The sequence below is a fragment of the Pseudophryne corroboree genome, chromosome 5 (assembly GCF_028390025.1).
Source record: "Pseudophryne corroboree isolate aPseCor3 chromosome 5, aPseCor3.hap2, whole genome shotgun sequence".
NCBI lineage: Eukaryota > Metazoa > Chordata > Amphibia > Anura > Myobatrachidae > Pseudophryne > Pseudophryne corroboree.
The window spans coordinates 145,577,221-145,649,309 of record NC_086448.1 but is presented as its reverse complement, the minus strand read 5'-3'; positions in this window follow the sequence as shown (position 1 = coordinate 145,649,309).

Below are 72,089 nucleotides of genomic sequence, written 5' to 3'. Positions count from 1 at the left end.
TGTCATACTAGTTGTTACGAGTATACTACTATCTCTTTATCAACCAGTGTACAGTGCGGTAGTTCACGGCTGTGGCTACCTCTGTGTCGGCAGTCGGCAGTCAGTCCGTCCATCCATAATTGTATTATTATTATAATATATACCACCTAACCGTGGTTTTTTTTTTCATTCTTTATACCGTCGTCATAGTGTCATACTAGTTGTTACGAGTATACTACTATCTCTTTATCAACCAGTGTACAGTGCGGTAGTTCACGGCTGTGGCTACCTCTGTGTCGGCAGTCGGCAGGCAGTCCGTCCATCCATAATTGTATTATTATTATAATATATACCACCTAACCGTGGTTTTTTTTTCATTCTTTATACCGTCGTCATAGTGTCATACTAGTTGTTACGAGTATACTACTATCTCTTTATCAACCAGTGTACAGTGCGGTAGTTCACGGCTGTGGCTACCTCTGTGTCGGCAGTCGGCAGGCAGTCCGTCCATCCATAATTGTATTATTATTATAATATATACCACCTAACCGTGGTTTTTTTTTCATTCTTTATACCGTCGTCATAGTGTCATACTAGTTGTTACGAGTATACTACTATCTCTTTATCAACCAGTGTACAGTGCGGTAGTTCACGGCTGTGGCTACCTCTGTGTCGGCAGTCGGCAGGCAGTCCGTCCATCCATAATTGTATTATTATTATAATATATACCACCTAACCGTGGTTTTTTTTTCATTCTTTATACCGTCGTCATAGTGTCATACTAGTTGTTACGAGTATACTACTATCTCTTTATCAACCAGTGTACAGTGCGGTAGTTCACGGCTGTGGCTACCTCTGTGTCGGCAGTCGGCAGGCAGTCCGTCCATCCATAATTGTATTATTATTATAATATATACCACCTAACCGTGGTTTTTTTTTCATTCTTTATACCGTCGTCATAGTGTCATACTAGTTGTTACGAGTATACTACTATCTCTTTATCAACCAGTGTACAGTGCGGTAGTTCACGGCTGTGGCTACCTCTGTGTCGGCAGTCGGCAGGCAGTCCGTCCATCCATAATTGTATTATTATTATAATATATACCACCTAACCGTGGTATTTTTTTTTCTTTCTTTATACCGTCGTCATAGTGTCATACTAGTTGTTACGAGTATACTACTATCTCTTTATCAACCAGTGTACAGTGCGGTAGTTCACGGCTGTGGCTACCTCTGTGTCGGCAGTCGGCAGGCAGTCCGTCCATCCATAATTGTATTATTATTATAATATATACCACCTAACCGTGGTTTTTTTTTCATTCTTTATACCGTCGTCATAGTGTCATACTAGTTGTTACGAGTATACTACTATCTCTTTATCAACCAGTGTACAGTGCGGTAGTTCACGGCTGTGGCTACCTCTGTGTCGGCAGTCGGCAGGCAGTCCGTCCATCCATAATTGTATTATTATTATAATATATACCACCTAACCGTGGTTTTTTTTTCATTCTTTATACCGTCGTCATAGTGTCATACTAGTTGTTACGAGTATACTACTATCTCTTTATCAACCAGTGTACAGTGCGGTAGTTCACGGCTGTGGCTACCTCTGTGTCGGCACTCGGCAGCCCGTCCATAATTGTATATACCACCTAACCGTGGTTTTTTTTTCTTTCTTTATACATACATACTAGTTACGAGTATACTATCTCTTTATCAACCAGTCTATATATTAGCAGCAGACACAGTACAGTGCGGTAGTTCACGGCTGTGGCTACCTCTGTGTCGGCACTCGGCAGCCCGTCCATAATTGTATACTAGTATCCAATCCATCCATCTCCATTGTTTACCTGAGGTGCCTTTTAGTTGTGCCTATTAAAATATGGAGAACAAAAATGTTGAGGTTCCAAAATTAGGGAAAGATCAAGATCCACTTCCACCTCGTGCTGAAGCTGCTGCCACTAGTCATGGCCGAGACGATGAAATGCCAGCAACGTCGTCTGCCAAGGCCGATGCCCAATGTCATAGTACAGAGCATGTCAAATCCAAAACACCAAATATCAGTAAAAAGCCTCTTTTTTTCTTTGCGTCATGTGCTGTTTGGGGAGGGTTTTTTGGAAGGGACATCCTGCGTGACACTGCAGTGCCACTCCTAGATGGGCCCGGTGTTTGTGTCGGCCACTAGGGTCGCTAATCTTACTCACACAGCTACCTCATTGCGCCTCTTTTTTTCTTTGCGTCATGTGCTGTTTGGGGAGGGTTTTTTGGAAGGGCCATCCTGCGTGACACTGCAGTGCCACTCCTAGATGGGCCCGGTGTTTGTGTCGGCCACTAGGGTCGCTAATCTTACTCACACAGGTACCTCATTGCGCCTCTTTTTTTCTTTGCGTCATGTGCTGTTTGGGGAGGGTTTTTTGGAAGGGACATCCTGCGTGACACTGCAGTGCCACTCCTAGATGGGCCCGGTGTTTGTGTCGGCCACTAGGGTCGCTAATCTTACTCACACAGCTACCTCATTGCGCCTCTTTTTTTCTTTGCGTCATGTGCTGTTTGGGGAGGGTTTTTTGGAAGGGCCATCCTGCGTGACACTGCAGTGCCACTCCTAGATGGGCCCGGTGTTTGTGTCGGCCACTAGGGTCGCTAATCTTACTCACACAGCTACCTCATTGCGCCTCTTTTTTTCTTTGCGTCATGTGCTGTTTGGGGAGGGTTTTTTGGAAGGGACATCCTGCGTGACACTGCAGTGCCACTCCTAGATGGGCCCGGTGTTTGTGTCGGCCACTAGGGTCGCTTATCTTACTCACACAGCGACCTCGGTGCAAATTTTAGGACTAAAAATAATATTGTGAGGTGTGAGGTATTCAGAATAGACTGAAAATGAGTGTAAATTATGGTTTTTGAGGTTAATAATACTTTGGGATCAAAATGACCCCCAAATTCTATGATTTAAGCTGTTTTTTAGTGTTTTTGGAAAAAAACACCCGAATCCAAAACACACCCGAATCCGACAAAAAAAATTCGGTGAGGTTTTGCCAAAACGCGTTCGAACCCAAAACACGGCCGCGGAACCGAACCCAAAACCAAAACACAAAACCCGAAAAATTTCAGGCGCTCATCTCTAGTAACATATCTCCATATCTGGACCCAGAATCTCCGGATTATGGGGCACCCCCATAAACAGTGAAACAGCTCAGCCCGTTGAATACCACATCTAGGGCAGGAAGAGTCTTCTAACAGACCCATTAGGTGTCTACGGTGTGGCGACAGATATGTTCTATGCCACACGTTCAAAAAGAGTTTGGTGTAGGATGCAGCAGGTATCAATTTAATATGATAATTCAAAGGACTTCAACAATTTCGTCATAGTAAGGGACGGAAAATGATCTTTCCATTGTGCCATTCCCGTCATCATGTCATCATACTGTAAGGGTGTGTGTAAGAATGAGTAATGGATCGAGATTGCCTTGAATGAGGGGTTCCCAACCAGTCGTAATTTATCTAACGGGTTGTCATAGTCCTGCGGGGACAATAATCTAGAAACAACTGCCACGTAATGTTGAGCTTGTAGGTATGCTAAGGAAAACCTATTCAGTATTGGAAAGAGTGACACCGCTTGTACCAGCGTGAGTGGTTTTCGCGACTCACTACTTGTAATTTGTCGTATGGAAGTAATGCCATACCTTTCCCAGAGAGTGAAAGGATGACTCGCGTTTCCGTCCTGAAAACGGTTATTGCGGACTAGTGGGAGGAAAAGGGACACATGCGGGTTCAACGAGCATTTACGTCGTAGGATGTGCCAGACTTTCCGAGTGGACATCAATAGCGGATTCGAGCGAACCGAAGTGGGTATCTCTTCCTCGTGCAAATGCAGGAAGGAGATAATACTACCACCACCTAAGAAGGCAGACTCTAAGGCCATATTGGAGTACATATTCCCCCCATGTAGCCAATCTCTCAAATAACGTAAGTGGGAGGCATGACTATATTCCGATACATTAGGAATATTCACACCTCCATTGTTTCTACGTTGCTGCAATTTCACCAAACTAATTCGTGCCCGCCTACCATTCCATATGAATGTGCGTATTATTTTGTTAATTTCTGTCGTGGCACTCCTAGACAATAAAATAGGTAGGGATTGCAATGGGTATAAAAGTCTAGGAAATAGAATCATTTTCACCAAGTTCACTCTGCCCAAATATGATATTTTAAGATGTCTCCAACGTTCAGTATCATCTCTCATACTACGCACGATTTGTTTCAGATTAAGACTGTACAAGTTGTTCAGATTTTTCGGGATCTGTACCCCTAGATAAGTTATCGCCTTAGTTGTCCATCCAACTGAGGCCTCCTGAAACCAAGCCGGGCATGCGTAGCCCGGTTTTAGATACAGGGCCGTGGACTTTTCAAAGTTGACCTCGAATCCCGATACCTGTCCAAATTCTCTAACACGTTCCATCAGCGGTCCCAGAGCCCTCCTCGGTTCCGACAGGAACAAGAGGACGTCATCGGCAAACGCCGATATCTTTACCTCCTCCACACCAATACTAATGCCTCTGAATTGAGACCAATTCTGTAGTACCCGCAGCATAGGATCCAATGCCAAGTTGAAAAGCAGGGGTGAAAGGGGGCAACCCTGTCTCGTCCCTCTGGTAAGCTCGATATTATCCCCCTTAGTCCCATTATATTTTAGGTTTTAGCTTTTATTGTTTTCATTTTACACTAGGGCGGAGCCCCTGGATGGACGGACAGATCACCCCTAGGTGGATAGAGCACCCCTTGTCAGATACACCAGATGATAGACAGAGAACCCCATGACTGATACTGATAGGACACACCAACCCCTGGAAGTATAAGTACACATAGTATACTGGGTTTTTAATTATCACTGGGGTGGAGCCCCTGGATGTATGGACAGATCAGCACTAGGTGGACAGAGCACCCCCTGTCAGATACACCAGACAACAGACAGAGCACCCCTGGCTGGATTGATACTGATAGGACATACCAGCCCCTGGATGTACACACGGTATACTGGGTTTTTAATTAACACTGGGGCAGAGCCCCTGGATGTATGGACAGTTCACCCCTAGGTGGACAGAACACCCCTTGTCAGATACACCAGATGACAGGCAGAGAACCCCTGGACTGATACACCAGCCTCTACAGCAGTTACAGCCCTATGCCCCACAACCCAGCACTGAGACGGACACGTCCGTTCAGTGAACTCTCCACAGCTGGAGTGAAAATGGCGCCAATCACCGGGAGCTTTATAGAATCCAAAACCCTGCAAGAATCCGACAGCAGGATGATGACGTTTTGCCTCATTTTGGGATCCGAGTCTGGCAGGAAACCCTGAGCTAGACTCAGTTCTTGGCCGGATTGGGAAGTTCGGAGAACCAGACCTGCTCATTTCTAGTATTATCTTCGTGTTTTTTGGTTTTGTCAAAACCACCCTCACGTGTTTTTTTTTAGATCTCTATTTTTATTTTTATTAAATGGATAAACACAGCTAAAATCACATAATTTGGGTCTTTTTGTTCCTAAAGTATTATTAACCTCAATAACATTCATTTCCAGTCATTTCCAATCAAGTTTGGCCACCTATCAGCTCACAATATTGTTTTCATGCAGTTTAGGCCAAAGGGTGCAGCAAGCTTGGCTGGTTACTAAGTGTCTGAGCAGTGGCACAAACACATGGTTGTTTATAGCACATCTATGAAACATTACTACACACCAGTGGCAGAAAAGAAAAGTGGTGGAAGATGGAATTGTCCTCTGACCCTCCGACCCCGATATTGGATATTAAAAACAACATTTTAGTTTAACAAACCAAGCACTTCAGCAACAGGGACTGACACTTTTGTGGCCCGTATTACTTATTAATATTGCCTCAATTAATATAAAAATATTATTTTCTTCATAATTTAAGTAGAGGGTGACTGGGAGATAGTGGGTGACAAGGAGAGGGTGATAGGGAGATAGTGACAAGGAGAGGGTGACTGGGAGATAGTGACAGTGAGAGGGTGACAGGGAGACAGTGGGTGACAAGGAGAGGGTGATAGGGAGATAGTGACAAGGAGAGGGTGACGGAGATAGTGAAAGGGAGATGGGTGACAAGGAGAGGGTGACAAGGAGATAGTGGGTGACAAGGAGAGGGTGATAGGGAGATAGTGACAAGGAGAGGGTGACAGGGAGATAGTGACAGGGATATAGTGGGTGACAAGGAGAGGGTGATAGGAAGATAGTGGGTGACAAGGAGAGGGTGACGGAGATAGTGACAAGGAGATAGTGGGTGACAAGGAGAGGGTGACAGGGAGATAGTGGGTGACAGGGAGAGGGTGACAGGGAGATAGTGGGTGACAGGAGAGGGTGGGTGACAAGGAGAGGGTGACAGGGAGATAGTGGGTGACAAGGAGAGGGTGACAGGGAGATAGTGGGTGACAGGGAGATAGTGGGTAACAGGAGACGGTGGGTGACAACGAGAGGGTGACAGGGAGAGGGTGAGTGACAGGGAGAAGGTGACAGGGAGATACTTGGTGACAAGGAGAGGGTGACAGAATTAGAATGTCACCCTCTCCTTGTCACTCTAAAAATTGGGACAGTCCCTGTCTCTCACCTTGAGCTTGCGGCTGTGCTCCAGGGTCCAGAATGAGTGCAAGATCTTGGTTAGTCACCTCCTAGCGGTCCTGGCTGCGGTGTTAATGATGCAGGTGTTGCCGTGGCTGCGGAGGCTGGACCTGCCGAGCACACTGGGGCTGGGAGATGAGAGCTGCAGGGAGGCCGGCTGGCTGTGGGGCATGACTTGTCCCCAGGTGAAGGCGGCGTCCTCCTGCTCATTGCTGAGGTGGGATAATGTGCAGGAAGCAGAAGACTAACCTCCTTCCTGCCCGAGTAGCTTCTTCCCCAGGGAGACCTTCCTCTCCTTCACCCCGCTGCTGCTTGCCGTGGCAGTGCCAGACAACAGCTACATGAGAGAATCCCCCAAGCTCCTGCTTCCGCTCTCGGGACACCGCACACACAGTGCTACCCACACCAGCAGCCACCAGCTCACGTGACCCTTGTTCACAGCTGCTGACACCCGACAAACCAGCCGCAGCACCTCTGTAAGTTCTCAGCGGCACATCAGGGTGCCGTAGCACACAGGGAACCACTGCAGCTTGTTCAAAAGTCCAGATGCCCTAGGCAATGGCCGACTCTGTGAGGCTGTCAATGTCAGTGGGAGCCGCGCATACAGTATCAGGGAGTGGGAGGCAGGAGCCGAAACTCAATAAAGAAAGAGCCGCATGCGGCTCTAGAGCCGTGGGTTGGCCACCGCTGGCTTACCTATTTCAATTACAAAAATAAATTCACACACATGATTTAGCCAGGACTTGTGTATATTAGTGACCATGGCAACAATGTATTATGGGGGTCATTCCGAGTTGATAGCTCGCTAGCTACTTTTAGCAGCCATGCAAACGCATTGTCGCCGCCCACTGTGGACTGTATTTTCGCTTTGCAGAAGTGCAAACGCTAGGGCAGCAGAGCGCCTACAAAATCATTTTGTGCAAAACAAGACCAGCCCTGTAGTTACTCTTCGTGTGCGTTGATTCTAACGACGGAGGGACGGCTTTTGACGTCTCACACCCACCCAGCATTCACCCAGCCACACCTGCGTTTTTCCTGACACGCCTGCGTTTTTCTAAGCACTCCCTGAAAACGGTCGATTGACACCCACTTCATGTCAATCTTTCTGCATTTGGCCGTGCGACAGAAACCTTTGCTAGAACCTGTTCAAAACCACAAATGACTTTGTACCCGTACATCACAAGTGCGCATTGCTGTGCATACGCATGCGCAGAAATGCCAATTTTTAGCCTGATAGCTGCGCAGTGAACAACAGCAGCTAGCGATCAACTCGGATTGACCCCCTATGTGCAATTACTGTGATACCCTCTCTAATATATGGTGTCATTCTGATGTTCTCTGTATCATATGGTGGTCACTGTGATGCTCTGTATTATATAGCGGTCACTGTGATGTTCTCTTCATTATATGGTGGTCACAGTGATGTTCTCATCATAATATGCTGGTCATTGTGATGCTCTGCTGTGTTTTCCATTTCAAAGCACCTGCTAACTATGAGACACTGCTCATGGGCCAGTGCTTTATACTTGGCTCTGAGCTAAAAAGGCTAAAATTTGCCAGCCAGCCATTACTATTAGGGATGAGCGGGTTCGGTTCTCAGAAAACCAAACCCCCTGAACCTAGGGGATCCAAGGCGATCCGAGCCACAGCTCGGATCTACCTGCCTGCCCGGGATCTCCAATCGAGGCAAAACCTCAGGATCCCGCAGTCAGATCCTGAGGTTTTGCCTCAGATGTTGGTCTCCATAGTTACCTATGGAAGACCGCTGATTGGCTGAGAGAGCCATCTGTCTCACAGCCAATCAGCGTGTTCCCATAGGCTACAATGGCCAAGATAGATTCCCCCACAGCTCTAATAGCACTAATGCCCGCACAGCCACCCACACTGCTAACACTTCCACACTGCTGGTACACTCGCACTGCATGCACTGCCGACACTGCCAGCACCCCTTCACTGGGGACACTGCTGGCACTTCTGCACTGAGGACACCTCCTGCACTGCCGACACTGCTGGAACCCCTACACTGAGGACACCTCCGCCACTCCCGCACTGCCGTCACCCCTGCACTGAGGACACTGCAGGCACTCCTGCACTGAGAACACCTCCGGCACTCCTGCACTGAGGACACCTCCAGCACTACTGCATTGCTGACATTGCCGGCACCCCTGCACTGAGGACACTGCCAGAACTCCTGCATTGGGGACGCCTCTGGCACTCCCGTATTGCTGGCACTGCCAACACTTCACACTGCTGACACTGCTGGCTCCCCTGCACTGCTGGCACCACCGCACTGAGGATGCAGCTTTCACCTCTGCACTACCGACACTAACGCTTTAAGGACACTGCTGGCACCCCTGCACTGGCTACACTGCTGGCACCAGCACACTGAGGACACAGCTGGCATCCCTGCACTGCCAACACTGCTGGCACCAACACACTGAAGACACCGCTGACAACCCCGCACTGAGGACCTTCTTTCCCAGTAAGTGCACTTTTGGTGTATCTAACCTGCACTGTATCCGACCTGCACTGTAACCCGTGCTGTATCTGACCCACACTGTATCTGACCCACATTGTATTCAACCTGCACTGAAACCCACGCTGTATCTGACCTACACTACATCCGACCCACATTGTATTTTACCTGCAACATATCTTGCACTGTATCCGACCTTGCACTGTAACCAACGCGCACTATATCCATCCCGCACTCTGACCTGCACTGTATCCAACTCGCATTGTATCCAACCCGCACTGTAACCTGCACTGTATCCGACCCACACTGTATCCAATCCATGACCTGCACTGTATGCGATCTGCACTATATACAACCCGCAATGAATTCCACCTACACTGTATTCAACCTGCTCTGTATCCTCCTGCACTGTATCTGACCCACACTGTAACCTGCATTGTATCTGACCCGCTTTCCAAGCTTTCCAACCTGCACTGTAACCCAAACTGTTGATCCGCATTGTATCCGACTAGAACTGTAACCTGGTCAGTATTTAACTGTGTGTCCCAAAGTATTCTGCACTGTACTACGCAGGTACAGAATGCTGTTTTTTGTGACTGGGAAGATTTTGGAGAGCTGCTCAACAAAATGGCTGATTGATCGGGGCTTTATATGGGCACAGAGTACCAGTCATCAGTGACCCAGGGCCCCCAGGAGGGAGGTACAGATTGGGCACTGAGAATAAGCATGTGCTGGGGGCAGGTGCACTTGTGTAGGGGGCATCAATGTCTCCTGTTGCTATTTTACACACAGTTTTTTTTTCTTTGCTGTTTGGTAACTACTTTAGAGCAATGACATTTTACACATGATTCTCAGGAAATTTCTGTGTTGGATTGTTTTCTATAGATTGTACTTATGAGTTGGTTGGTTGGTTGGTTGGTTGGTTGGTTGGTTGGTTGGTTGGTTGGTTGGATGGTTGGTTGGTTGGTTGGATTGGTTATTGCTAATACATTTTTAAAACATTTTTTTTTTACATATAAATTTTATTAGTGAGTAGACATAGACATGAGTGAAAACACAAGCGACCTACACAGAGGCCATCGAAAATGTGAACAAACAGCTTATAACAAAGCATAGTTACAGTATCTAAGTGGGCCATTTGAACACAGAACAAAATATATATCAAAACTAAAAATTAAATTGTAGATGAAACTCCATTATGTCATCTACACTTTTTGTTTTGTTGTAATAAAAAGTAATTAAAGAAAAAAGTCACTAGAGAAACTAAAACTCAGAGTGACAATAGCAGGTCGAGAGAAAAAAAGAAGAAAGAGAAAAGAGGGAAGAAAACAAAAGGTAAGGAAGGGAAAGGAAGGGGAGGAATCAATCCGACTGGTCATCCCAAATCCCAAGCGATAAAGCTAGTCAACTAGGGGACATTAATCTGGTCCAGTATATCAGAATCAGAATCAGCTTTATTGGCCAGGTGTACTCATGTACACTAGGAATTCTTTGTGGTACAATGCATAGCCAAGCAGCAACATGTAGGGGGAATACATAGCATAAGAAGGGGGAAAAACGTAGCATACATTACAAACATTACACGTATGAGTTGATACTGCACATTGGAACTGTACAATAGACTCAACATATTAGACATATTATACATGTAAGACTAAAAACGAAGGCTGCTTGGCAGAGCAGCACCGAGGCAGCCATCCGCGGCGCCAACTAGAACTCAAACAGTGCACATAATACAGAAGATTTAAGTATTACATCAAAAGATAAACCACACAGACAATAGAAAAAAAAAAACACACACAGAAACAATAATGCATGATTGGTGTAGGCATTTTGGGTAATAACCTCCAAGGGTTGTGTATTCCACCCTCACAAGGTACCAGGTGCGGCAGCCATCTTAGGCGCACTGCGTAGGATTACCAAGGGTGGAATAGTCCACCCCTAGAAGAGAACACAAAATGGGGAGTTTGCAGAGTCCTTAAGTTCAGAGTAGAGTTCCAATAAAACCATCAGGTCCATGTATTTTTCATCCCATCCACAAGCGCACCAGATAAGGCAGCCATGTTGGGCGCACTACGAAGGTTACACAGTGGGAGATGAGCCATACAAGGGCCAAATGCATGTATGGGAAAACTGACACGTGTGTAGGAGTATGCTATACCCTGCATGGAAAGATCCAAATGAAGCACACCCTGCCCATGGAGGAACCATCCGAGGCAGCCATGTGGGGTGCACTGCGTAGGTTACTGCTGCAAGGTGAGCAACCAATGGAGGTACACATTACAGGAATAGCACACAGTGGGGTGGAAGTACCCTGTAAGAAGAAAGAGAAGGGAAAAACACATTTGCAGGAAAACTGTACTAACATTATTTTGTGAAAATGATAAATGTCCTGGTCTCATGAGAGCTGTGTGGGTGGGTGTGAGAATGTGGGGTGCACAATAGTGTCCAATGGAACTGACCCAGCAAAGTCTGGTCCTGATGCGCACGCCCCTCAGTTCCCTGCTCAGGTTGAGGGGTAGTCCTGGGGGCAGTCATGTTCTTGGACAGAGGAGTAGTAGGCATTGGTCCTGGTGTTCTCATGGCAGAGGTGAGGTCCTGAGTTGCAGTGTTTGGGGAACTTGTTTGGGGAACTTGTTTAATTAGAGATTTTAGCGTAGTCCAAATCCAGTTCAAACTCCAGTTCTAACTTCATTCTTAAAACACATTCTTAACAAATGCATTCTTCGCAAATGCAAGCAGGCCAAGTCCTGACTGCAGGCCTTGATAATATTGCTCTTAAATGCTCCAACTATATCAGCTGGCAAAGGGGGAGGTGTGCAATCAGAAGTTCAGCTAATTTACAGAGGGGATTTTGCATTGAAGAAGGATCACAGACATTTGCCGACAAACTTTCTTGGGGTGTGAAAAGTGTAGCCAGCGAGAGATGAGAGACTCAGATATACAAGCATGAAGATGGTGTTTTTACCTGTGAAGAGAGGAGAATGCTGGAAAGTGTGCTACCACCTTAAAGGCGAGTGGAATGTTAAAAAAGGAGGTCCAGGGGCTCCAAACTTTAATAAATGACAGAGAAGAGTTCTTCAAAATACTAGTAACATGTTCCATCGAATAAATATGCCATATTTTAGCTATAAGCTCATCTAATTTGGGTAGTTCTGAGGACCACGACTGAGCTGCTATACAACATTTAGCTGCAAGGACCATGTGAGTAAATAATTAGTTTTGATGGCATTTAGCCTCAGGAATATCCATTGAAAAAAGGAAATAGTTTGCCTTAAAAGGAATAGGGATAGACAAGACTACAGAGGCCAAGGCCGCCATCTCCCTCCACAGGGGAATTAAAATTGGACATGTCCACCATATATGTAGAAACGTGCCGTCCATATTCTTGCATCTCCAACACAATTGGGAGATCTCAGGATTCATTTTGTTAAGTCTAGTTGGGACATAATACCACCTGTAGAAAAGTTTATAGGCGTTCTCCTTCAATCTCACACATATAGAACTAGAGGCCACTCTAGAATAAATTGTGGACCAATCATCATCATCTAGTGTTTTCCCCAGATTGGGTTCCCATGCCTGTTTATGAGAATCTTTAGACCCTGTAGATAGGGGAGATAGCAAAGAGGATAGGGTAGATATAAGCCCTTTAGTGGAGGCTTTACAAAACGCTAAGTTTTCTACTGAAGAAAGAGGTCTGGCATATAGTTGAAAAGAAACCGCAGAATGAAAGTGTCTTATCTGTAAGTATTGATAAAAAGATTTATGAGGGATAGAGTGTTTAGCTTGTAAGTCCGCAAATGTGGGGAAAGATGAGTTTTGAGTAATATCGTTAAGTAGTCTGACTTCTGAGGCGAAGCATCCTGGTCGAAAATGAGGATTATCAAACAGCGGAATCAGAGGACTAGGAGCAGGGGCTAAGTTAAATTGCATATTTGCCATATCCCACACATCTAATGTATGTGAAACAACTGGGTGACTAATAATTGTTCTAGGGAGTGTAAATTGAGGTAATTTGATTCTATATCAACCCACATTCTTTCAGAATTAGGCCTATTCCAGAGGATGCATTGTGCTAGTCTAGCTGCCATGTAATAGGATTTTAAGTTAGGGACACCCGGTTCACCCTCGGAAGTGTGCCTTTGAATCACTCAGCGTTTCACTCTGGGTTTCTTCTTTGACCAAATAAATGTCATTACATTATGTTGGAGTCCCTTGAAGACACAGGGGGAACTTGAATTGGTACTATTTGAAATAAGTAAAATAGTCTTGGTAATAAATTCATTTTAATGGCATTAATTCGCCCTATCCAAGAAATATGGTACCTTCCCCAGTCCTCAAGATCTCTCTGAAGTTGAGCTAGCAATTTTGGATAGTTAGACTGATAAAGTTGCGAGTAATTCTTGGTTATGAATACCCCTAAATAGGAAAGATGTCATCTATTCCAATGAAAAGTGAAAGATAGTCTTTAACAGCTTGAGGAATATAGAAATTGAGAACCTCAGTCTTTCCTGTATTGATCTTACAACCCAAGAGGGCTCCATAATCTTTAATTTCTTGAAAAAGATGGGGCAAAGAATGAAGTGGGTCTAAGATGGTAAGTAAGACGTCGTCCACGTAAAGAGCAATTTTATATTCTTTAGTCCCTATTGTAATACCCTTTATATTTGGATTAGCCCGAATGCGTGCAGCCAAAGGTTAAATAGATAGAGCAAAAATAAGAAGGGATAGAGGGCCCACCTGTCGGGTCCCATTAGATATTGAGAAGGGAGGGGATGCTACTCCGTTGACCAACACAGCTGCACTAGGTTTGTCATACAAAGCTTTGATACCCCGTAGGAACTGATCTTCTATCCCTATAGATTGGAGAGTATGAAACATGAAGGACCACTGAAGCTTTTTCAGCATCCAAACCCAAGACCAGTGCCAGTAATTCTTGTTTATGATTTGCATGTACTATGTCAATTGTACGGCGGGTATTGTCACATGCTTGTCTACCGGTTATAAAACCGACTTGGTCCGGATGGAACATGAAGGGAAGTAAAGGACCCAGCCTATTCGCTAATACTGTTACATAGATATTCATATCCACGTTTAAATGTGAGATAGGTCTATAGTTAGAGACTAACTCTAGGTCTCTACCCGGCTTTGGGATTACAACTATGCTGGCCAAGGAGGTTAAAGGGTCAAAAGAGGCACCATCCAGAAGATCGTTATAAAAAGTTTTGAAAAAAGGAGTAAGAATGGATGCAAATTTCTTACAGTATTGAGATACAGTATGAAACCATCCGGGCCTGGAACAGAAGAAGATTTAAGTCACTTAGTGGCCGATAAAATTTCCACCTCTGTTATATTAGCATTCAAGTCTAATACTTGTTGGTCACTTAAGAGGGGGAAAAATTTGTTAGAGAAAAAAGTGGACAGAGAAGGAATAGAAGGTAGGTCTTGAGGAGGGGGGGGAGTTAGGTAAGTTATATAACTTCTCATAATATGTTTGAAATTCTAAAACTATGCACATAGGATCGTAAGTAATCACTCCGGAACTGCGTCCCTTAATTTTAGCAATCAAACCAGATGTCCTCTTTTGTCTAAGTTTACTAGCTAAGACCGAATCAGCCTTGTCTGCTTTATCATAATATTTTTGTTGGAGCTTTTTCAATATATTATCAGATTTGTGAGAGAGAATGGTATTGAGTCTGCCCCTCAGAGAATTGATCTGAATCAGCAGAGGTGCCATGGGATTCTGCTTATGTTGAGCAAGAAGAGAGGAAATTTCATTTTCAAGTTGAGAAATTTCTCTTTGGGCTTGCTTCTTTCGGAACACTGCCCTACTAATAAATTTACCCCTGATTGTCGCTTTGTGTGCTTCCCTGATAATCCCCTTCGATACCTCATCAGTCAAATTAAAATCAAAGTACTCAGATATGGCAGACTTAACGTCCTCAAAAAAGGAGGGGTCCAATAACATATTATCATCCAAACGTCATGAGTGGGATCTGTGTTGGGACGAAAACGCAAAGAATATAAGGCCCCGCATGGTCTGTCCATGAAAGGGGTGTTATACCTGCTGCCGCTACCCTGGAAGCAAGCGGTCTTGATACAAAGATCATGTCAATGTGAGAATAAATTTGGTGGGGACCAGAAAAATTAGTGTAGTCTCTAGCTGTCGACGCCACGTATCCAAAACTGCTAGCCTCGTTAGACCTTTGCAAAGATTAAAAGAGGTGCGAATAACTTCAGATGAATGTTTTAAATCTCGTGAAGCAGACTTGTCTACAGAGGGGTCTAATACAGAATTAAAATCCCCACCCATTATCAAATTGCCTAGCATGGATTTTTCTATCAGTTTGAATAATTTGGAAAAGAACAAGCTGTGACCCGTGTTGGGAGCATATAGACTAACTAAAGTAATTTGTTCCGCCCCTATGGAGCCCACCAATATGAGGTACCTACCATCTACATCTGACATGCATTTAGAAAGAACAAAGGGAACATTGTTAGAAATCAGAATCGCCACTCCCCTCTTTTTACATGGAGCTGAAGCAAAAAAAGTGTGAGGAAAGCGCTTACCTCTTAGTTGAGAATGTTCTCCAGAAAGATGTGTCTGTTGCAGCAGTACAGTATCTGCTTTTTCACGTCTACACCCCCCAACACTAGAGTATGACGTTTAGGTTAAGTCAGACCATTAACATTTATGGAAAGTATTTTAAACCCCATGATATATTAAATATGGGGAACACATATAACACTCAGATACAAGACTAAGCCCAAGAAGGAGAGACCAGAGAAAGAAAGAAAAGAAAAACGGCAAAAGGTGGCCTAAATAGGCCAAAATCCTGTAAGAAAAAAACCCCAACATAAGGGGCTAACCAGAACATACATTAGAAATATTATATGCATATATCAGGGTAGGGGGCGGTTTATTTCACAGATTATAAACCTATTCGAGGGCCTCAAACTTGAGCTAGATTTATAAGAGAAACAACAGATCCGCACTAGAAGATGCAGATCGAGTATAAACCCTTAGTAATAGCACTAGGAACTCAACAAACTCAAACAGTTCCAGCTATCATGAAGGGAGAGTAAAATAAAGAGAAAAAATACTTCCCAAACAATACCATATCTTCAGTTCTAGGTGGATTAGCATCGTCCAGTTTGCCTTGACGGATCGTGGACCATTGCGGTTGTTGAGTGCGGGAACGTTGAGGTTTGGGTGACCCTTGTGAAGAGGCAGACGTGGAGTGGTCTGGAAGAATGTTCAAGTCCATCAGCTTCTGTCCTTGTTCCAAGGTTTTAGCTGTACGAATGGTGGTGTCTGCCAGGACCTGAAGCTGAAAGAGAAAGTTCCAGCGATATTTGATATTGTTTTGACGGAGTACTCTTATGATCGGTTTTGTATGGTAGATGGTGCAAGGTCTTGGAATATTTGAATATTCATACCCTTATATAGAATATCTGGAGTGTCTCTAATCGCCGCCATTAATTTCTCTTTGGTGCGATAATAGTATAGTCTTGTAATGATATCTCTCGGTTGTTGTCCAGATGGAGGTTTCGCCCTGAGAGCACGATGCACTCTGTTCAGGAGCAGTTTGCTATCCTGCAGGTCAGGAGTAATGTGTTTGAATAGATCTCTGAGGAAAGAAGTGAGGGTGGTCGGAGAAATTAACTCTGGTACGCTTCTGATTCGCAAATTATTCCTCCTTGATCTATTTTCTAGATCTTCTTGTTTTTCCTTGAGCTCGTTGATTTCTGTGCGTAGAAGAGAGAGTTCTCTGTCCACTACTCCTTGATATCTGCATAAATCATCGGTTTTAGACTCCAAGGCATCAATCCGTGATCCAAGAGAGGTCAGTTCAACCTTAAAGTAGTCCACTGCTTTTTTAAGTTCCTGCTGAACCGTTGTTTTAATCCCTTCCACAAGGGTGGAAAGCATGGTCTGAATATTAGGATCAACAGACAGTTCGGATGGAGATTCAGGAGAAGACGGGCTACTCCTATCGGCCATTTGCAAAAAACTTTCTTCTTGGGGGTAAACTAGGCAGGAGTCGTAGCGGTGGAGACTTTTTTCATTTTGTAGGGCATAATAATAAAATGGCAAGACCTGAGGAGCTTGAGTAAGGATCCATGTAATGCAAATAAAGGTGTGAGGGCCTTGTAAGGAGCTACTTAGGACATTATATAAAATAAAGGTAAACAAAATTCTTGAAATAACTTCCTGGTGGCTTCTCAAGTGTAATAGGAATGCCAAGAAATCCCATAGTTAATGCAGGGTAACAGGTGCAGGAGAGTGATCCCAAAGAATTGGTAGTGAGGGATGGAACATAGGAAGTCAGTTACATTTGTATGTGCTATTTAAACTTGCTCTGAGTCTGATGTATATCCGGCACCCCGTCACTGTGGGACCGCGGTAAACCCAAACCAGTGGTGGGTATATAGAACCTTCCTTTTAGTAAATGAAGTTTGTTTTGGAGATCTCTAGAAGGTCAATGCACAATTATCTTAGAAGGGGTCCAGTTTGGTAGACAAATGAAAGATGGGTGGGTCCTCTCAACAGTAGTTACACCTCCTCCTTCAGAATAATCACAGGGTTTCTATAGAAAATTTCACATATATCACTGAGGAGCAATCCAAGTTAGGGGTCTCTGGCCTGGACCGGCCAACAGCCAGAGCCCTAGAATCTGGGATATATAGTATATATGGGAAGGAGGGTCACCTGCGGTAGTAAGGGTCCCTGAGGATTTTGGAGTGTGCAGTTAGCAATGGCCGCCACATGGGAGTGCAGGTCTTCTGCAGCACCTTACATGTGTCCCCACTTCTGCAGCCGCTGTAGCGGATCTCATCTAGCCGATGGGTTCAACTGGGTGAGGAGCGGCACCTCCTGTATATCAGGACCAGGGTGCCTGGTGTCTAAGATGGCCACCATCAGAGGAGAGCTGGAGTCCGTAGTCCCGGTGGTGGTAGTCAGAGCCAGGTAGGACAGCCGTTGTTCGGGCCGGGTGTCAGTGTGGATCCTCATAGGGAGCCGTGGGGGTGACAGCGATGCTCCGGTACCGTAGTCGGTGGTGCAAGGGCCACCGGTAACTGCTTGTGGAGGTTCGTCCCCGGCCAAAATTGAGGTTTCAGAGGGTGAGCAGGCCACAACCCGCGGGAACTCCAAGAGCACTCCCTGATTCCGCGGACCTTGCCTGCTGGCTGCACAAGGGGTCAACTAGATGAGGAGAGGCAGGTAGTGGGGTTAGGGACAGTTTGGGAAGGAAATATGTGGCCTGAAAGAAGAATCCATGCAGGAGCTCAGGGAAAGCACATCTCCTTCCCAAGGCAGCTAGGCCACGCCCTAATTGTAAAACATTTTTAAACAGAAATAACTGCTGTGTGTTTGTGCCACTGCTCTGTTGCTTAGTTTAGCCAGGCAGGCTTTGGCCTATGTAGGTGAACAATATTGTGAGCAATGAGGTGGTCAAAATTGACTGGAAATGAGTGGAACAAAATTATATTGAGGTTAATAATACTGTAGGAATAAAAACACCCACAAATTCTGTGATTTTAGCTGTTTTTATGGTGTTTTTTCCCAAAAAATACAGATCCAAAACCCGAAAGGGTGGTTTTGGCAAAACCAATCCAGATCCAAAACACGAAAGGAGATCCAGATCCAAAACCAAAACCCAAAACCCAAAAATTGTCCGGTGCACAGCTCTAATTAATATAGATAAATAAATAAATAAATAAGAAACAGTTTATAGCCCACTACTTCCAAATCATCATCTGGTGAACTTAATACATTTCACAGAATAGAAAAAGCACCCTATGAGTATAACAAATAACACTGTACAACATAAAAATAAAACATAGGCGGACATTTTTTTATTTATTTTTTTATTAACAGTTTCTTATATAGCACAGCAAATTCCGTTGGCCTATACAATTGGAAATAACAAAGATATAACAAAACTGTGTAATAACAAACAGTCATAGAGGTAGGAAGGCCCTGCTCGCAAGCTTATAATCTATAGGGAAATAGGCATGAATACACAAGGAATGGTGCTACCTATTACATAGTTGTCCACCAGATTGCAAAGGTTTTTGGTGGGCTGTATGATATGGTCACAATCATGAACCGGGGTCGTGAGGAAGGGAAAGTGAAGAATGAGAAGACATGCGAGGATATGTGTGGACTGTGCAGAGTGGATGCAATTTGATAGGAAAGTTTATGAAAGTTATGTGGGAGGTACAGGAATTTGATACGCTTGCCTGCAGAGGTGAGTTTTCAGGGGACGCTTGAAGGTTTGGAGACTAGAGGAGAGTGTTATTGTGCATGGTAGAGCATTCCACAAAGTGAGTGCAGCCCGAAGAAAGTCCTGCAGACGTGAGTGGAAGCGAGTAATGAGTGTGGATGAAGAGCGAAGAGTTCCGGTTGGGAGATATTTTGAGATAAGCTAAGTGATGTACGTTGGTGTAGTTTGGGTAATGGCCTTGTGTGTGAGAAAAAGTATTTTATATTGAATATGGTAGAATACAGGTAACTAATGGAGGGACTGACAGAGTGGATCTGCAGACGATGAACGTCTAGCGAGGAAGATAAGCCTCGCAGCTGCATTCAGCATGGATTGTAGTGATGAGAGTCTCGTTTTGGGAAGACTAGTTAGGAGACTATTACAATAATCAATGCGTGAGAAAATGAGAGCATGGATTAGAGTCTTAGCAGTGTCTTGTGTAAGGAATGGTCGTATTTTGGATATGTTTTTTAGATGCATGTAACATGATTTTGAGACAGATTGAATGTGGGGAACAAAGGACAGATCAGAGTTAAGGATGACACCTAGGCAGCGAGCTTGTGGGGTAGGGTAGATAGTCGAGTTTTTAACAGTGATAGAGACATCAGGTTGGTAACTACTATTGGCCGGTGGAAATATAATTAACCCTGTTTTTGAAATATTAAGTTTGAGGTGGTGAGATGTCATCCAGGATGAACTGGCAGAAAGGCATTCAGTGACACGGCCTAATACAGATAGAGACAAATCAGGGGAGGATAGGTAGATTTTAGTATCATCTGCGTACAGATGATACTGAAATCCAAAAGAGCTGATTAGTCTCCCAAGAGATGAGGTATAGATTAAAAAGACCAAAATGTTTAAATAAAAAGATTATGTTGTCCATATACTAAGTCTTGGAGAGAGATAAAGTAGACAGAGATAAGGTACCAGCCAACCAGCTCCTGTCATTTATCAAACCCAGCCTGTGACATGGCAGTTAGACGCTGATTGGCTGGTACTTTATCTCCATCCCGTTTATCTCCATGCAAGGCTTAGTAAATAGACCCCATAATCTTTTTATTTCAATATTTTGGTCTTTTCTGAGAGCTGTGTCAAGGATGTGCAAAACACAAGTGAAGAACAAAACATTTTATGCCCCATGCATTAATCACCAAATAAATGCCCTACAGTAAAATAAACTATAATCGTGTTAAACCTCAATTACATGTACGGCAAGATATCACATCTGTTACATAAAAGATCAAAGACCAACTGACAGATCAGAGTAGAGGATGGTATCTTAGTGGCTAAATAAAGGAAAATACTAAATTAATTAAACATCTGGATAGATAGATAGATAGATAGATAGATAGATAGATAGATAGATAGATAGATAGATAGATCGGAATATGTGTGCATGTGCGTGTTTCATTTAGTCACTTTCCATGCTTTTCTTGTATACTTGCTCCCACCTAGGTAGTTGGGTATTTAGAGAACAAAACCTACTTAAAATGATATAAAGAAGTAATGGAAAAAGGAGTGGTTTTTCCTTCACTGTAAAAGTGCCCATAAAAGCTTTTATTGTTAAAGCTGGAATTTTACAAAGAGCAGTCTGAAATAGCTGTATGTAAGAGAAAATAGCATGCAGTAGCCCGAAGACAAAGATGTTATCAGTATCCTGTGTTAGTCAGATCCAAAGTTATTATATGGTTACTCCATACAAAAAACAGTCTGTGTGCTGCGCCTGTTTTGTCTTGTTTTATACATGTGCCTAAGTGTATTGATATAGCGGACTGCATGTATAGTCTCACAAATACAGTATATATTCTACTGAAGATTAAAGAGATTGTATACTGTATTTATATGCTTGACATATGAAATCTTTACTACTATTACCTTTACAGTAACACCTACAGTCATTCCCAATATTTGTATATTCTTACTATAAGTGAGAAAAATTAGATCTCTTACCATTAAGATGAAAATAGACTATTAGTGCAATGAATGAGCACACTGCACAGGGTTGTGACAGCACTGGTGGAATGTACAGTTTGGTCCTCCACTTGTAGCTGAATTTCAGGATCTGACCATGTATCATTGTTATTTTCTATACTGTAAGAAACAGTGCGGCCGACAGCTATACCATTGTTATTGCTACTGTATACAGTTTCCTGTTGCTGACATAGCAGAGGTCTTCTGCTACACAGGATTGTTGCAATCTCTGGGTACAGCCAGGGCCGGCGACAGGGGGTGTCAAAGAAGACACCTATACCGGGCCCGAGGATCAGAGGGGCCCCAAGGCTACATCGCTTAGTGCCCGGCAGGGATGTAAGCCGTCTTGTCTTAATAGGGCAGCGAGCTACAGGTGGTGTGGGTGACACCAAGATGGATATCAACGTTTACAAGTATGTTTATAAATATTAACATCAATATTTTTATTGCCTTATTGTTGCTTGATACAGTTAGCCTATTCTTAATGATAGTTCATTGATCTTTTTTTAATGATATCTTGTTACTATGTTTAATAAGGATTTATGGTTAATATATTCTGTGTCTGCAATGAATTAGTGTTCATCTGTCTGTGTATATCCATTCTCTAGTGTGTTCAGTCACTGTGGTGTTTATGGTGCCATGGCAATAATTACACAGAGGTGTGATGACGTCATAGGCGGGCGCCGAACTCCAGAAGCTGCATTCGGCGCCGGTGAGCGGGCTTCTCACGTGTTTGGTGGCGGGTATTTAGGTAAATCACTTTTGCTGTATGATTATGTATCCTGATGACAAACCATTAAAGGTTTGAAACGTTGATATCCAACTTGGTGTCATTGTAACTGTGTCCTGAAAAAGTGGAATCCCTATATATATATATATATATATAGTTGACCAACTGTGTAAAGACTATGTGTAACTTATTGTGTGTCACGATCCGGGTATCTGGACGCCATTTCTTACCCATCAGATGCCTCCTAAGGCTGGCTCAGCGCTCCAGCACCGGATCCCATCTGTTATCCTAATGTTCACATTCCTGCATCCTCTCCTGTCTCTCTGAGACGCTGTCACAGTAACGCCATAATACATCTGGCATGGCGTCTCCCGCGGCCTCCGCCGCCGTCCCTGAGCTTCTGCATGCAGAGTGTCAGAGTGGATTACGTCAGCCGCGGCCTCCGCTGTGTCCGCGTGGTTGGATGTGCACTTGTCTGCCTGGCGTCTCCTGTCTCCAGTGGCCGGCGCCGCCATTACTGTTTTCATTACCACATGGATTACAAACCAAACTTCCCTCCAAGTGTCTGCATGGGCGCAGCCATCTTGGATTCTGTCAGCTGATCATTTCCTCCAATCTGTTGTCAGTATTGTTAATCTGCATAATTGCCTAGCCAATCCCTTCCTTGCTGCAGGTATAAATACACTGTGCCTGAGCAATGAAGGCGTCAGTGCTTTGGTTGTCAAACCTAGTTCCTGTTTGTCTCTCTCCTGTGATTGTCTTCCAGGTTCCAGCTCCTGTCTCAAGACTTCCACCATAGAGACCCGCACCAGCATTCCACCTGCGGTGTAGCCTGACTCTCCGATCCATTTTGGATTCATCTGTTTCCAGCCACAACATTACCTGCTTCCAGCCCAGCTTCCAGCAGAGTACAGCTTCTCTTAAAGGGCCGGTGTCCTTTCTACAGTTTACCACTCTCCACCGGTATTATTATTTCTCCGCTCTCAAGCTCTACATTTCATTCATATTGCATCGCTCTCAAGCTTCATTTATCATTTAACTGGTTCCAGCCAGTATCCACTCTGTGCCAACATCTGTCTGGTTCCAACCAGAACCCACAGCAGCTATTTTATTTACAGCAGTCCAGCTTTCTGAATGGATAACAGTAACCAGATATAAATCCCACATGATAATAGAATTCAGAGATCTTCGTTACACATATTTGCGCAAATGTGTGGTTAAGCCCCAAAGCCGCATCAAGGCCTCTCTGTATATTTGGGGTCCCTAGCGCTATATCTAGGTGCAGGGTGTGGCACCCCAAAACACCAGAATGAGCCAGAAAGCACAGCGTGACATACCAGTGTAAAAAACTATAGTGTTAATAAATTAGTATTTAGGAAGCCGAAGCTATAGAGGGGGTGATACAAACATGAAATGTAATTAAAATAGAGAAATAGTGTTAGAAAATTAATAAGTGAAAAGTGTTAATAGAATATAAAGGTATGCCACACTAAAGCCATCCAGCCCAGCCAGTCCAGAGGCACCACACCTCACACCTCCATTACCCCAATCTGGGTCTAATATTAACCAGCAAGGAGTCACATGATAATGGCTCCTTACTAAAATATGTCTAAGCTAAGGAGCCATTATCATGTGACTCCTTGCTGGTTAATATTAGACCCAGATTGGGGTAATGGAGGTGTGAGGTGTGGTGCCTCTGGACTGGCTGGGCTGGATGGCTTTAGTGTGGCATACCTTTACATTCTATTAACACTTTTCACTTATTAATTTTCTAACACTATTTCTCTATTTTAATTACATTTCATGTTTGTATCACCCCCTCTATAGCTTCGGCTTCCTAAATACTAATTTATTAACACTATAGTTTTTTACACTGGTATGTCACGCTGTGCTTTCTGGCTCATTCTGGTGTTTTGGGGTGCCACACCCTGCACCTAGATATAGCGCTAGGGACCCCAAATATACAGAGAGGCCTTGATGCGGCTTTGGGGCTTAACCACACATTTGCGCAAATATGTGTAACGAAGATCTCTGAATTCTATTATCATGTGGGATTTATATCTGGTTACTGTTATCCATTCAGTGTGCTGGGGAAACAATTGCTTTTTTTCTTGCTCAGAAATACCCCTTCCTTTCGAGCACCTGAATGATATCACTAAGCTAATTGAGCATTTACCAATCTATATGTCAGCAGTCCAGCTTTCCCTGGAACACCAGCTGGTACGATCCTGGGCTTTCTTCATTGCTACAGTCGGGCCTGGTAAGGACTTTCCAACTCGCAGATAATAAGAACTGTCTCATACTACCAGAGCTCTGTGGCCCCTGCCACCCTGTAGTACCCAGGAACTGTATTATTTCTCTGCTGATTTTATGTTTCTTTTACTGCTACTGTGATGCATGGAGTTTGTCATAAATAAACATCATTGACTTTTATTCAAGTTGTCGTGGTCACGCCTTCGGGCGGTTATTCTTCATGTAACTTACATGTCCAAGGGTCTGATACAACCTCCCAGGTTCCGGTACATCTCAGCCCCTACAACTGAGGCTGCCTCCCGTCAGCTCAGGCCCTCAGTTGTGACATTGTGTAGGGGACAGGTCAGTACTGTGTAAACCATAATGCCAGAATACATAATACATAAAACATATCACTATTAATTCAAATACCAATGTCTGGTTTATATTGAATATCACTTCATGGTCACCTGGCTTAGATCACTTAAGAAGCACACAGGATTCTGATATGTGCATGAATGTGTGTTAAGCACACATTCAGGAATCTGCATATCTTTAGCAATTGTATGGCTTCTTGCTTGTTAGAGACAATGACAGTCCAGGATCACCTGACTCACCACCCAGTCCCAGTTGTTCATGGTAACAATTGAGGCAAACAATGGTATTTACACATTCAATCAGTCAAAGGTCTGTCTTCCATGGACACAATGCCTGTTTGGACAGAGCAATCTGATATGTTTTAGATAGAGATGAGCGGGTTCGGTTTTACTCAGTTGTACTTGGATTTACTCGGTTCTCAAAACGGCATCTTATTGGCTCATGGACGTCATGTGTTTTGGATAGCCAATAAGAAACATCTGGATAAAACCGAACTGGTGTTAATTCTAGCGTTACATTCGAACCCGCTTATCTCTAGTTTTAGGACACTATAAGAATTTGTATTTCTGGCTGTAACACATTTGAGTGTATATTTTCTGTAAGTAAGAAATATTTGCTATTGTGTTGCAGTATGATATTTATTAACAAATGCATCATCTACCGTAATGTGCACAGTAACTTGCCGTTACGGTCATTCGCGCCCTACCGTATTACCTATAGCATGCGTATTTGACGCATGCATCATAGACGCATCCATTAGTAAATGCCATAGTGTATTCGAAATAACAAAATATGCAATTTGACTTTAACACTAGTTAATAGTAAGGCCATAGAGGACCGATGTGTATTGGCTATGCCTTTAGGGGCCAATGATGAGTCAACCCATAGATGGCCATCCCTACCGTATGGTGCTGTACAGCCCAGTCCCCTGCTTGTACTCAACTCCCTTCTGTTCTCTTCTGGATGAGTTACTATATATAATTGGATCCTTGGTGCTCATGGTGACCTCATAGATTCCTCTAGTTGTTGCACTATCCCTGTTGCCAATAACTACTTCCCATGTACACTGACTACAAGGGAAGAACTCTGCCACCATGCACTACCTCATACAGTGTATGTGAAAACATTTACTGCCGAGGAGGTTAGCTAATATAGATTGAAACAAGCTACAAGGACTCCTCAGAGAGTATCGGGGGCAGGAACACCACTACCATGGACTGATAATATTTATTAAAGCTCTGTGACTTAACATTATCTCCTCTCTATTGCAACATCATTACCGAAAACATTTAGTTCACTAGAATCTTGGTATTCATGGTTCCAAAGCAGAGCATACAATAGTAATAATCTGTAAACATGAACCTAATAATTTTCTCCCTATATGATTCAAGGGAAATATTAATAAATAAGCATCTACTAGAGGAAAATAAATTCCTGATAATAATAATGCAACAGCATTGTGTGGGTTACAGAAAAAAGAATATGTTTAGTAATAGATATTTTACTCATTATGATTTCTGTATTGTGCCATTATATTTACTTATTTTTGTATTACTGTAAAATAATACAATTATATTTACTTATTTTTTTATTGTGTGGTTAAAGAAAATGTACTGTCCACCTATGTACTTTAGACGTAGCTATCCAGAATCCCATGGATATATTATGAACATTTTCTGAAACCCATGGACACATTATGGGTAAGTTGGTGCTAATTTCTGATTAATTGATATCACACTGATTTGCTTATATTATTGTGTCAAGGAAAAAAGTGGACGTCCATCTATGAAGACATAATTATTACTACTCACTGCTGAACATGACTCCTAACCCCCGTGGATACATTGTGCAAGAGATGGTACTCATTTACTATAATTGACTTCATGCTGATTTGCTGATATAGTTCATTCTTATGAACTAGCATGAAGGAGGTTCAAAAACATGCTGTATTTTCCATAGAAATTGAAGTACAAAGTACACACATTTCTAATTTCACACTGTAATTACCTCATGCATAATATTTGACTGTGAGCATTCTACAAAAACAGGAAAAGGAAAAGTAACTTGCTTTAAAACTTAAATGCAGATTTTGAATCCAGTGACGTCATTAACAGCCTGTAAGATCGGCATGTAAGAGTTTGAAACATGTGATGTGTACGAGTTTGAAGCATGTGATATGTGTAAGAAAGCACCAGACACTTAAAAAAACCCTCTTTTCTTCCAATTTATAGGGAAGTTAAACTTTGAGTACAAGTTGATACACTCAATTCTTATAACATTCTCAAAAATATACATTTAGGCTTTACAGTAAGTGAGGGCTGAATAAGAGCAAGGGAATGTAAGCACCAAGGTTTTGGTGCTAGTTATGAAACTGATAGGCTCTGTGATGAATTGAGGTGCAGTAAGTGGGGTTTAGGCTAGCTCTCCTATAGAAATAAAGAATGGACCAGGGTTGGTGCTACATTAGTAGTTGAGGTACAGGAAGATGTTCCTCTTTCCATCTTGGATTTCTCACCCAACCTCCTCTTTTATAATAATGTTGATGTTATGCTTTACTGTTTCATGCTGCATTTGCATTATTGATAACCCCTTTTTTTGGCAGAGGAGACACAGCTGGACTGGAAAGCATTGCCCTTCAGCGACAAATTAGAAACAAGTGCTGGTTGTGTGTAGAGATATGCGGGTTCGGTTCCCTGAGAACTGAACCCTACAGGACTTCACTACCCGAGCCCGGATCCGAGCCCGGCTCGGGCTTTCCCGCCAGACTTGGAAACCAGAATGAGGCAAAACGTCATCATCTCACTGTCAGATTCTCACGGGATTTGGATTCCATATAAGGAGCCGCGCGTCGCCGCCATCTTCACTCCAGTCCCAGAGAGTGTAACGAGAGGACGTGTCTCCGTCCTCAGTGTCTATGCGGGAGGGAAAGTGCTGTGGCGAATCCAGTGCTGTGTTCTGCTGCTCAGTCCAGTGTACTGTCTTATGCTGCATCAGTCCAGTCACAGTGGTGGTGTACTCTGCTGCCATTTGTCCAGTGTAACTGTATAAGTCCAGTGCAGTGGTGCTGTGTTGTCCTGCATTAGTACAGTGGTAGTGTCTTGTGCTGCATAAGTCCAGTCACAGTGGTGGTGTCCTCTGCGCCATATGTCCAGTGCTGCTGTATAAGTCCAGTCCAGTGGTGCTTTGTTGTGCTGCATCAGTCCAGTGGTGGTGTCTTGTGCTGCATCAGTCCAGTCACAGTGGTGGTGTGCTCTGCTGCCATATGTCCAGTGCTGCTGTATAAGTCCAGTCCAGTGGTGCTTTGTTGTGCTGCATCAGTCCAGTGGTGGTGTCCCTGTGCTGCTGTATAAGTCCAGTGGTACTGCTGTATATGTCCAGTGATACTGCCGTATATGTCCAGCGGTACTGCCGTATAAATCCAGTGATACTGCCGTATATGTCCAGTGGTACTGCCATATAATTCCAGTCATAATTCCGTATATGTCCAGTGGTACTGCTGTATAAATCCAGTGATACTGCCATATATGTTCAGTGGTACTGCCATATAATTCCAGTGATACTGCCGTATATGTCCAGTGGTACTGCCATATAAATCCAGGGTACTGGCGTATAAATCCAGTCTAGTGGTACTGCCGTATAAATCCAGTGATACTGCCATATATGTCCAGTGGTACTGCCATATAAATCCAGTCCAGTGATTCTGTCGTATAATTACAGTGGTACTGCCATATATGTCCAGTGATACTGATGTATATGTCCAGTGGTACTGCTGTATAAATCCTGTCCAGTCATACTGCCGTATATGTCCAGTGGTACTGCCATATAATTCCAGTGATTCTGCCATATATGTCCAGTATAAATCCAGGCGTATAAATCCAGTCCAGTGATACTGCCGTATAAATCCAGTGATACTGCCATATAATTCCAGTGGTACTGGCGTATAAATCCAGTGATACTACCATATAATTTCAGTGGTACTGGCTTATAACTCCAGTGATACTGCCATATAAATCCAGTCCAGTGGTACTGCCGTATAAGTCCAGTGGTACTGCTGTATAATTCCATTGATACTGCCGTATAATTCCAGTGATACTGCCGTATAATTCCAGAGGTACTGACGTATAAATCCAGTCCAGTGGTACTGCCATATAAGTCCAGTGGTACTGCTGTATAATTCCAGTGGTACTGCCGTATAATTCCAGTGGTACTGGCGTATAAGTCCAGTGATACATTCATATAAATCCAGTCCAGTGGTACTGGCGTATAAGTCCAGTGATACATTCATATAAATCCAGTCCAGTGGTACTGCTGTATAAGTCCAGTGGTACAGCCGTATAATGCTAGTGATACTGCCGTATAATTCCAGTGGTACTGCCATATAATTCCAGTGGTACTGCGGTATAAGTCCAGTGGTACTGCTGTATAAGTCCAGTGGTACTGCCGTATAAGTCCAGTGATACTGCCGTATAATACTAGTGATACTGCCATATAATTCCAGTGGTACTGGCGTATAAGTCCGGTGATACTGCCATATAAATCCAGTCCAGTGTTACTGCCATATAAATCCAGTGGTACTGGCGTATAATTCCAGTGTTACTGGCGTATTAGTCCAGTGATACTGCCGTATAAATCCAGTCCAGTGGTACCACCATATAAGTCCAGTTGTACTGCCGTATAATTCCAGTGGTACTGCCATATAAGTCCAGTGGTACTGTCCTGTGCTGTATATTATTTACTCCATTTAAAGGGGTTATTAATTTTTAATCCAAATAATTTTTACAAGGTTTGCCCTGTGTGGTGTAGGGGTACGCTCTCCTGTGCTGCATATTGTGTTATATAACTCCAGAAAAATAATGGAGAACAAAAATTTTGAGGATAAAATAGGAAAGGATCAAGAACCACTTCCTCCTAGCGTTGAAGCTGCTGCCATTAGTCATGACATAGACGATGAAATGCCATCAACGTCGCCTGCCAATGCCCAATATGATAGTAGAGGGCATGTAAATTCAAAAAAGCCAAAGTTCAGTAAAAGACCCCAAAATATAAATTTGAATGGTCTGAGGAGAAACGTAAACTTGCCAATATGCCATTTACGACACGGAGTGGCAAGGAACGGCTAAGGCCCTAGCCTATGTTCATGACTAGTTGTTCAGCTTCACAAGACGATGGAAGCCCTCATCCGCCCACTAGAAAAATAATAAGAGTCAAGCTGGCAAAAGCACAGCAAAGTACTGTGCGTTCTAAGATGGTATCACAAATCCCCAAGGAGAGTCCAAGTGTGTCAGTGGTTGCGATAACTGACCTTCCCAACACTGGACGGGAAGAGGTGGCTCCTTCCACCATTTGCACGTCCTCTGCAAGTGCTGGAAGGAGCACCCACAGTCCAGTTTCTGATATTCAAATTGAAGATGTCACTGTCGAAGTACACCAGGATGAGGATATGGGTGTTGCTGGCGCTGAGGAGGAAGTTGACGATGAGGATTCTGATGGTGATGTGGTTTGTCACCGGGGGAGACACCTGTTGTCCTTGGGACGAAGAAGCCCATTGTGATGCCTGGGCAAACTACCAAAAAAGCCACCTCTTCGGTGTGGAATTATTTCTCCACAAATCCAGACAGCAGGTGTCAAGCCATCTGTTGCCTCTGTCAATCTGTAATAAGTAGGGGTAAGGATGTTATCCACCTAGGAACACGCTCCCTTATACGTCACCTGCTGCGCATTCATCTGAAGTCAGTGTCAAGTTGTGAAACTTTGGGTAAGAGCGTAAGCAGTTCTCTGACACCTAAATCCCTTCTTCCTCTTGTACCCAAGCTCCTGCTAGCCACATCACCAACTCCCTCAATGTCAACTTCCTCCTCAGTCAGGGACATCAGTAGTCCTGCAGGCCATGTCACTGGCAAGACTGAGGAGTCCTCTCCTAACCGGGATTCCTCCGGCGGATCCTTGAGTGGTACGCCTGCTGTTGCTGCCGCTGATGTTGTTGCTGCTGGGAGTCGATCGTCATCCCAGAGGGGAAGTCGGTAGAGCACTTGTACTACTTCTACTAAGCAATTGACTTTCCAAGATGAAATATGACAGCAGTCATACTTTTGCAAAGCGGATAACTGAGGCCTTGACAGCTATGTTGGTGTTAGACGTGCGTCCGGTATCTGCCATTAGTTCAGTGGGACTTAGAGAATTGTTTGAGGTACTGTATCCCCGGTATCAAATCCCATCTAAGTTCCACTTCTCTAGGCAGGTGATACCTAGAATGTACAGAGACATCAGAAAAAGTGTCCTCAGTGTCCTAAAAAATGCAGTTGTACTCACTATACACTTAACCACGGACATGTGGACAAGTGGAACAGAGCAGACTAAGGACTATAAGACTGTGACAGTCCACTGGGTAGATGTATGGCCTCTCGCAGCAACAACAGCAGCGGCACCAGTAGCAGCATCTCGCAAATGCCAACTCGTTCCTAGGCAGGCTATGCTATTTTTCACTGCTTTCTGTAAGAGGCACACCGCTGACAACCTCTTACAGAAACTGAGGGACATCATCGCACAATGGCTTACCCTAATTAGACTGTCGTGGAGATTTGTGATATCGGGCAATGCCACCAATATTGTGCGTGCATTACATCTGGGCAAATTCCAGCACATCCCATGTTTTGCACATACAATTAATTTGGTGGTGCAGAATTTTTTGAAAAATGACAGGGGTGTGCAGGAGATGCTGTCGGTGGCCGAAAAATTGCGAGCCACTTTTGACATTCAGCCACTGCATGCCGAAGGCTGGAGCACCAGCAAACACTCCTGAACCTGCCTGCCATCACCTGAAGCAAGAGGTGATAACAAGGCGAAATTCAACACTCTATATGCTTCAGAGAATGGAGGAGCAGCAAAAAGCCCTTGAAGCCTATACATCCACCTACGATATAGGCAAAGGAGGGAGAATGCACCTGACTCAAGCGCAGTGGAGAATGATTTCCATCTTGTGCAAGGTTCTCCAACCCTTTGAACTTGCCACACGTGAAGTCAGTTCAGACACTGCCAGCTTGAGTCAGGACATTCCCCTCATCAGGCTTTTGCAGAAGCAGCTGGAGAAATTGAAGGAGGAGCTAAGATGGAGCAATTCTGCAAAGTATGTGGGACTTGTGGATGGAGCCCTTCATTTGCTTTGCCAGGATTCAAGGGTGGTCAATCTGTTGAAATCAGAGCACTACATTTTGGCCACCGTGCTCGATCCTAGGTTTAAAGCCTACATTTTATCTCTCTTTCCGGCAGACACAAGTCTGCAGAGGTTCAAAGACCTGCTGGTGAGAAAATTGTCAACTCAAGCGGAACATGACTCGTCAACAGCTCCTCCTTCATTTTCTCCAGCAACTGGGGCTGCGAGGAAAAGGATAAGATTTCCGAGCCCACCCGCTGGCGGTGATGCAGGGCAGTCTGGAGTGAGTGCTGACATCTGGTCCGGACTGAGGGACCTGCCAACGATTACTGACATGTCGTCTACTGTCACTGCATATGATTCTGTCACCATTGAAAGAAGGGTGGAGGATTATATGAGTGACAGCATCCAAGTAGGCATGTGAGACAGTCCGTATGTATACTGGCAGGAAAAAGAGGCAATTTGACGATGAGGATTCTGATGGTGATGTGGTTTGTCACCGGGGGAGACACCTGTTGTCCTTGGGACGAAGAAGCCCATTGTGATGCCTGGGCAAACTACCAAAAAAGCCACCTCTTCGGTGTGGAATTATTTCTCCACAAATCCAGACAGCAGGTGTCAAGCCATCTGTTGCCTCTGTCAATCTGTAATAAGTAGGGGTAAGGATGTTATCCACCTAGGAACACGCTCCCTTATACGTCACCTGCTGCGCATTCATCTGAAGTCAGTGTCAAGTTGTGAAACTTTGGGTAAGAGCGTAAGCAGTTCTCTGACACCTAAATCCCTTCTTCCTCTTGTACCCAAGCTCCTGCTAGCCACATCACCAACTCCCTCAATGTCAACTTCCTCCTCAGTCAGGGACATCAGTAGTCCTGCAGGCCATGTCACTGGCAAGACTGAGGAGTCCTCTCCTAACCGGGATTCCTCCGGCGGATCCTTGAGTGGTACGCCTGCTGTTGCTGCCGCTGATGTTGTTGCTGCTGGGAGTCGATCGTCATCCCAGAGGGGAAGTCGGTAGAGCACTTGTACTACTTCTACTAAGCAATTGACTTTCCAAGATGAAATATGACAGCAGTCATACTTTTGCAAAGCGGATAACTGAGGCCTTGACAGCTATGTTGGTGTTAGACGTGCGTCCGGTATCTGCCATTAGTTCAGTGGGACTTAGAGAATTGTTTGAGGTACTGTATCCCCGGTATCAAATCCCATCTAAGTTCCACTTCTCTAGGCAGGTGATACCTAGAATGTACAGAGACATCAGAAAAAGTGTCCTCAGTGTCCTAAAAAATGCAGTTGTACTCACTATACACTTAACCACGGACATGTGGACAAGTGGAACAGAGCAGACTAAGGACTATAAGACTGTGACAGTCCACTGGGTAGATGTATGGCCTCTCGCAGCAACAACAGCAGCGGCACCAGTAGCAGCATCTCGCAAATGCCAACTCGTTCCTAGGCAGGCTATGCTATTTTTCACTGCTTTCTGTAAGAGGCACACCGCTGACAACCTCTTACAGAAACTGAGGGACATCATCGCACAATGGCTTACCCTAATTAGACTGTCGTGGAGATTTGTGATATCGGGCAATGCCACCAATATTGTGCGTGCATTACATCTGGGCAAATTCCAGCACATCCCATGTTTTGCACATACAATTAATTTGGTGGTGCAGAATTTTTTGAAAAATGACAGGGGTGTGCAGGAGATGCTGTCGGTGGCCGAAAAATTGCGAGCCACTTTTGACATTCAGCCACTGCATGCCGAAGGCTGGAGCACCAGCAAACACTCCTGAACCTGCCTGCCATCACCTGAAGCAAGAGGTGATAACAAGGCGAAATTCAACACTCTATATGCTTCAGAGAATGGAGGAGCAGCAAAAAGCCCTTGAAGCCTATACATCCACCTACGATATAGGCAAAGGAGGGAGAATGCACCTGACTCAAGCGCAGTGGAGAATGATTTCCATCTTGTGCAAGGTTCTCCAACCCTTTGAACTTGCCACACGTGAAGTCAGTTCAGACACTGCCAGCTTGAGTCAGGACATTCCCCTCATCAGGCTTTTGCAGAAGCAGCTGGAGAAATTGAAGGAGGAGCTAAGATGGAGCAATTCTGCAAAGTATGTGGGACTTGTGGATGGAGCCCTTCATTTGCTTTGCCAGGATTCAAGGGTGGTCAATCTGTTGAAATCAGAGCACTACATTTTGGCCACCGTGCTCGATCCTAGGTTTAAAGCCTACATTTTATCTCTCTTTCCGGCAGACACAAGTCTGCAGAGGTTCAAAGACCTGCTGGTGAGAAAATTGTCAACTCAAGCGGAACATGACTCGTCAACAGCTCCTCCTTCATTTTCTCCAGCAACTGGGGCTGCGAGGAAAAGGATAAGATTTCCGAGCCCACCCGCTGGCGGTGATGCAGGGCAGTCTGGAGTGAGTGCTGACATCTGGTCCGGACTGAGGGACCTGCCAACGATTACTGACATGTCGTCTACTGTCACTGCATATGATTCTGTCACCATTGAAAGAAGGGTGGAGGATTATATGAGTGACAGCATCCAAGTAGGCATGTGAGACAGTCCGTATGTATACTGGCAGGAAAAAGAGGCAATTTGGATGCCCTTGCACAAACTAGCTTTATTTTACCTAAGTTGCCCCCCCCTCCAGTGTGTACTCTGAAAGAGTGCTTAGTGCAGCCGGTAACCTTGTCAGCGATCGGCATAGGAGGTTACTTCCACAAAATGTGGAGAAGATGATGTTCATCAAAAGAATTATAAATTCCTCCGGGAAGACCTTTACCAGCAATTGCCTCCAGAAAGTACAGAGGGACCTGTGATGGTGGATTCCAGTTGGGACAAATTAATACTCTGTGAGGAGGAGGCTGTACACAGTGAAAGGGGTGAGGAATCGGAGGATGAGGATGAGGCCTCATCTTGCCTCTGTAGAGCCAGTTTGTACAAGTAGAGATTGATTGCTTCTTTTTTTGCTGGGGACCCAAACAAACCAGTCATTTCATCAACAGTCATGTGGCAGACCCGGTGGCTGAAATGATGGGTTTGTTAAAGTGTGCATGTCCTGTTTATACAACATATAGGTGTGTGGGAGGGCCCAAGGACAATTCCATCTCGCACCTCTTTTTCTTCTTTGCATCATGTGCTGTTTGGGGACTATTTTTTTAAAGTGCCATCCTTTCTGACACTGCCGTACAACTCCAGAGGTACTGCCGTATAAATCCAGAAGTACTGCCATATAAGTCCAGTCCAGTGGTGCTGTGTTGTGCTGCATCAGTCCACTGGTGGTGTCTTGTGCTGCCATAAGTTCAGAGGTGGTGTCCTGTGCTGTATATTATTTACTCCAAATGTTAGATACGTTACTTATATTATTATCCAAATAATTTTTACAGGGTTTGCCCCGTGTGGTGTACGGGTGCACTCGCCTGTGCTGCATATTATTATATTAGCTCCAAATAAAAGGGTTATTATTATCCAAATTAATTTTACAGGCTTTGCCGTGTGTATGTGTGTGTGTGTGTGTGTGTGTGTGTGTGTGTGTGTGTGTGTGTGTGTGTGTGGTTTAGGGGTACGCTCTCCTGTGCCACCAATATTGTGCGAGTATTACATCTGGGCAAATTCCAGCACGTCCCATGTTGTTTTTGCAGCACACTTTTGTCACTTAGCTTAATCATACAGCTACCTCATTGCACCTCTTTTTCTTCTTTGCATGATGTGCTGTTTGGGGCCTAGTTTTTTTAAGTGCCATCCTGTCTGCCATTGCAGTGCCACTCCTAGATGGGCCAGGTGTTTGTGCCGCACACTTGTGTCACTTAGCTTAGTCATACAGCTACCTCATTGCACCTCTTTTTCTTCTTTGCATGATGTGCTGTTTGGGACCTAGTTTTTTAAGGGCCATCCTGTCTGCCACTGCAGTGCCACATCTAGATGGGCCAGGTGTTTGTGCCACATACTTGTGTCGCTTAGCTTAGCCATCCAGTGACCTCATTTCACCTCTTTTTCTTCTTTGCATCATGTGGGGCCTATTTTTTAAATCTGCCATCCTGTCTGCCACTGCAGTGGCACTCCTAGATGGGCCAGGTGTTTGTGCCGCACACTTGTGTGGCTTAGCTTAGTCATACAGCCACCTCTGTGCAACCTTTTGGCGTAAAAACAATATTTTGATGTGTGAGGTGTTCAGAACAGACTGTAAATGAGTGGAAATGAATGTTATTGAGATTAATAATACCGTAGGATCAAAATTACCCCAAAATTTTGTGATTTTAACTGTTTTTATGTTTTTTTCAAAAATCATCCAGATCCAAAACCAAAACACGAAAGGGTGTTTTTGGCAAAACCAATCCAGATCCAAAAAACGAGTATGGAACCAGAACCAGAACCAAAACACGGAAAGTGCCCGCCGCACATCTCTAGTTGTGGGGCATTTCCCCTTTAAATCATTGCGATTTTTGCATTAGCTTTGAGGTTGGCTTGGCTACCTTCTTCTGTAATATTGTTAATACTGTTGTGCCAAGTAAGGGGGTGTTTCCCTATTAACCTAGGTTGACAGTGACAATGGGGCTTCATTCCCATTGTTTAATATTCTGATTGACTGTTGCCAGTCGGTGCAATACTTTCTTGGCCAACAATATCTTCTTATTTCATTTAATAAAGTTGTGACCTCATTTCCACCAATTTCTTGGGCCCTGTCTTTATTTCATTTAAGGGGTATGGGAGGTTCAGAGGCATAAGGTGGTACAGTTATTATGTGTTTCTCAGGCAAATATTAAGTGATTGCAACATCATGTGTTGAGTGGTACCAATTAATTGCACACCAGCTTTTTAACATTTTGTCAATGCTTTACATCAACTTGCTGATTTAAACCCACGTAGGGTGCAATGGAAGAATGTGGATGTTTCATTACTGTGACTCTCCGTCTCCAAAAACATTCACCTTCGGGAAAAGACTTTCTAGGCTGTCTTAAAAAGGCATTCAGGAACCTTTGCCTAAAATTGCAAGATCTAACCATTCTTTAACATAATCAGTCAGGACTGGCTGTGGGGAGGGCCCGGGCCCCTCAGTCTGAGAGGGCCCTCCTGCCACCAGCCACAGATCGGATCTCTGTTACAGATCCAATCCGCATCTCTGAATTTCCCTGCAGGCACTGAGTGCCGTCACTGCCGCCGCCGCCGCAAACCTTTGCTGAGTTGCTGGGCCGTTGCCCAGCTAACCAATTGGGTGTGCAGCTGCAGCCTGCGGCTTCATTACTGGCTGGAGCGCATGCTGAAGGGGAAAATGGAGGCAGGATCCCTGGCATGAACCGCAGCCTGTGGAGGTGAATGGGCTCCGAGGAGAGCAGAGGATCTCTCCCTCTGCTCCTGTACTGTGTAACTCACAGCCTGTCTTTGTCAATAGCACAACAAGTAAGACAGGCTGCATTGAAACTTTTTTTATGTTACTTAAATTTGAGGCCGTGGGTCCTATAAATATATATATGTTAGTGATGTGCACCGGAAATTTTTCGGGTTTTGTGTTTTGGTTTTGGATTCGGTTCCACGGTCGTGTTTTGGATTCGGACGCGTTTTGGCAAAACCTCCCTGAAATTTTTTTGTCAGAATCGGGTGTGTTTTGGATTCAGATAGAATTTGGGGGTCATTTTGATCCCATAGTATTATTAATCTCAATAACCATAATTTCCACTCATTTCCAGTCTATTCTGAACACCTCACACCTCTCAATATTATTTTTAGTCCTAAAATTTGCACCGAGGTCGCTGGATGGCTAAGCTTAGCGACCCAAGTGGCCGACACAAACACCTGGCCCATCTAGGAGTGGCACTGCAGTGTCAGACAGGATGGCAGATTTAAAAAATAGTCCCCAAACAGCACATGATGCAAAGAAAAAAAGAGGTGCACCAAGGTCGCTGGATGGCTAAGCTAAGTGACCCAAGTGGCCGACACAAACACCTGGCCCATCTAGGAGTGGCACTGCAGTTTTCTAGCGAGAGGATGAGTGCTTCCATCCTCATGTGAATCTGAACCACTAGCCATAAACATAGGTCAGGGCCTCAGCCGTTCCTTGACACTCCGTGTCGTAAATGGCATATTGGCAAGTTTACGCTTCTCATCAGACGCTTTTAATTTGATTTTTGGGTCATTTTACCGAACTTTTGTAGTATACTTGACGACACAGAGGTAGAGCAGTGGACTACTGTTCCGTACTGCTATATATATACTGGTGGTCAGCAAAATTCTACACTGTCCTCCAGCTATATACTGCGCACAACTAAAATGAAGCACAGGTATGGATGCATAGTATACTTGACAACACAGAGGTAGAGCAGTGGACTACTGTACCGTACTGCTATATATATACTGGTGGTCAGCAAAATTCTGCACTGTCCCTCTACTATATACTGCGCACAACTAAAATGCAGCACAGGTATGGATGCATAGTATACTTGATGACACAGAGGTAGAGCAGTGGACTACTGTACCGTACTGCTATATATATACTGGTGGTCAGCAAAATACTGCACTGTCCTCCTGCTATATACTGCGCACAACTACAATGCAGCACAGGTATGGATGCATAGTTTACTTGACGACACAGAGGTAGAGTAGTGGACTACTGTACCGTACTGCTATATATATACTGGTGGTCAGCAAATTCTGCACTGTCCTCCTACTATATACTGCGCACAACTAAAATGCAGCACAGGTATGGATGCATAGTATACTTGACGACACAGAGGTAGAGCAGTGGACTACTGTACCGTACTGCTATATATATACTGGTGGTCAGCAAAATTCTGCACTGTCCTCCTACTATATACTGCGCACAACTACAATGCAGCACAGGTATGGATGCATAGTTTACTTGACGACACAGAGGTAGAGTAGTGGACTACTGTACCGTACTGCTATATATACTGGTGGTCACAGCAAAATTCTGCACTGTCCTCCTACTATATACTACAATGCAGCACAGATAATAGGATTTTAATACCTACCGGTAAATCCTTTTCTCTTAGTCCGTAGAGGATGCTGGGGTTCCAAAAGGACCATGGGGGGTATAGACGGGATACGTAGGAGACATGGGCACACTATAAGACTTTGAATGGGTGTGAACTGGCTCCTCCCTCTATGCCCCTCCTCCAGACCTCAGTTAGAAAACTGTGCCCAGAGAGACGGACATTTCGAGGAAAGAATTTAATGTTTAAACACGGTGAGTGTCATACCAGCTCACACCTCAAACATGCCGCAGAACGTGGCATTCAATAGAACACCAGCTGACGGCATGGAAAAACCATACAGCAAAATGCTGACCGAAAACATAACACAACTTGTGTGCATCATGACCGATAATCAGATATCGCATGTCATGGCACAAATAACTGCAGCCACGGACATGACTGCAAGAAACACCACATGAGTGCAACGACAACCCATAGCTGCAGATACAGTACGCACTAGGACGGGCGCCCAGCATCCTCTACGGACTAAGAGAAAAGGATTTACCAGTAGGTATTAAAATCCTATTTTCTCCTACGTCCTAGAGGATGCTGGGGTTCCAAAAGGTCCATGGGGTTTATACTAGTGATGAGCGGGTTCGGTTCCTCGGGATCCAAACCCCCCCGAACTTCACCCATTTTACACGGTTACGAGGCAGCCTCGGATCTTCCCGCCTTGCTCGGTTAACCCGAGCGCGCCCGAACGTCATCATCCCGCTGTCGGATTCTCGCGAGATTCGTATTCTATATAAGGAGCCGCGCGTCGCCGCCATTTTCACTCGTGCTTTGGAGATGATAGCGAGAGGATCATGTGACTGCGTTCTCTCAGTTTCTGTGTTCAGTGTGCTGCAAATATCTGTGCTCAGTGTGCTTGCAAATATCTGTGCTCAGTGTGCTGAAAATATCTACGTTCTCTGCCTGAAAAACGCACCATATCTGTGCTGCATTGTAGTAGATAGTAGAAGGACAGTGCAGAATTTTGCTGTGACCACCAGTATATATATAGCAGTATGGTACAGTAGTCCACTGCTCTACCTCTGTGTCGTCAAGTATACTATGCATCCATACCTGTGCTGCATTTAAGTTGTGCGCAGTATATAGTAGGAGGACAGTGCAGAATTTTGCTGACCACCAGTATATATATATAGCAGTACGGTACAGTAGTCCACTGCTCTACCTCTGTGTCGTCAAGTATACTATGCAGCCATACCTGTGCTGCATTTTAGTTGTGCACAGTATATAGTAGGAGGACAGTGCAGAATTTTGCTGACCACCAGTATATATATATATAGCAGTATGGTACAGTAGTCCACTGCTCTACCTCTGTGTCGTCAAGTATACTATGCATCCATACCTGTGCTGCATTTGAGTTGTGCGCAGTATATAGTAGGAGGACAGTGCAGAATTTTGCTGACCACCAGTATATATATATAGCAGTACGGTACAGTAGTCCACTGCTCTACCTCTGTGTCGTCAAGTATACTATGCATCCATACCTGTGCTGCATTTGAGTTGTACGCAGTATATAGTAGGAGGACAGTGCAGAATTTTGCTGTCCACCAGTATATATATAGCAGTATGGTACAGTAATCCACTGCTCTACCTCTGTGTCGTCAAGTATACTATGCATCCATACCTGTGCTGCATTTTAGTTGTGCGCAGTATATAGTAGGAGGACAGTGCAGAATTTTGCTGACCACCAGTATATATATAGCAGTGCGGTACAGTAGTCCACTGCTCTACCTCTGTGTCGTCAAGTATACTACAAAAGTTCGGTAAAATGACCCAAAAATCAAAATTAAAAGCGTCTGATGAGAAGTGTAAACTTGCCAATATGCCATTTACGACACGGAGTGGCAAGGAACGGCTGAGGCCCTGTCCTATGTTCATGGCTAGTGATTCAGATTCACATGAGGATGGAAGCACTCATCCTCTCGCTAGAAAACTGCAGTGCCACTCCTAGATGGGCCAGGTGTTTGTGTCGGCCACTTGGGTCACTTAGCTTAGCCATCCAGCGACCTTGGTGCCCCTATTTTTTTCTTTGCATCATGTGCTGTTTGGGGACTATTTTTTAAATCTGCCATCCTGTCTGACATTGCAGTGCCACTCCTAGATGGGCCAGGTGTTTGTGTCGGCCACTTGGGTCGCTTAGCTTAGTCACACAGCTACCTCATTGCACCTCTTTTTTTCTTTGCATCATGTGCTGTTTGGGGACTATTTTTTAAATCTGCCATCCTGTCTGACACTGCAGTGCCACTCCTAGATGGGCCAGGTGTTTGTGTCGGCCACTTGGGTCAATTAGCTTAGCCATCCAGCGACCTCGGTGCAAATTTTAGGACTAAAAATAATATTGTGAGGTGTGAGGTGTTCAGAATAGACTGGAAATGAGTGGAAATTATGGTTATTGTGGTTAATAAATTATGGGATCAAAATGACCCCCAAATTCTATGATTTAAGCTGTTTTTGAGGGTTTTTTGTAAAAAAAACACCCGAATCCGACAAAAAATTTTCAGGGAGGTTTTGCCAAAACACGGCCGCGGAACCGAATCCAAAACCAAAACACAAAACCCGAAAAAATTCCGGTACACATCACTAGTTTATACCAAAGCTCCAGACCGGGCGGGAGAGTGCGGACAACTCAGCAGCACCGATTGAGCAACCTGAGGTCCTCAGCAGCCAGGGTATCAAACATGTAGAACTTAGGAAAAATGCTTGAATCCGACCAAATAGCCGCTCGGCAAAGTTGAACCGCCGAGACTCCACGGGCATCCGCCCAAGAAGAGCCCACCTTCCTGGTAGAATGGGCCTTCACTGACTTTGGTAACGGCAATCCAGCCGTAGAATGAGCCTGCCGAATCGTATCACAGATCCAGCGTGCAATAGTCTGCTCAGAAGCAGGAGCCCCAATTTTGATGGGAGCATACAGGATAAATAGAGCCTCTGTTTCCCCAATCTGAGCCGCCCTGGTAACTCAAAAATTCATGCTCTGACTACCACAAGAGACTTTGAATCAGCCAAGGCTTAAGTAGTCCCAGGCACCACAATAGATTGGTTCCTGTGAAAACGCAGAAAGCACTTTAGGCAGGAACTGTTGCCAATTTATCAATTCCTCTCTATCCACAAGGAAGATCAAAGATGGCTCTTGTGAGGCAAAGTCCGACACCCGCCTTGCGGACGCCAATGCCAATAGCCTGACCACTTTTCAAGATAATTTTTTTTCACCTTACGTAAAGGTTCCAACCAGTGTGACATAAGAAACTGCAACAACACATTAAGGTCCCATGGTGCCACCGGGGCACAAAGTTGGAAGTGCAGCACTCCTTTCACGGAAGTCCAAACTTTTGGAAAGGTGGCCCATCTTTTTTTTTTTTTTTAAATTGATAAGGCCAAAACCTGCACTTTAATGGAGCCTAGCCTTAGGCCTGCATCCACACCTACATGCAAAAAATGGAGAAAACGACCCAGCCGAAATTCTTCCGTGGGAACCTTCTTGGATTCACACCAAGACACATACTTCCTCCAAATACGGTGGAAAATCTTTGCTGTTACTCCTTTATTAGCCTGAAGCAATGTGGAAACGACTTTACCGCCAATAGCCTTTCGGGCAAGGATATGGCGTTCCACCGCCAAGCCGTCAAACGCAGCCTCGGTAAATCTTGGTACATGCCCTGTCCTTGCTGCAACAGGACCACTCTTAGAGGAAGAGGCCAGGGATCTTCTATGAGCAAGACTTGAAGATCTGGATACCAAGCCCTCCTTGGCTAGACCGGAACAATGAGGATCGCCTGAATCTTAGTTTTTCTTATGGTCATCACCCTCGGAAAGAGTGAAAGTGGAGAAAACACATAGATCAACTGAAACACCCAAGGTTTCACGAGGGGTCCACTGCTATAGCTTGAGTGTCCCTTGACCTGGACCAACATCCCCAAAGTATCCTGTGGAGGCGAAAACGCCCTCACAACTAATTGAGGAATTCCCCAAAGACTTGTTATTTCTGTGAACTTCTTGATGAAGACCCCACTCTACTGGATGAAGAGCGTGCTGAGAAAGTCTATTTCTCCGTTGTCTTTACCCGGAACGACAACCTCTAATAGAGCGTTTACCTGCCTTTCCGCTCATCGGAAACTTTTGTGGCTTCCACCATTTCCGCTCTGCTCCTCATTCTGCCCTAGTGTCTTACTTACGCCACTGCTGTTTAGTCGTCTGACAGAATTAAGATGGGCAGAACATGAAGAAGATGTTCCGTTTGAAATAGTTCTTAATCCGAGAATGCTTATTGCAGGCAAGCTTTCCGGCTTGACCTTTCCCCTTGGGAATTATTCCCTTGGAAAAACTGCTCTCCAGCATTGGAGACTTGTATCCATGGACACCAGGATCTAATCCTGGATCCCGAACCATCGTCCCTGTAGGAGGTGAGAACTGTGAAGCCACCACAGGAGAGATATCCTGGTCCTGTAAAATAGGAATATTCACCGGTGCATGTGCAGGTAAGACCCGGACCATATGTTCAACTGGTCCCGCAAAACCGCTCTGGCATTTGACCTGCTCACCGAATGGCCTTGTAGGCCGTAACCATCTTCTGCATCAACGAAAGGTATCAACAGGTTTACACTGTAAACCATTGCAAACCTGATCCGACTCTGGATCATCAGATTTCTTTTAACCGATCAGTATCCAAACTTATTCCCAACTCCGACCTCAGCGTCGTTGGGATTCTTTGTGACGAAGAACTGTCAGAGAGAAACAACGAATTTTACCATTTGTTTCTTGACCTCGCCGTAGTCAGGAGAGCGTTCCCGTACAGAAAAATAATGGCCCTTACTATAGAAGGAAACCATCATACAACCATCACTCTGGTGAACTGGCAATGACAATCCTGAATAGCAAAAATAGGTAAGTTTAACACGGACGACACCGCACTTAAAACCTCTTTCTTCTTTTACAGGTCGGAAATCCCTGCCCTGAGAGATACCAACTTGTAGTTCTAACTTCTGAAGAAGAAATCTCCTTGGGATTGTTCTGACCGAGCTGTCTGGTTTCAGAAGCACGAAAAAGCAAGCTTATTCCCCCTTTTTTTTTTTTTTAACAGGGACAGCAGGACAATGTCCTGATCCTGAACCAAACCTTGTATGGCGTCGCCTACTACCTCCCCGTCCATAGGAGAATCGGTAAGATCTATTTTAAAAATCAGCGAGGGGAATTATCTGGAAACTCGAGTATGTCCCCCTATGGACTGTATTCTTACCCACTGTGTCAAGTCCATTCCAGGACTGACTGAGGAGTATTAGACGAGTCCCCACCGGTGAGGGCTCCAGCAAGATAGACCCAGCGATCTGCGGTGGACGTGGCAGAAACAGAGGATGATATCTTGCTCTGCGAACTTGAAAAGGCCGCAGACCTCTTACCTTTTTACCTTCCTCTACCTGCAAAGAAGGGGAAACAAAACGGTATCCAACCGGTCAAAATGACTGCATCCCACAAAAAAGAAATGCGTCAGCAACCGTTGTGATGGAACATAGCTCAGGACGCTAGACATACCAGTGGTATCTGCCGAGATCCACTTAACCAAGCCATCCCCCAAACCAGATTACCCCTTCATAGGGAAGATGCTCCAGTATTTCTCGGAGTCCGTGCATAACTCTTGTAGTCGCACGGGAGCATGCTGCAATGTTCTAGATAAGACCCAAGTAATTAATTATATCGGATAACAAGGTAACCGATCCTCTTTGAATACAAGTACAACCCCATGCGCATGTAATGCCAATATCATCAAAGCATATAATTAAAATTATAACTTAGCTTCCTGTATACGATCCTTGTTGACAGGGCCCTGTGTAGACCAGGGGTAGACATTCACTTTATTCTATCCATGGCAGGAAAAGAATAAACACTCAGACTCCTCGGGAGGATTCGAGACCATCTTGTCACGGCTGACCTAGAGCTTCATCAACAGAGCGACCAGCACATGAGAAAGGATAACTTTACTTCAGCATTCATAACAAATTGTAATATAACTGTACACATTTAAATACACATATATACTAGTGATGTGCACCGGAAATTTTTCGGCTTTTGTGTTTTGGTTTTGGATTCAGTTCCGAGGCCCTGTTTTGGATTTGGAGGTGTTTTGGCAAAGCCTCCCTGAAAATTTTTTGTCGGATTCGGGTGTTTTTTTTACAAAAAACCCTCAAAAACAGCTTAAATCATAGAATTTGGGGATCATTTTGATCCCATAATTTATTAACCTCAATAACCATAATTTCCACTCATTTCCAGTCTATTCTGAACACCTCACAATATTATTTTTAGTCCTAAAATTTGCACCGAGGTCGCTGGATGGCTAAGCTAAGTGACCCAAGTGGCCGACACAAACACCTGGCCCATCTAGGAGTGGCACTGCAGTGTCAGACAGGATGGCAGATTTAAAAAATAGTCCCCAAACAGCACATGATGCAAAGAAAAAAAGAAGTGCAATGAGGTAGCTGTGTGACTAAGCTAAGCGACCCAAGTGGCCGACACAAACACCTGGCCCATCTAGGAGTGGCACTGCAGTGTCAGGCAGGATGGCACTTCAAAAAAATAGTCCCCAAACAACACATGATGCAAAGAAAAAAAGAGGCGCAATGAGGTAGCTGTGTGACTAAGCTAAGCGACCCAAGTGGCCGACACAAACACCTGGCCCAGGAGTGGCACTGCGGTGTCAGACAGGATGGCAGATTTAAAAAATAGTCCCCAAACAGCACATGATTGCAAAGAAAAAAAGAGGTGCACCAAGGTCGCTGGATGGCTAAGCTAAGCGACACAAGTGGCCGACACAAACACCTGGCCCATCTAGGAGTGGGGTTTGGAGAGAAAAAAGAAACAGAAGAATCTGTAATATTGACGCACTTACTAGAACTATTATTAAAATATAACCTTTATTCGATATTCATTAAATGAGATTTATGTTGTGAATAATTGATCCAGACTACAGCGAAACATAGAATTAAAAAATAACAAGGACTAACATATATGTGAATTGAAGAAATGAAGAGATGTGAATAAAGATTTAAAAAGTGTGTCCACGTGTGTGTTTCAATATGAGATCTTATCAGATTGCTGTGTGGGCATATATATTGCCAATATCTGTAATTTTTATTATCCCAAATGATCTATCCCCACTGAGTCTCTATTTAAATGCGTATATCACAAATCGCTGGGAAAGGATCCCTATTTATTGGGAAGATTCCTTCTATTGCGGTTTGTCTAAGATGAAAGTTATGGTCCTGACATTAGAGTGATGTTCCCTCAATTTAAGCTGATAAAGTTGTTTTAAAGATGTTTATTAAGGATTAAGGCAGTTCCTGTTTTCAAATCTCGCAGCCCACATTTATATCGATGTTTGGCCAATATTCAATCAGGCTGGAGATATCAACAATGTATATTGCTTTCATTAGGGGTGTACCAACCCCAATTTCATTAGAAAGCCTCCTATCTGTCAGCACAGATTTTCTTGTAGTTCGAATAATTTCACTAGAGAAAGGATTTGCATACGCCAAAACATCAGAACATCACTTACATTACTCACACTGTTAAAGGCGATAATCCTTATTTGTCTTACAGTGTGATCGAACTGCTGTATAAGGATATAATAATCCTAATTAAAATTGGAGTGATGTTTCCTCACTTTGAGCTGATAGGAATATGGCAGTTCCCGTTTTCAGGTCTCACAGCCCACGATTGTTTCTATATTAGGCTAATATTCCGTCAGGCTGGGAGTATCAGTACTGTATATTGCTTTCATTAGAGGTATGCCAACCCCAATTTTATTAGAAAGCCAACTGTCTGTCAGCACAGAACATCACTTTCATTACTCACACTGTTAAAGGAAATGATCCTTATTTATCCTACAGTGTGATAAACTACCATATAGGGATGTAATAATCCTACTTTTTGTGTATATATAGTAGTAATAGTCTAGATTCAGTGGTTGATAATATGGATAGAATCATTCATTTGATGGCAACATATGCCCTCCCACTAATATAAATGAGGAGAGTTTAATTTAAGTTGTATGGCTGGACAATTCAAATCTATGCATATTGAATATAGTTATATATATAGAGAGTTGAATCCAATCTCTTCAAAAAAATGCATTAATAGTGGATGGATACGAGCATTATATGTAGTCAATCAAATACTGACTTTATTATATTCAATATATCAATTAGATTGTGCTATCTCACTAATGGCTTGTATATTTTTCAGCTGCTGGCTGGCTCATAAATGTTGCCAGTGAGATTGTTACAATGTGCTCAGTTAACTGTGCCTATGAAGTATGTTACTGTTTCTTGATTCTCCTGTATTGCCAGTTGTACTTGTTACAATGTATGACATTCCACTAGAGCAGTGATTTTCAACCTTTTTTTACTCGCGGCACACCGAACAATATTTTAAAATTGCGAAGGCACACCATCAGTTCCCTACAGTAACAAAAAAAATCCACACATACATTGGCCTACACACAAAAAACAATCATGTTGCTCCCCACATAAATCATGTTGCTCCCTACATAAATCCTGTTGCTCCCCACATAAATCATGTTGCTCCCTACATAAATCCTATTGCTCCCCACATAAATCAATCACATTGCTCCCCACATAAATCCTTATTATCCCCACATAAATCTTATTGCCCCCCAACAGGAGAAATAACATAACAAATATTAGTCCCTACCGGTCAGCTGTCCTCCCTGTCCCTCAGTAGCGGGGGTTGGTCACAGTGGAGTTCTGCGAATACTGAGCAGCAGGCGGTCGGGCAGGTGTGGAAGTGGGTAGGCAAGGAAAGCTGTGTATGCAGGCAGGAACTGGAAGATGCGTATGCCAGCGGACTGGCTGGGTGGTGAGACGCAGCGGCCGTGACCTATGATATCACACTGCCGCGTCTTCAAGGCATAGGTCACGGCCAGAGCATGACTGATCCTCTAAGGAGAGCCCTGGCCAACAGTTCACTCTGAAGGTGCAGGAAGCTGCTCTGGCTCCTCGGCACACCTTGCAACTGGTCGCGGCACACTAGTGTGCCATGGCACACTGGTTGAAAAAGCCTGCACTAGAGCATGAGACTGCTCACATCACATTGTTTACTATAAATCTGTAATTCTTCTGTGGTGCAGATATAGTAATTATCACAGGTACTTAAATAGCTGGTATTATTTTAGTGTATTATGACATATAAAGCATATTGCAGCTATCAGTTATGCCATTTACTCATTATCAATTATATATGTTCAGAGATATTATGGCATACACATTCATCCGTTTTTAATATTCAATCTAGAATCCAGTCAGGCTCTGCTGGATAGCTATTATATGATACAGTTAGACTCTGTCAGTGGATATATATCAGTGGTCTCTCCACTATCCACTGGCACTATTAACATGTAATAATCATAATATGCCTTCTCATCCATTCACTAGTTGTAAAGCCACATCTCTCTCATAAGTGGAAGCAGCTTTGTTTTATACAGTCATATATATTCTTTTAACATTCATATATTTTGAGTACACACACGTGGACACCCTGTGCCCAACACGCGTGTTTCACTGCGCTATAGCAGCTTCGTCAGGGAGCAACCTAGATGGGCCGACACAAACACCTGGCCCATCTAGGAGTGGCACTGCAGTGTCAGACAGGATGGCAGATTTAAAAAATAGTCCCCAAACAGCACATGATGCAAAGAAAAAAAGAGGTGCACCAAGGTCGCTGGATGGCTAAGCTAAGCGACACAAGTGGCCGACACAAACACCTGGCCATCTAGGAGAGGCACTTCACTGTCAGGCAGGATGGCACTTCAAAAAAATAGTCCCCAAACAGCACATGATGCAAAGAAAAATGAAAGAAAAAAGAGGTGCAAGATGGAATTGTCCTTGGGCCATCCCACCCACCCTTATGTTGTAAAAACAGGACATGCACACTTTAACAAACCCATCATTTCAGCGACAGGGTCTGCCACACGACTGTGACTGAAATGACTGGTTGGTTTGGGCCCCCACCAAAAAAGAAGCAATCAATCTCTCCTTGCACAAACTGGCTCTACAGAGGCAAGATGTCCACCTCCTCCTCATCGACCGATTCCTCACCCCATTCACTGTGTACATCTCCCTCCTCACAGATTATTAATTCGTCCCCACTGGAATCCACCATCTCAGGTCCCTGTGTACTTTCTGGAGGCAATTGCTGGTGAATGTCTCCATGGAGGAATTGATTATAATTCATTTTGATGAACATCATCTTCTCCACATTTTCTGGAAGTAACCTCGTACGCCGATTGCTGACAAGGTGAGCGGCTGCACTAAACACTCTTTCGGAGTACACATTGGAGGGGGGGCAACTTAGGTAAAATAAAGCCAGTTTGTGCAAGGGCCTCCAAATTGCCTCTTTTTCCTGCCAGTATACGTACGGACTGTCTGACGTGCCTACTTGGATGCAGTCACTTATATAATCCTCCACCATTCTTTCAATGGTGACAGAATCATATGCAGTGACAGTAGACGACATGTCAGTAATCGTTGGCAGGTCCTTCAGTCCGGACCAGATGTCAGCACTCGCTCCAGACTGCCCTGCATCACTGCCAGCGGGTGGGCTCGGAATTCTTAGCCTTTTCCTCACAGCCCCAGTTGCGGGAGAATGTGAAGGAGGAACTGTTGACTGGTCACATTCCGCTTGACTTGACAATTTTCTCACCAGCAGGTCTTTGAACCTCTGCAGACTTGTGTCTGCCGGAAAGAGAGATACAACGTAGGTTTTAAATCTAGGATCGAGCACGGTGGGCAAAATGTAGTGCTCTGATTTCAACAGATTGACCACCCGTGAATCCTGGTTAAGCGAATTAAGGGCTCCATCCACAAGTCCCACATGCCTAGCGGAATCGCTCTGTTTTAGCTCCTCCTTCAATGTCTCCAGCTTCTTCTGCAAAAGCCTGATGAGGGGAATGACCTGACTCAGGCTGGCAGTGTCTGAACTGACTTCACGTGTGGCAAGTTCAAAGGGTTGCAGAACCTTGCACAACGTTGAAATCATTCTCCACTGCGCTTGAGTCAGGTGCATTCCCCCTCCTTTGCCTATATCGTAGGTAGATGTATAGGCTTGAATGGCCTTTTGCTGCTCCTCCATCCTCTGAAGCATATAGAGGGTTGAATTCCACCTCGTTACCACCTCTTGCTTCAGATGATGGCAGGGCAGGTTCAGGACTGTTTGCTGGTGCTCCAGTCTTCGGCACGCAGTGGCTGAATGCCGAAAGTGGCCCGCAATTCTTCAGGCCACCGACAGCATCTCTTGCACGCCCCTGTCGTTTTTTAAATAATTCTGCACCACCAAATTCAATGTATGTGCAAAACATGGGACGTGCTGGAATTTGTCCAGATGTAATGCACGCACAATATTGGTGGCGTTGTCCGATGTCACAAATCCCCAGGAGAGTCCGATTGGGGTAAGCCATTCTGCGATGATGTTCCTCAATTTCCGTAAGAGGTTGTCAGCTGTGTGCCTCTTATGGAAAGCGGTGATACAAAGCGTAGCCTGCCTAGGAACGAGTTGGCGTTTGCGAGATGCTGCTACTGGAGCCGCCGCTGCTGTTCTTGCTGCGGGAGGCAATACATCTACCCAGTGGGCTGTCACAGTCATATAATCCTGAATCTGCCCTGCTCCACTTGTCCACATGTCCGTGGTTAAGTGGACATTGGGTACAACTGCATTTTTTAAGAGACTGGTGACTCTTTTTCTGACGTCTGTGTACATTTTCGGTATCGCCTGCCTAGAGAAATGGAACCTAGATGGTATTTGGTACCGGGGACACAGTACCTCAATCAAGTCTCTAGTTCCCTGTGAATTAACGGTGGATACCGGAAACACTTTTCTCACCACCCAGGCTGCCTGAGTTATCCGCTTTGCAGCAGGATGACTGCTGTGATATTTCATCTTCCTCGCAAAGGACTGTTGGACAGTCAATTGCTTACTGGAAGTAGTACAAGTGGTCTTCCGACTTCCCCTCTGGCAGTGCCGTTTCTTGCAGCGGGCGAGCCGTGCAAATGCACCGGGCGCCCGCCGCGGCACTTCCTGAGCACTTTCAAACCCCCCTCCCCTCTCCTCCCGAGTGCCCAGCTCGGGGGGCGGGATTTCGCGGAATGACGCTTTTGCGTCGTGACGTCACGAAGCAATCGTGTCATTCCGCGAAACCCCGCCCCCCGAGCTGGGCACTCGGGAGGAGGGAGAAGGGGGAGCCAAGACGGCCAGCGCTGCGCAGACGAGGGAGAGGCGGCTGAAGAGCGGGAAGAACCACTTCAAATGTAAGTCAGCCCCTCTTCCTCTCTCTCTCTCCCTCCCCCCCCCCACCACCTGCCGTACTGTGTAAAGTGGGGACACTTGTCTGCCGGAATGTGTAAAATAGGGACACTTGCCTGCCATGCTGTGTAAAATGGGGGCACGTGCCTGCCGCAATGTGTAAAATGGGGACACTTTCCTGCCGCAATGTGTAAAATGGGGACACTTTCATGCCGCAATGTGTAAAATGGGGACACTTTCCTGCCGCAATGTGTAAAATGAGAACACTTGCCTGCCGTACTGTGTAAAATGGGGGCACGTGCCCGCCGCAATGTGTAAAATGGGGACACTTACCTGCCGTAATGTGTAAAATGGGGACACGTGCCTGGCGCAATGTGTAAAATGGGGACACTTGCCTACCGTGCTGTGTAAAATGGGGACACTTGCCTGCCGTACTGTGTAAAATGGGGTCGCGTGCCTGGTGTAATGTGTTAAATGAGGACTTTTTTTTTTATCGTGTGGTGGCCGTGATGATGAGATCAGATGAGGCCACACCCATCGTAACAAATCCACGCCCATTTTAACGAGGTCACGCCCCTTTTCCTCTTTATATCTATGGGGGGGGGCACATTTTTTCTTATGTAAATGGGGGGGGGGCACATTTTTAAATCTCGCACTGGGAGCCAAATTGGCTAGAAACAGCCCTGCCCTCTCGGATGATGATCGACTCCCAGCAGCAACAACAGCAGCGCCAGCAGCAGTAGGCGTTACACTCAAGGATGCATCGGAGGAATCCCAGGCAGGAGAGGACTCGTCAGACTTGACAGTGACATGGCCTGCAGGACTATTGGCTTTCCTGTCTAAGGAGGAAATTGACACTGAGGGAGTTGGTGGTGTGGTTTGCAGGAGCTTGGTTACAAGAGGAAGGGATTTAGTGGTCACTTGTCACTGACTTCTGATGAATGCGGTCCAGGTGACGTATACGGGAGGATGTTCCTAGGTGGTTAACGTCCTTACCCCTACTTATTACAGCTTGACAAAGGCAACACACGGCTTGACACCAGTTGTCCGCATTTCTGTTGAAATAATTCCACACCGAAGAGGTGATTTTTTTTGTATTTTGAGCAGGCATGTCAATGGCCATATTCGTCCCACGGACAACAGGTGTCTCCCTGGGTGCCTGACTTAAACAAACCACCTCACCATCAGAATCCTCCTTGTCAATTTCCTCCCCAGCGCCAGCAACACCCATATCCTCATCCTGGTGTACTTCAACAGTGACATCTTCAATTTGACTATCAGAAACTGGACTGCGGGTGCTCCTTCCAGCACTTGCAGGGGGCGTGCAAATGGTGGAAGGCGCAACCTCTTCCCGTCCAGTGTTGGGAAGGTCAGGCATCGCAACCGACACAATTGGACTCTCCTTGGGGATTTGTGATTTGGAAGAACGCACAGTTCTTTGCTGTGCTTTTACCATCTTAACTCTTTTAAGTTTTCTAGCAGGAGATCCTCAGGTGAAGCTGAACCACTAGCCTTGAACATAGGCCAGGGCCTCAGCCCTTCCTTGCCACTCTGTGTCGTAAATGGCACATTGGCAAGTTTACACTTTTCCTCAGACGATTTTGATTTAGATTTTTGGGTCATTTTACTGAGCTTTATTTTTTTGGATTTTACATGCTCTCTACTATGACATTGGGCATCGGCCTTGGCAGACGACGTTGATGGCATTTCATCGTCTCGGTCATGACTAGTGGCAGCAGCTTCAGCACGAGGTGGAAGTGGATCTTGATCTTTCCCTATTTTACCCTCCACATTTTTGTTCTCCATTTTTTAATGTGTGGAATTATATGCCAGTAATATATCAATAGCAATGGCCTACTACTATATATACTGCGCACAACTGAAATGCACCACAGGTGTGGATGGATAGTATACTTGACGACACAGAGGTAGGTAGAGCAGTGGCCTACTGTACCGTACTGCTATATAGTATATACTGGTGGTCACAAAACTGTGCAAAACTGAAATGCACCACAGGTATGGATGGATAGTATACTTGACGACACAGAGGTAGGTAGAGCAGTGGCCTACTGTACCGCACTGCTATATATTATATACTGGTGGACAGCAAACTGTGCAAAACTGAAATGCACCACAGGTATGGATGGATAGTATACTTGACGACACAGAGGTAGGTAGAGCAGTGGCCTACTGTACCGTACTGCTATATAGTATATACTGTTGGTCACCAAACTATGCAAAACTGAAATGCACCACAGGTATGGATGGATAGTATACTTGACGACACAGAGGTAGGTAGAGCAGTGGCCTACTGTACCGTACTGCTGCTTAGTATATACTGGTGGTCAGCAAACTGTGCAAAACTGAAATGCACCACAGGTATGGATGGATAGTATACTTGACGACACAGAGGTAGGTAGAGCAGTGGCCTACTGTACCATACTGCTATATATTATATACTGGTGGACAGCAAACTGTGCAAAACTGAAATGCACCAGAGGTATGGATGGATAGTATACTTGACGACACAGAGGTAGGCAGAGCAGTGGCCTACTGTACCGTACTGCTATATAGTATATACTGGTGGTCAGCAAACTGTGCAAAACTGAAATGCACCACAGGTATGGATGGATAGTATACTTGACGACACAGAGGTAGGTAGAGCAGTGGCCTTCTGTACCGTACTGTTATATAGTATATTCTGGTGGTCAGCAAACTGCAAAACTGAAATGCACCACAGGTATGGATGGATAGTTTACTTGACGACACAGAGGTAGGTAGAGCAGTGGCTTACTGTACCATACTGCTATATAGTATATACTGGTGGTCAGCAAACTGTGGAAAACTGAAATGCACCACAGGTATGGATGGATACAGAGGCGGATTGGCCATAGGGTTCACAGGGAAGATTCCCGGTGGGCAACCGCACCCGTGGGCCTGTTTTGTTTGAGGACACATTGTCCTTTTATAGACATAATGAATAAGATGCAAAATAATTTGCATATATGAAAATTACTTTGCCACTTAGCCTGTGATTGCAGATGATCTAGTGTATGCTCTGTCTGCCTGCTAGGCTGACATATAAGATTGAGTGAATAGTGATTGGGATACGGTTGGTGTAATAAGCAAGAAAATATATCTTTCTAAAGACTGATATAGTTTCCTAAATTCTGAAGGTGTATCATATATTGTGCTCATAATATTTAATTTTTATTTATTTTTAATTTCTCCCTTGATGCTGGACATGCCCACTATCTGGAAAGTCTTGGGGGGAGGGTGCTGCTGCCATGGCCCATGGCTAGACCTTACATCTCTGGTGTTGCCCATGTGGGGCCACTAGTACAAATTTTTCCAGGGCCCCTTTTTGTTCCCAATCCGCCCCTGGATGGATTGTATACTTGACGACACAGAGGTAGGTAGAGCAGTGGCCTAGTGTACCGTACTGCTATATAGTATATACTGGTGGTCAGCAAACTGTGCAAAACTGAAATGCACCACAGGTATGGATGGATAGTATACTTTACGACACAGAGGTAGGTAGAGCAGTGGCCTTCTGTACCGTACTGCTATATAGTATATACTGGTGGTCAGCAAACTGTGCAAAACTGAAATGCACCACAGGTATGGATGGATAGTATACTTGATGACACAGAGGTAGGTAGAGCAGTGGCCTTCTGTACCGTACTGCTATATAGTATATACTGGTGGTCAGCAAACTGTGCAAAACTGAAATGCACCACAGGTATGGATGGATAGTATACTTGACGACACAGAGGTAGGTAGAGCAGTGGACTACTGTACCGTACTGCTATATATATAGTTATACTGGTGGTCAGCAAAATTCTGCACTGTCCTCCTACTATATACTACAATGAAGCACAGATATGGAGCATTTTTCAGGCAGAGAACATATAAAACTGGTGGTCACTGGTCACTGGTCAGCAAAACTCTGCACTGTCCTCCTACTATATAATACTGCTGGTCCCCAGTCTCCACAATAAAGCAATTAGCACACTGAGCACAGATATTTGCAGCACACTGAGCACAGTCAGATATGGAGCGTTTTTCAGGCAGAGAACGTAGATATTTGCAATTGCAGCACACTGAGCACGATATTTGCAGCACACTGAGCACAGATATTTGCAGCACAATTTGCAGCCCACTGAACATAGAAACTGAGAGGACGCCAGCCACGTCCTCTCACGATCATCTCCAATGCACGAGTGAAAAATGGCAGCGACGCGCGGCTCCTTATATAGAATACGAATCTCGCGAGAATCCGACCGCGGGATGATGACGTTCCAGCGCGCTCGGGTTAACCGAGCAAGGCGGGAGGATCCGAGTTGCTCGGACCCGTGAAAAAAAAGGTGAAGTTCGTGCGGGTTCGGATCCCGAGGATCCGAACCCGCTCATCACTAATATATACACATATACCTATATATACATCTCATATATATATATATATATATATAATCTGTCAAAAACATCAGGGTCCCTAGCAACATTAATGTGTTCTGAATGTGTATGAACATGTACTGAATGCCAGTGTTGCGGATCTAGGCCCTCATTCCGAGTTGTTCGCTCGCTAGCTGCTTTTAGCAGCATTGCACACGCTAAGCTGCCGCCTACTGGGAGTGAATCTTAGCTTTGCAGAATTGCGAACGAAAGATTCGCATAATTGCAAATAGAAATTTCTTTGCAGTTTCTGAGTAGCTCGGGACTTACTCTGCCACTGCGATCAGTTCAGTCAGTTTCGTTCCTGGTTTGACGTCACAAACACACCCAGCGTTCGCCAAGACACTCCCCCGTTTCTCCAGCCACTCACGCGTTTTTCCCAGAAACGGCAGCGTTTTTTCGCACACTCCCAGAAAACGGACAGTTTCCGCCCAGAAACACCCACTTCCTGTCAATCACAGTACGATCACCAGAACGATGAAAAAACCTTGTTATGCCGTGAGTATAATACCTAACTTTTGTGTAAAATAACTAAGCGCATGCGCTCTGCGAACCTTGCGCATGCGCAGTAAGCGACTAATCGCAATATAGCGAAAATCGGCAACGAGCAAACAACTCGGAATGACCCCCCTAATTAGGAAACATTATGGCGGACAGAGAACATAGTATTCGTGTCGACAAGAGGGAGAAGTGACTGGGCAAAATAACATCTTTGTGACCCCGAGGGATCTGAGGGAAACACATACCTAATTTCACTTAGACGCCCCCACAAAATACTATCACATCTGTGCTCGAGCTACAGCCCACTGCAACGTACCATACATACATACACCTACAGGTATAGGTTTCTCATATATTTTTACGCCCAGTCATCATAGTTGGTGTCGACAAGGTCACCCACATACTACTGCGTTTCCCATACCGTGTGTACTTATGACAAGCATACTACTACCGACCTGTTGACTCTATCAAGTACCAACAGGCGTCGGCGATGTCGACAGTGACCCCATACCGGTTTGTGACCGATCACTCCCTCATGTAGACACATGTGGACCATAGTGGGTATAACTAACAGGGAACTCACACAGAAATATGCACAACAATGATTATATGGCCATTTCTAAACAAATAGCGTTATATAGATCTTAATATACCACTAAAAACTCTGTGCCCCCCCCCCTCGTTTGTACTTTTTGGCGGGGACAGAGAGAAAAATGGCACTGAACACTGCTGTGAAGGCTAAGCCCCGCCCCCTATTCATCGCGCTTCAGCCTCATTATAATAAAATGTAACATACAGGCAGGGGACCGTATATAGTGTCTAGGCACTATATACCATCACAAAACACATATATATTGCTGTCCAGGGCGCCCCCCCAGCGCCCTGCACCCAAGTGACCGCTGGCGTGTGCGGGATCAATGGCGCGCAGCGCTACCGCTGCTGTTCGGCGGGGGTATCGTACTGGGTGTCTGGGCCCCGAGGGTGCCTGTGTAAAATAAAGAACCTCAGTAACATGCTGCCCAGGGCGCTCCCCCCCCAGCGCCCTGCACCCTGCAAGTGCCGTTGGTGATGTGTGTGGGAGCATGGAGTGCAGCTCTACCGCTGCGGTTACCTCTGTTACTGAAGTTTCTGCCGTCACTGAAGTTTTCTGTTCTTCTAATACTCACCCGGCTTCTTTCTTCTGGCTTCTGTGAGGGGGGTGACGGAGCGGCTCCGGGAACAAGCAGCTAGGCGAACCAAGTGATCGAACCCTCTGGAGCTAATGGTGTCCAGTAGCCTAAGAAGCAGAGCCCTTGAACTAAGAAGAATTATCTCTGACTTCTCTCCCGTCACTCCCATAATGCAGGGAGCCTGTAGCCAGCAGGTCTGCCTGAAAATAAAAAACCTAACATAAAGTCTTTTAGAAAAATTCTGTAGAGCTCCCCTAGTGTGTGTCCAGTCACCTCTGGGCACAAAGTCTAACTGGAGGAGGGGCATAGAGGGAGGAGCCAGTTCACACCCATTCAAAGTCTTATAGTGTGCCCATGTCTCCTGCGGATCCCGTCTATACCCCCCATGGTCCTTTTGGAACCCCAGCATCCTCTAGGACGTAGGAGAAATGGAGCGTTTTTCAGGCAGAGAACGTAGATATTTTCAGCACACTGAGCACAGATATTTCCAAGCACACTGAGCACAGATAATTGCAGCACACTGAGCACAGATATTTGCATCACACTGAGCACAGATATTTGCAGCACACTGAACACAGAAACTGAGAGAACACAGCCACGTCCTCTCGCTATCATCTCCAAAGCACGAGTGAAAATGGCGGCGGCACGCGGCTCCTTATATAGAATATGAATCTCGCAAGAATACGACAGCGGGATAATGACGTTCGGGCGCGCTCGGGTTAACCGAGCAAGGCGGGAAGATCTGAGGCTGCCTCAGAACCGTGTAAAATGGGTGAAGTTCGGGGGGGTTCGGATCCCGAGGAACCGAACCCGCTCATCACTAATATATATATATATATATATATAGCGTGGATATGCGGCGGCACTCAGACAGACTCGTCAATATGTGATATCAGGTCATTTATTAGACCATAGTTGCTATGGTCTAATAAATGACCTGATATCACATATTGACGAGTCTGTCTGAGTGCCGCTGCATATCCACGCTACATATTGTGACCTAGAGTCACCCGGAGGGCACCGCAGCGAGTATACTTCAGGCACATAGGAGTGCCGGGCCACCCACAGCCAGCTTATATATATATATATATATATATATGTATGTTTGTGTGTGTCTGTGTATATATATATATATATATATATATTTATATGTATATGTATGTATGTACAGTATATATATATATATATATATATATATATATTCCCTGCTCAAAAAAATAAATGGAACACAAACAACACAATGTAACTCCTAGTCAATCACACTTCTGTGAAATCAAACTGTCCACTTAGGAAGCAACACTGATTGACAATCAATTTCACATGCTGTTGTGCAAATGGAATAGACAACAGGTGGATATTATAGGCAATTAGCAAGACACCCCCAATAAAGGAGTTGTTCTGCAGGTGATGAACACAGACCACTTCTCAGCTCCTATGTTTTCTGGCTGATGTTTTGGTCACTTTTGAAAGCTGGCGGTGCTTTCACTCTAGTGGTAGCATGAGACGGAGTCTACAACCCACACAAGTGGCTCAGGTAGTGCAGCTCATCCAGGATGGCACATCAATGCGAGCTGTGGCAAGAAGGTTTGCTGTGTCTGTCAGCTTAGTGTCCAGAGCATGGAGGCGCTACCAGGAGACAGGCCAGTACATCAGGAGATGTGGAGGAGGCCGTAGGAGGGCAACAACCCAGCAGCAGGACCGCTACCTTCGCCTTTGTGCAAGGAGGAACAGGAGGAGCACTGCCAGAGCCCTGCAAAATGACCTCCAGCAAGCCACAAATGTGCATGTGTCTACTCAAACGATCAGAAACAGACTCCATGAGGGTGGTATGAGGGCCCAACGTCCACAGGTGGGGGTTGTGCTTACAGCCCAACACCATGAAGGACGTTTGGCATTTGCCAGAGAACACCAAGATTGGCAAATTCGCCACTGGCGCCCTGTGCTCTTCACAGATGAAAGCAGGTTCTCACTGAGCACATCTGACAGACGTGACAGAGTCTGGAGACGCCAAGGAGAACGTTCTGCTGCCTGCAACATCCTCCAGCATGACCGGTTTGGCAGTGGGTCAGTAATGGTGTGGGGTGGCATTTCTTTGGGTGGCCACACAGCCCTCCATGTGCTCGCCAGAGGTAGCCTGACTGCCATTAGGTACCGAGATGAGATCCTCAGACCCCTTGTGAGACCATATGCTGGTGCGGTTGGCCCTGGGTTCCTCCTAATGCAAGACAATGCTAGACCTCATGTGGCTGGAGTGTGTCAGCAGTTCCTGCAAGGCGAAGGCATTGATGCTATGGACTGGCCCGCCCGTTCCCCAGACCTGAATCCAATTGAGCACATCTGGGACATCATGTCTCGCTCCATCCACCAATGCCACGTTGCACCACAGACTGTCCAGGAGTTGGCGGATGCTTTAGTCCAGGTCTGGGAGGAGATCCCTCAGGAGACCATCCGCCACCTCATCAGGAGCATGCCCAGGCGTTGTAGGGAGGTCATACATGCACGTGGAGGCCACACACACTACTGAGCCTCATTTTGACTTGTTTTAAGGACATTACATCAAAGTTGGATCAGCCTGTAGTGTGTTTTTCCACTTTAATTTTGAGTGTGCCTCCAAATCCAGACCTCCATGGGTTAATAAATTTGATTTCCATTGGTAATTTTTGTGTGATTTTTTTGTCAGCACATTCAACTGTGTAAAGAACAAAGTATTTAATAAGAATATTTCATTCATTCAGATCTAGGATGTGTTATTTAAGTGTTCCCTTTATTTTTTTGAGCAGTGTATATATATATATATATATATATATATACATATGTATATATATTATATATATATATATACATATATATATATAATATGTATGTATGTATACATATATATATATATATATATATATATTTATTTGTATTATGGTTTTAATTTTAGACCTGAGGGGTCCCCTTTCTTAAGTACCCCGGGCCCCCCAGGTCTTATTCCAGCTCTAATTCTATCTCTGGGATCTTTATCTCTCTCCAAGACTTACTACATAGACTCCAGTTTATCTCTCCCCAAGCTTAATAAATATGCTCCTAAGTGTGGTTAGGGAAGGAGCAATATGATGGGAATTGTAGCAGTTATCACAGGAGATTATGGGGCTGATGTAGTGTTGGTCACAATTATACCATTAAAAATACATAGCTAGTGCAGTAAATATTTTGTCCAATATACAGAGTCGCTGGTACAGAGCCGCTGTATCCTAAGGTGCCCGTGACGGTGCATATTATGTAACGTGTGCTTTTCATAATTTACTGGTTGGCGCGGCTTCAACTTTCTGCCCCATGACTTGTCCTCTCAGAATTAAGTAGCCGAACTGAATGTATATTAGTGTGTCTCTGTCAGCTATACCAACCTATTGGTCCACTCATAGGAACAACAATCACAGTGACCTTATCCACAATTCAGAACTGTCCTTTGTTTCCATCATATATGTCACGCTCGGCGTAAGTTGGGGTTCCGACAACCAAGCTTTGGCTGAAGGGACAGTTACCTGTGAGGAGAATAAACAAGGTGGCTGAATGTAATCACTCCTCATGGGGTGGAAGCCAAACTAAGTGTTAATGATGGCCGGAGGGCGTAAAGAAAAGAAGGACTTTGTTGGAAGATAACTGTAGTTTTAATGAATAATCAGGCTGTACACGAATATTGGAGAAATAGAAGAAACTGGAAGAATTAGAGTCTATGGTTAAATGACTTGAAGAGTGAAGCTGAAGAACTCCGGTAAAGAAGAACTTAAGACTGTGTTTTATGATTAAAAGACGAGGCTGAAGTACTGGGACTTTGAAGAAATGAAGACGTGGTTTGTGATTGAAAGACGAGGCTGAAGAACTTGGACTTTGAAGAAATGAAGACTGCTTTGTGATTGAAAGACGAGGTTGAAGAACTTGGACTTCGACGAAATGAAGACATCTGCGGGAACCGCCGATAGCACCTGGAGCTCCTCTACGACCTGGGACCCCGTGAGCGCTTCCACGAGTGGCAACTTAACAGACTTAGACAGCAGGACTGCAGCAGCGTTTAGGTAAATGATGGATGAGAGCAACCAGGACCAGGGAACCAGAAGTAACCTGGGAGCACAGAGCTGGAGAACCTTTCACAAGGAGGTAACTTGAAGCACTGGCACTCTCCCTCTGAGCCAGCCCCCTTTTGTAAGGGGAGAACATGCAGGATTGGCTGAACACAGATTGGGAACTTCATTGGTAATACTCTGATCTCCAACATGGATGCCCCCAGCACAGGAGACATTCTTAGCTGTTAGCACACAGCTTTAGCCAGCTTCTGTCTCTGACACACTATACTGTGTCACCACTAGAGGACCTTACTGCAGCGATTCCCGCCGCAGCGCCCGGCTCTCCAGACCTTCGGCCCCCGGCCCTTGGCAGCCGCACATCCATCCAGGAGGACCCGCCGCCAGCAGCTCCCTGCCGCCGCAGCCGCACCATCCAGCGGGATGGTAATCCGCGGGAGCACCTGACGGAGGTAAGGTTCTGGAGCCTGACATTGCAGCTGTCACTGTTGACTGCAGCAGATACTCACATATTGCAGCTGTCACTCTTGATGGTGCACTGCCGCCTGTTGTCTGTATGTTGTGTTGCGTTGGATTCTCACATATTGCAGCTGTCACTGTTGACGGTGCACTGCTGCCTGTTGTCTGTATGTTGTGTTGTGGCGATTTATCACATATTGCAGCTGTCACAGTTGACAGCACACTGCTGCCTGTTGTCTGTATGTTGTGATGCGGCATTCTCACATATTGTAGCTGTCACTCTTGATGGTGCACTGCTGCCTGTTGTCTGTATGTTGTGATGCGGCATTCTCACATATTGCAACTGTCACTCTTGATGGTGCACTGCTGCCTGTTGTCTGTATGTTGTGATGCGGCATTCTCACATATTGCAACTGTCACTCTTGATGGTGCACTGCCGCCTGTTGTCTGTATGTTGTCAGGTCCGGGTGTTTTTGTGAATCCGTTAACCCGGGACCAACCACAGGTGTAGGTGCTGGGCTATGAAGAAAGCAGGGAGGACGAAGAAAGTTCCGATTCATATATTTATTCAAAATAACAATTCAGTAAAGAGTTAACTGACAAGTTGTTAATCATCATATTATACTGAAGTATTGCAGGAATAATATGCAAGAGAAAACTCAAAAATACATAAAAGAAATGTTCATGGAAACATATGCAAAACAAGCTGATGAATAAATGTTGGATTGTCCAAATATAAACGAGCTTTGATGCTGAACTGCAGATTGTGTTTAACTGGTTAATGCAGACATGAAGAGATAACTGTAAGGATTTGCAATGGAGTTTTGAGAGTTAACTGAGAGACTGTGAAGAATTATCCTTGTTATGACAACATAGCAAATATAAGTACTGAATTGGGTTACTTGCGGGTTCCGGAGATCACTGTGAAACTGTAGTAGAAGACAAGGTGATGAATGGGTTAAATGCAGAGTTGAACAAACGAACAGCTGAGAGAAACAGAATCCTCCAGACTTTGAATGATAGGCAGACTGACAAGGTAACCTCATGCAGGACACTGGGAATTCAACTATTTCCAATAGGAGTGCAATTAACTGACAGCACAGCAGAGAGCCGGTGGATCTTTCAGCAGTGAAGGCTGCAGACGGACCTCTGGGAACGGAGGCGATATCTGGACCACGGGAATCACACAGGAATGCACGGAGAGAGCTCAGAGCTAGAGCACAGCTTTGATACAACAAAGCACTGGCCCAGAGTAACATAATCCCAGCCTACTTAAAGGCAGCACAAGCACGGGATTGGCTTACACCTGCCCACAGGTGTTTTCACAAGTGCTCTGTATTAGCTATTTGGTCTCCAACATGGCCACCTCCTATACAGCAGACACACCGCAGTGCCTTAGGCCATTTGGTCGCCGCACTCACAGTTCCCAGACTCTGCATTACCTGTGCCATTGATCACGCCGTGTCCCCACACGGGCGCACAGCACCGCGAGCAACCGCACTGGCAACGGATGAACCCCAGAACCCGCAGAGGTAAGAGACCGGTTCGTGACAGTACCCCCTCCTCTAAGGGTGGTCTCCGAACACCTTTGAACCTTATCAGGATTTTTGGAGAAGTGTTTCTGTACCAGTCTTGGAGCATGAACATCTTCAGAGAAAATCCAGGATCTTTCCTCTGGACCGTAACCCTTCCAGTCGACCAGAAACTGTAAACGTCCATATCGGGAACGTGAGTCCACAATCTCTTTAACTTCAAATTCCTCATTCTGCAAAGAGTGAACTTTAGGAGATTTGGACTGGGTAGTACGGAACTTATTGAGAATCAAAGGCTTCAGTAAAGATGTATGAAAGGCGTTAGGAATTCTCAAAGACGATGGCAACTTGACTTTGTATGACACAGGGTTGAGTACCTTAACAATGGGAAATGGACCAATAAACTTGGGAGCAAATTTCTTAGAAGAAACTTTGAACTTGAGATTGCGCGTAGAAATCCAAACTTGGTCTCCCACTTTGTAACTCGGTACAGCTTTACGTTTTCTATCTGCAAAAGATTTATAACGAGCGGAAGTTTTGACCAAGGACTTACGTACACAACTCCAGATGCTAGATAGACGTTGAAGCTCTTGATCTGCTGCTGGAACCTCTAGGGCTGGCAATGGATGAAACTCTGGTGGAGAACTTCTTGGACTCTTATGTTGGGCACATTTAGGACATGCTGCTATAAACTCTTGGACATCGGCTTTGAGACGTGGCCACCAATAAGACTGTTGAATAAATTTGAGAGTCTTTAGAACCCCAGGATGACCCATGAAGGAAGAGGAGTGAGCCCAGGTAAGCAGCCGTTTTCGAAGACTTGTGGCGACAAAGGTCTTGCCAGGCGGAGGAACTGGAGAGGTTCGAGTCATTAAGAAGGACGTAGGATTCACAATGGCTTGATTCGTGGTAGCATCATTTAATTCAGAAGAAGCAAAGGACCGGGAAAGGGCATCTGCCTTTTTGTTCTGAGACCCTGGACGATAGGTGAGTTTGAAATCAAATCGTGAGAAGAAAAGCGCCCATCGAGCTTGTCGTGGATTCAAACACTGAGCTGACTGCAGATACAGAAGATTCTTATGATCAGTATAAACTGTAATGCGATGTTGAGCTCCTTCTAGAAGGTATCTCCACTCCTCAAATGCCAACTTGATGGCAAGTTACTCTTGCTCACCGATTGCATAATTACGTTCTGCCGGGAGGAACTTACGGGAGAAATATCCGCAGGGATGGACCTTTTTATCTTCAAAGACTTGTGACAACACAGCTCCTACTGCTTCTGTAGATGCATGCACCTCTAGTAGAAAGGGACGATTCAAATCAGGCTGTCGAAGAATGGGGGCTGACACAAAGGCTTGCTTTAAATCAGAGAAGGCTTTGATTGCTTCAGAAGACCAGTTCGTAGGATTTGCTCCCTTGCGAGTTAGGGCTGTGATAGGAGCAGCTAACGTAGAATAATTCTTAATGAATCTCCTATAGAAATTAGCAAAGCCAAGAAATCGCTGAATCCCCTTGAGAGTTGTAGGAGTGGACCAATCCCGGATAGCTCGCGTCTCTGGGATGGATAGCGGATGAATTTGTCCCCTAGGAGGGGTCTTGCCCGGAACCAGGACGACTGGGCAGTCCCATTCACGATGAGGAGGTAGAGAGTCTGCTGCTTGCTTACTGGAAACATCCGCAAGGGATTGATACACCGGAGGTAGATCGGAAAGGCTAATTGACCGAAGAGGTACAATAGTAGCTACACAGTCCTTGGTACAAGATTTACCCCATGAAAGGACTTCCATGGTTTGCCAATTAAGTTGAGGATTATGTTTCTGCAGCCAAGGTAAACCAAGTATCACATCTTGAGAGGCTTTGGGAATCACGTAGAAGGAGAGGTATTCGGAATGGAGCTCACCAACTTTCATCTTGAGACATACGGTTCGATGGGTAATTATACCATCTGGAATTCGACTTCCATCCACTGCTGTAACAGCAACTGCTGCTTCCAGGGGCATGGTTTGAACTTTAGACCGTATGACAAAGGCTGAGGAGATGAAGTTCTTGGCTGCCCCGGAATCTAGGAGGGCTGAAACTTTCACTGTAGAACTTGGAACTTCTAATTGAATAGACAAGGTTGGCTCTTTCCCAGAACGTGATTCTAAAGTAACTCCTAGCTTAACCTCTCTTGAATAAGCTAGGAGGCGAGAGTTTCCCGGTCGGAGTTTACAGAATTTAACTAAATGTTCGGAGGACCCACAGTACATGCAGAGGTTACCCTGTCGACGACGAAGTCGTTCCTCCTCTGTGAGGCGAGAGTGCCCAATCTGCATAGGTTCTTCAGTCATTACTGGAGACTGTGATGAAGAATCTTGTCGAGGTCTAGGATGATCACGTGGACTGGATCGCTCTGCCCTGGATTTCTCTAAACATCGCTCCCTGTAACGTAGATCAAGTTTGTTACAGAGAGAAATCAATTCATCCAGTTTAATTGGCACATCCCGGATAGTTAAATCATCCTTGATTCTTTCTGAAAGTCCATTCCAAAATGCGGCGATCAGGGCCTCCTCATTCCAGTTTAACTCTGAAGACAACGTGCGAAACTGAATAATATATTGACTGACAGGACGTAAACCTTGACGTAGACGGAGAATCTCCAAGGATGCTGAGGTGGTCCTGCCTGGTTCGTCAAAGATTCTCCGGAAGGAAGATACGAACTCTTTGTAATTAGAGAGGATAGGATCACCTCTCTCCCATAATGGTGATGCCCACTCCAGAGCCTGACCGGAGAGGAGGGCAATAATATATGCAACCTTAGAACGAGCTGATGGGAAACTGGCAGACATCAGTTCAAACTGGATCTCGCATTGATTCAGGAATCCTCTGCAAAGTTTTGGAGTTCCGTCAAACTTACTCGGAGAGGGTAACTGCAAGCGGGACGTAGGCAGCGTCACAGGAGAAGCTGTAGTGGTAACTGGGACATCTGGGGTTGGAATCTGGACTTGGAACGTTTTAATAGCCGTATGAAGAGTCTCTAAACGGTCTGCCATAGTTTGCATAAACTGCACTATTTGTGTCTGTATAGACTCCTGGTTTTCCAGACGGGAAAGGATATCTGACGTAGCACCGCCTCCTGCGAATTGGTCACTTAACGGATCCATGTGGCCAGTGCTTACTGTCAGGTCCGGGTGTTTTTGTGAATCCGTTAACCCGGGACCAACCACAGGTGTAGGTGCTGGGCTATGAAGAAAGCAGGGAGGACGAAGAAAGTTCCGATTCATATATTTATTCAAAATAACAATTCAGTAAAGAGTTAACTGACAAGTTGTTAATCATCATATTATACTGAAATATTGCAGGAATAATATGCAAGAGAAAACTCAAAAATACATAAAAGAAATGTTCATGGAAACATATGCAAAACAAGCTGATGAATAAATGTTGGATTGTCCAAATATAAACGAGCTTTGATGCTGAACTGCAGAATATGATTAACTGGATAATGCAGACATGAAGAGATAACTGTAAGGATTTGCAATGGAGTTTTGAGAGTTAACTGAGAGACTGTGAAGAATTATCCTTGTTATGACAACATAGCAAATATAAGTACTGAATTGGGTTACTTGCGGGTTCCGGAGATCACTGTGAAACTGTAGTAGAAGACAAGGTGATGAATGGGTTAAATGCAGAGTTGAACAAACGAACAGCTGAGAGAAACAGAATCCTCCAGACTTTGAATGATAGGCAGACTGACAAGGTAACCTCATGCAGGACACTGGGAATCCAACTATTTCCAATAGGAGTGCAATTAACTGACAGCACAGCAGAGAGCCGGTGGATCTTTCAGCAGTGAAGGCTGCAGACGGACCTCTGGGAACGGAGGCGATATCTGGACCACGGGAATCACACAGGAATGCACGGAGAGAGCTCAGAGCTAGAGCACAGCTTTGATACAACAAAGCACTGGCCCAGAGTAACATAATCCCAGCCTACTTAAAGGCAGCACAAGCACGGGATTGGCTTACACCTGCCCACAGGTGTTTTCACAAGTGCTCTGTATTAGCTATTTGGTCTCCAACATGGCCACCTCCTATACAGCAGACACACCGCAGTGCCTTAGGCCATTTGGTCCCCGCACTCACAGTTCCCAGACTCTGCATTACCTGTGCCATTGATCACGCCGTGTTCCCACACGGGCGCACAGCACCGCGAGCAACCGCACTGGCAACGGATGAGCCCCAGAACCCGCAGAGGTAAGAGACCGGTTCGTGAGATATGTTGTGTTGCATTGGATTCTCACATATTGTAGCTGTCACACTTGATGGTGCACTGCCGCCTGTTGTCTGTATGTTGAATTGCGGCAGATTCTCACATATTGTAGCTGTCACACTTGATGGTGCACTGCCGCCTGTTGTCTGTATGTTGAATTGCGGCAGATTCTCACATATTGTAGCTGTCACCGCTGACGGTGCGCTGCCGCCTGTTGTCTGTATGTTGTGTTGCATTGGATTCTCACATATTGTAGCTGTCACACTTGATGGTGCACTGCCGCCTGTTGTCTGTATGTTGAATTGCGCAGATTCTCACATATTGTAGCTGTCACTCTTGATGGTGCACTGCCGCCTGTTGTCTGTATGTTGAATTGCGGCAGATTCTCACATATTGTAGCTGTCACTTTTGATGGTGCACTGCCGCCTGTTGTCTGTATGTTGAGTTGCGGCAGATTCTCACATATTGTAGCTGTCACTCTTGATGGTGCACTGCCGCCTGTTGTCTGTATGTTGAATTGCGCAGATTCTCACATATTGTAGCTGTCACTCTTGATGGTGCACTGCCGCCTGTTGTCTGTATGTTGTGTTGCATTGGATTCTCACATATTGTAGCTGTCACACTTGATGGTGCACTGCCGCCTGTTGTCTGTATGTTGAATTGCGCAGATTCTTACATATTGTAGCTGTCACTCTTGATGGTGCACTGCCGCCTGTTGTCTGTATGTTGAATTGAGGCAGATTCTCACATATTGTAGCTGTCACTCTTGATGGTGCACTGCCGCCTGTTGTCTGTATGTTGAATTGCGGCAGATTCTCACATATTGTAGCTGTCACTCTTGATGGTGCACTGCCGCCTGTTGTCTGTATGTTGAGTTGCGGCAGATTCTCACATATTGTAGCTGTCACTCTTGATGGTGCACTGCCGCCTGTTGTCTGTATGTTGAGTTGCGGCAGATTCTCACATATTGTAGCTGTCACTCTTGATGGTGCACTGTCGCCTGTTGTCTGTATGTTGAGTTGCGGCAGATTCTCACATATTGTAGCTGTCACTCTTGATGGTGCACTGCCGCCTGTTGCCTGTATGTTGAGTTGCGGCAGATTCTCACATATTGCAGCTGTCACCGCTGACGGTGCGCTGCCGTCTGTCATCTGTAGCTTCTGGTGCTGCAGATCCTCACAAGTGACATCTAGGCAGTGAGATTGAGAGATATTGGGGTCTATTTACTATGACATGGATGAAGATAAAGTGGACGGAGATAAAGTTCCAGCCAATCAGCTCCTTACTGCCATGCCACAGGCTGGGTTTTAAAAATTACAGTTAGGAGCTGATTAGCTGGTACTTTCTCTCCATCCACTTTATCTCCATCCAAGGCTTCATAAATAGACCCCACTGTTTTATATCACATTGTTAATAGAAATAATGTCAATAAAGAAGCTTTTGGAATATGACTGATGCTAGTTTTGATACTGTGATTGTGATTCTTGGTGCTTATCAATGTATGCGATTGGGTGGTTTACAGCTCAGGATATAACATTTACAAGGCAGGGGGGGGGGGTGTTCTTAGAACAATAAACTAAAAGGCAGTAGGAAATTAAATTGCATTCTCCTTTGTACAGCCCAAATGCTGACAAGGTATTAGATGGACTTCCCAGAGAAAACATTCATGAGCTTAGGTCCTTAAAACAAATCGTTTCTCATTTACATTTTACTATTAATAATATTCATAACTGTAAAGTTACTATGTTAGGCATGTAAATGCATTTTCTTAATGAATTTGAGTCAATGCACAGTATGCACTCAAAATTTTGGATATCTTCCAGTTAACTGTAGATATTATAATATCCTAAAATACAGACTAGATATAATGGCAGGATTACCGCTTGGTTCTGGCACATGCTGAATGTTCTAGCGGCTCTGAGACGTTTATTAGAAAAAGAAGCTGTGCTAGACCACTGTTCCCATCAAGAGATTCATCTCCTCCCATTTCATATGACTTAGTCTTGAATCTCTTGATATAACATTTATTTATTTTTTTCAGAAAAAATTGAGAACTCATTTTAGGAAGTTCCGGGGTATTTTCTGCTGGAGAGAATAGTTGGAATATTAATTATTCAGAACCACAAAGACCCCTCCCCTACCCTCCACTCCACTACTACACAGGGAATCTTAATGGTTTATACAAATTCCCAGTGAACAATAATCTACTTATATAAGGGCAGATTTAACAACGAGTGATATTATCGTTATCACTCGCTATGACTGATAAATGGTGTTCCAGCCAATCAGCTGGTTTGCTGGAGCATCATTTATCATTTGGAACGAGTGATAACAAGAATATCACTTGTTGTTACAGTAAATCTGCCCCATAATGTGACCATTTCATGGCATCTCTTTTAAAGTTGATTTCGTCCTTAATCTCCAAATAGATGGAGAAAATAAAAAACTCAGGAAGAACACTCTGAGTAGTATTGCTCACCTTACAGAGTATCTTACTGTGATTGCAACTACTGTATAAGATAAAACATTGTTTTGGAAGTAAATAGAAAGAAATTCATTTTGATTCATGTATCGCTTAACTTAATTATAATTAGCATTGCACTATTCCAAGTCTTATTGAACGAGTTGGATTCTGGATTGACTGAGTGGCCCTTGAGGGTCAGATGCGTGTTGTGAAAAGATGCACAAAACATAGCTTTAACTTATTTCTGTATGTACAGTATATAAACTGCTGCTCAGGTACTTGAGTACACTCAGCATTTCAGTGTAGAATCAAAAGATGACAGTAATATAATACTTTATGCAATGTACAACAATATAATAGAAATTAAAATGATAAAACAAACATACAAAACAAAAAAACAACAGCAAAAAAAAAAAAAAAAATAACTTCAAAAAAGTATCTTTTTTTTAAAGGGATAACCAGGCTGGTCTAGATTTTTTTTTTTAAATGCCGCTCTAAGGGGGAGATGTACTGAACCTAAAGTGGAGACGACTGGAGAGGTTGCCCAAAACAACCATTCATAATCTATAATTAATTTAGAGCATTCTCTAAAATGCTAACTAGAAGTTGTTTGGTTTTATGGGCAAATTCTCTACCTGTTCTCTTTAGAGGTTTTGATATCTTCTTCTTCTCCTCCTTCTTCTTCCTCTTCTTCTTCTTCTTCCCTTCTTCTTCTTCCTCTTCTTCCGCCTCCTCCTCCTCCATTCGCTGTTTAGCTAATCCTTGTGTGACAGATAAATAGCATTTACCATTGAAAGCTGTGGTTGCACAAGGAGTTTGACTGCTGTATGCTTCTCAATAGCAAACCTATCCTTGAGTAGAGCACCTTAGGTTGGTGCCACATTGGAGCAACCATATGTTGTATTCTTCTGGCTCAATTCCATCATTTCAGTTGCGAGACTCCACAATGAAAGAAGAGAACTGTTGCCTTTTAATTTAAAGCTTTGAAAACATTGCATTCATGCAAACAACCTCCCATACTGCAAGAAAAGCAGTGGTTTGTGGTGTATAGTTACCGATAGGACCCCTCTTATCTGTCTGACCCACAGTGTCCTGGCATTTGCCAAAATAGAAGCATTAGCTTAGGTGCATGAGCCAGCAGATATTCTGCATTAGCGGCTGCCCAGCCCCAGTTTCAATATCTAAGAATCAGAGGTCATTATGAGTTAGATGCAGTGCTGATGTTCACACACGCTTCTAAATCCCAAAATAGTCCCACACTGTGTATGCATAGAGATACAGGGCCTCAGGCACTGGGCGATGTTCCTGAGTGGTGACTGGGTGGTAGCTATGTAGACACACAGAGATATTCTGTGTGATGGGCCTGTTATAGGAGTGTCATATTTCAGCCCACACTCTGACAGAGATTCTGCACCTAGCATGGGGCTGCTGCAAGTCCCAATGGTGCCTCCGATGGTTGTGACTGCAGTCGCTCAAAGCGGGCGCCCAAGCCCTTCCGCATTCATACGCACAGCAGTGCACCAGAGAAGGCGGATACTAGAATTAGCATTGTCACAGCCACATGCTACTCTGACTCAGTTCCATTGTGGTCATGCTTAGATACAACTTTGGAATAAAAGTCAATCACAATGACCATGTTCAACGCTAATCCTTCCACCCTCTTTCAGCTGATTACTCACTGTTAGATCAGTGTGTTTCCTGACCAAGAACCAGAAAAACACTGGTGGTTCTGCTGTATTCATTCACTGGCACTCACATGAATGAAATGCATTCATCTATTTTCATCTATATTCCAGCTCATCTTTGCCATTACAGTCTAAGGGCCTAATTCAGGGATGTGCACAAACTGGATTTTTTTTTGCTGTTGGGCAGTGATCAGCCACCTACGCATGTGTCTAAGTCGTGCTGCACACGGTTACCGTGATGGTCGCCTAGATAGTGGTAGGCAGGGCTTATAGTGGTCTTGGATAAGTGGTGGAACTCATTTACCCTGCCCCATATCCCCCCACACATACACACTTACAGTAAGCAGTGCCAGGGCCAGTACTAGTGTTTTCGGCAC